Source organism: Adiantum capillus-veneris, chromosome 8 (genome assembly GCF_014529385.1).
Source record: "Adiantum capillus-veneris isolate H3 chromosome 8, ASM1452938v2, whole genome shotgun sequence".
Classification (NCBI taxonomy): domain Eukaryota; kingdom Viridiplantae; phylum Streptophyta; class Polypodiopsida; order Polypodiales; family Pteridaceae; genus Adiantum; species Adiantum capillus-veneris.
In genome coordinates, this window is record NC_140938.1 from 54,312,253 (window position 1) to 54,384,341 (window position 72,089).

The 72,089-nt window shown below is 41.8% G+C and overlaps 2 protein-coding genes across 2 annotated transcripts; both read left to right on the forward strand.

Annotated features, from left to right (window-relative positions):
- The first annotated feature begins 21,173 nt into the window (after nucleotides 1–21,173).
- LOC147452154 (uncharacterized) lies at nucleotides 21,174–24,092 on the forward strand. The gene has a single exon (XM_086519212.1). It carries the CDS (start codon nucleotides 21,174–21,176, stop codon nucleotides 24,090–24,092), a length of 2,919 nt encoding a protein of 972 aa, XP_086375338.1.
- Nucleotides 24,093–25,482: 1,390 nt separating this feature from the next.
- Nucleotides 25,483–26,022, forward strand: LOC147452155 (uncharacterized). The gene has a single exon (XM_086519213.1). It carries the CDS (start codon nucleotides 25,483–25,485, stop codon nucleotides 26,020–26,022), a length of 540 nt encoding a protein of 179 aa, XP_086375339.1.
- Nucleotides 26,023–72,089: the final 46,067 nt, after the last annotated feature.

A 72,089-nucleotide genomic window follows, 5' to 3' on the forward strand; every position in this document is an offset into this window, starting at 1 on the left:
GCTAAACTGACTATCAACATGTGAGCCCCCTTATTCTATTAGGTACATAAAATTAAGTATAGTGGGTGGGTGCCTGGCCTAACCAAACACATGGGCTTTCCCTAGCTACTACCAAAGTCTGAAGTTCAAATATAGTAGAACATGGATCGTGATTCATATACCCTAGACAAGTTAGTAAATTTGAACATAAATGTCTCCAACATGGCCCACACATCTAGGGTAGTCAAATGAGAAAATATCAACCAAAAATCTTGCTAAAGTTGAATCACATCTAATGATGGTCTTAGACAGAGGCAAGGTTGATCCCATAGGTAGCCTTAGTCTATAGAAGGCCATACAAGTTTTCAAGATTGAGTTCAGATTCATGAAAGCCTGTGTCATTTACAACAAGGCTTTAAAGATTGGAATTTAAAATTTTGTAGATTTGGTCAAAAATTGTTGTAACTAAATTGTGAACTTCAACATCCTTCAGTGTTGGCTACATTTCATGTCTAGAGCCAAGGCTCTTGGACGACATGTAGCCAAAGAAAGGAAGAAATTAAAATTTGAAAATTAAGGTAATAGGTTTTGATTCTGCTTTGATTTGTATTGCAAAACAAAATTCACGGTTCTAAGGTTAGGAAGATTCTATCATTCTAGAAACTCAATCCAAGGATATAGGATTAGCATTGTATTCATTGAGAGGAGAGTCTAAAGCAAGAAGAGACGTAATAGATGAAGACTACCTTGGAAGGAAATCTATCAGACACGTTTCTTGACAATGCACCAAATCTTGTCAAAAATCTCATGCCACGTAAGGCTTTAAAACTAAAGGCAAGGTCATTTGAACCTCTATTGTTAAGCCTAAGATGAATCTCATGTATTTGCAACCTTTGTTTGACAACAATCAAGGCTCTAAGGTCTTTCAAGATCCAATAGATGTTATTGTGTCAAATAAATGATAGACCTAGCAAATTCAGGGACTTTGTGCATGTGGACTACAATGGGAATAGATACTTTGATGGTGATGGAATGGAATACCGAGTTGTTTTTTACTCCTAAAATTTTTAAAAGTAGGCCATGAAAGGAACCAAGGCAGCGGTTGATGAAGAACTTGAGGAGATACCTCCTTTACTCCATAAGTCAAATGCTAGGTTTATTAAGACAAAAAACTCTATGGGAGTTCAAAATAATTACAGCTATATGGGCCTCAATAGGTCCATTAATGGGGAGAAAAAAAGATTCTATAGGTGCGTCAAACCCAATCCCAAAGAATTGTTGGACTATAAGAACATTTATGATTTCCCCTATTCAAATATCCAAGCAATACATATCTTTTTAGCATATACGTATGTGGGACAAAGTACAAAATGGTAGAACAAAGAGAGCTAGAAAAATATACCTATATGAATGCTCCAATCTCTTTTGCAAGGAAGAAATCCACCGAGTAGACTAGAGTCTAGCTCACAATGGTTAGGGAGCCAAACCATGAGAGAAATAGGGACTAATGAACTGAAAGAGCATACATATGTTTTAGAGACTCAACCCACATGATCAATGGGATCAAAGACTCCCAAGACGGCTATCCATGGGGTTAAAACACAAATCACCTAGAGTATGCAAGATTATATATACCTCTCCGATGGGGTTCGAGGGCCACAATTTGGAAGTAGGGATTAAGACTATGCAATAGGAAGAACTCCACCAAGATTTCATCCTAGAACACAAGAAACACGGAAAGAAACACAGAGAGAGTCATTTATGAGATATTTGAGAATGGTCAGAATTGATGGTCAAGCCTCAAAAAACTGAGGTTTGACCATGATTTCATCCTAGAACATAAGAAATAGGGAGAGAATCATTAATGAGAGATCCAAGAATGGTCTGATTGATGGTTGAACCTCAAAAAGTGTCGCCATCACAAGTTGCCAAATGCGTAAGCAGACAAATGGTGGGACAAATGGTGAATATTATATCTCCTCAAAGTGTGTAAAATAGAGCATTTCTATACAGGCCTTGAATGCATGTGATATATATGGAGGGCTCACAAATAGCTTGCTTCGCAGCACATGCGTGCGAATGGTGTCTACACGAGTAGGTAGGAGGGTCACAATAAAAGATCTAGAAGGCAATGTTGTGCCACGTGGAAGATTGGGGGCATGAGCTCCAGCTTACCCTCAACGGCCTTCCCTGCAAGCCTGCTACCATCGTGCAATCCTTTGACTTTGTCTCCCAGCAGCTCCGCAACCCCGCCAATTTCACCTGCAACCTCGGTTGTGCCATCAACCTCGCCATTGCCGCCACCTTTGGTGCCCTCAACACGCACGGCCTCTCCGTTGCTCGCATCGACTACAAGCCCCGTGGTATCAAACCACCACACATGCACCCCCCCGTGCCACCGAAGTCCTCTTCCTCGCCAAAGTCATGCTTAAAGTCATGCTCCTTGTTGGCTTCATCTCCATCGCACATGCCAACCAATTCTTCTACCAAACCATCTATGCTGGCGATCTGTTTGTGTTCCCCCGTGGCCTCGTCTACTTTCACATTAGGAAGAGAATGGGTTCTAGGAGGGCCTCTTTTTTTGGCAATTTAAGGGAGTCAAACCTCTCCTATTAAGAGAGCAATCAAAGGACAACGTTTGAATTCAAACAGGCAAAACGGCTAGTTTATTTGAATTCAAATTCTCCCCCCCAAATGAAATTTAAAATCTAGCAGGCAAAACCATATTATGTAGCATATCTTTGGAAAGAGCTCGGCATGTAGATTACAGATCTATAATCTTCGCTCAAATCGAAGATCATATGTAGGTGTCATAATAATCAATATTTAATTCTCCTAAATGATTTTCTCATGTTAAACTGATCATTTAATATGGGGAAGTGCCAGGGGAGAAAAAGCTAGAATATTGGTTAAGTTAGCAGACCAGCCATAGTAGGGATCCAAAGCAGGGAAAATCGGGATCCAAAGGGGGGGCCATCTGCAAAAGAGCTATGTGCAACAATGGGCTTAAAAGACCTTAAGGTTCAGCCCATTAAGACTTCCAAATGATAAGGTTCCAAAATTCAAAGGTTATGTCCAAAGGTCAACTTTAGGGAAAATTGGATGCTTTGTGTGTGTCCCAAAAGTCTTTGTCAAGCCCTACATAGGAGGGGGTGAGCCCAAGAAGTAGGGGATGAGAGAGAAACTCATACACACACACACACACACACACACAAGCTCCCTTTGTACACAAGGGGAAAGAGGGACACATGTCAGCTCCCTAGCCCAGATTCCCACAAGGTGTACTCAAATCCTATCGGATGGCCTTTGAGGTGGACCAATGAGAATTAGGCTAGAGTAAATTTAGTTTAATTAATTTAAAAACACTTAATAAAAGAACCAATAAGAATTAAGCTCTCTAGAAGACTATTGGACAGTCTCCCAAGGGGACCAATGAGCATGCAACAGCCCAATGGCTTGCCTGATTCCTATTGGCCAGAAGGCAAAGGGGTCCAATGAGAGTTTAGTTGAATTATTAGATTACCTAAAGCTCTCACAAAAGGAGAAAGGGGGACACATGTGAGAAGGGTATCACTTATGCTGCTTAATTGTCATTGGCTAAGCCTGGGAAGGTCCAATATAATGCTAGCATGAGTAATTAGCAAGGGGGGTCCACCAAGAGAGAGAGGGGGCTATTTTTTCAAGGCATTATTGACACACACACTCACACAATCAAGGCGTGGAGCAAGAAGACTCTCTCTCTCTCTCCTTCCCAAGCTTTAATGGAAAGCTTATCTCCTACTCCAAGCTTGTGAGAAGGGAGGCCTACACCAACAACTATTGGCTTTGTGATGCAAATCCAACCAAGAGCCAAGCTTCAATGCATGCTCATCTCCTCTACCATGCTAATTACTAAGCTAAGTTATGCTAATATGAGTGATTATGTGAGGAGATGTACATCTTTCTCGTAAGAATACTCCTTCTTCCTCTCAATCTACTCTCATACCCCGCTAGCTCTCACCATCTTTGAAGGTGTGTGAGGTCTTGGGTCTGAGACCATGAGGGAAATGATGTTGTTTTTGATAAGTGTTTTGCGTAGTGCATGAAGATTCCATATTTATTGCACTAGCTAGTAATGAAGGAACACAAGAAATTCTATTGTAAAATGTCTCTCTTGATGGGAGAAACCATAATACAAAGCCCTTTGGAGGGGGGACCAGCTCCATGCAAATCCGGTACTCACCTGCTGACAATTGATTAATTTCTCTCTCTTTTGAAGTATTGTTCATGCTATCTAACTAGGTGTTATGCTTTTTGTTGCTTTCTCCACCCAAGCACTCTTGTTAATCTCATTAGGAATCTATTCTAATGAAATGCTCACTATGTTCATGCTATTTTCCGCTACACACAAGTTACTAGGCCATCAAATGTTACATTGGTATCAGAGCACAAGGTTTCTCTTTTCTTGCTCAAGAAGGGAGGTCCTCAAGCTAGCTATAAATGGTTGGTACTATTAATTGCATGTGAGTAAGTAGAATAGGGATTTTTCAGCCTTGCAGTGCGCCTGCCTTTGTGCAGTTAATGAGGCATCACCGTCGAGAGCTATGGTCTTAATAGTGGATTCCTATGGGGCTTGCTTACGGCTTAACCACTATTGAGCTATTAGATGCTTGACAGGAGCGAGTGTTGTTTTGGTGTTGAACAACCCTCTCTTCTATTCCTTGCAATTAGTGGTATTCGAGCCACGGGTACAGTAGCTTGAGTGCTTTTTCTAAAGGGGTAAAGAGGAGTAGCAACTAGGGCTTGAAGTGCCAAAGTACACCTAAAAAGTTCATGATTTTTGTTAAAGATTCTCAAAATGAACCTAATGTTTTAGCAAAAGAGAATATACACAACCAAAAGGAATTAGAGTTATCCAATTTTCTCAAGGGGTTTCAAGATGTCTATATTGACGACATCCCTTGTGAGCTACCTCCTAAACGAGGCAATGATGACCATGCAATTGAACTTCTTCCAGGAAGTTCACCGCCTAACAAACCTCCTTATAGAGTTTCTCAAGATCAACAAGAGGAGATTATGTGGCAAGTGCATGAGTTAGTTGAGAAGAGCATGGTTAGGCCTAGCTCATCTCCATTTTGTTCTCATGTGCTACTAGTGCAAAAGAAAGACGGCACATATCGTATGTGTGTCGACTATAGAGCACTAAATAGGATCACTATCAAAAATAGGTTTCCTATTCCACGGGTAGAAGACCTATTGATAAGCTACAAGGCTCCACCTACTTCAGTAGGATTGACTTAAAAAGTGGCTATCATCAAATAAGGATAGTTGATCAAGACATTGTAAAGACCGCATTTCGCACTATGTTTGGTCTTTATGAATACATTGTCATGTCTTTTGGCTTGACCAATGCACCAGCCACATTCAACCGCTTCATGGAGAAGCTTTTCAGGCCTCACCGAACCTTTATTGGAGTGTTCTTTGATGATATCATCATCTACTCTAATTCATTAGATGAACACAAGCGACACCTCCAGGTAATATTTCAAGTTCTAAGAGAGAATAAAATTTATGTTAATCGAAAGAAAAGCGAATTTGTCTTACAAGAGATTCAGTATTTAGGTCACATTATCTCTCAAGATGGCATCCAAATGGATCCATCAAAGTTAGAGGTAATAAAATGATGGCCTAGACCAAGGAATCTTCATGAGTTAAGAAGCTTTATAGGTATGTGCGCATACTATAGACGCTTCATACAAAAGTTCTCACTAATAGCAGGACCATTACATGACCTAACAAAGAAAAATGTTAGGTACACATGGTCTGCCAAGGAGAACAATGCTTTCAAAAATCTTCAAGAAAAGCTTATCCCTCAACCTGTGCTTAGACTACCGGATCTCTCAAAGCCATTTGAGGTCCAATGTGATTCTTGTGGTGATTGCCTTGGAGCTGTTTTGCTCTAAGAAGGGCACTCCATAGCCTATGAAAATCGAAGGCTCAACCCTATTGAGCAAGCTCTAGGCATATACAAAAAAGAACTCCTTGCAGTTTTGCATGCCTTAGACTCATGGAAGCACTATTTATTGGGGACTCCTTTCATTATGCGGACAGATCACCAAAGCCTTAAGTACTTCATGACGCAATCCAAGCTCTCCGACAAACAAATGAGGTGGGCAAATTTCCTTTCGCAATTTCATTTTCATATTGCTCACATTGCTAGCAAGCATAATCAAGTAGCCGATGCACTCTCAAGACGGCCGAGAGTGAATGCGGTTTCCATAGCAACTCACAATGATCTATCTTCTATGATAGATGAGTATGCTATTGATCCCGATTTTAGAGATGTGATTTCACCCCTTGCACTAGGGAAGAAAGAGGAACCATTTACTTTACAAGATGGTTATCTTCTCTACGGCAATAGACTATGCGTTACTAACTCACTACGTGAGAAAGTAATGTATAAATCTCATGATCCTCCTTATGTGGGGCATAGAGGGATTCAGTCTACCCTAAAGGGGATTGAAACATATTTCTATTGGCCTACCATCAAAGCGAACATACAAGAGTATGTTTCTAAATGAGTGGTATGCCAAAACAAAAAATTTGATAGAGGGAAGCAACCTGAATTGCTTCAACCCTTGCCAATCCCTAATTCACCATGGGAGAGCATATCCATGGATTTTATCTTTGAATTTCCTAGTCTATCCATGGAAATACGGGAATATGGACGATAGTACACAGGTTCAGTAAACAAGCTCATTTTATACCTGTCAAAAGACTATCAAAGCCCATCAAATGGCAACCCTCTTCATTTCACAAATTTTCAAGTACCATGGCTTGTCTATGTCCATAGTGTTGGATAGAGATCCTAGAATGACCAGTAATTTCTCGAAGGGTCTCTTTGAGAATTTAGGAATAAGGCTAAACTTCTGTTGGGCCTATCACCCGCAAACGTATGGCCAAAGTGAAATAGCTAACCTAACAATTCTCGGTCTACTAAAAGCCTATGGAACGGAAGTGGATCAAAGATCCCAATGGGAGAAGTACTTACCCTTAGTGGAGTATGCATACAATAACACTGTACATACTTCCACGGGAAAAGCACCTTTTGAGGTAATAGAGGGAAGATCAAAAAGTCCCTTACTACTTAAGGTACACGGGAAGATCTTTGCTGCAGATGAGTAAAGCCGAGACCTACAAGAATATTTCCAAAAGATTAAGGATGCTATCTCTATCTCATAGCAAAGGCAAAAGACTGCTGTTGACAAGCACAGAAGAGCCCAAGCCTTTAAAGAAAATGATTAGGTCTTACTCAAATTTCCCAAGGCTCGATTAAGGCACACGACGGGCAAGAATCCTACGGGACACCAAAATTACTATGCTAAGTTAGCAAAAAGGAACTATGGTCCCTTCCAGATTCTTAGGCCAATCAATGAGATGGCCTATCAACTCAAGTTTCCCAGTCATTGGCTCATACACAATGCTTTCCATGTGAACCTATTAAAGCCTTACCAAGGAGAGCCACCTCAAGAACCAACTATTGAAGACCCACCGGAGATCGAGGACCAAGAAGAGGTGTTGCAGCTCAAGTCCATTCTCCGACATGAAGACAAGGTACTAAGAGGCGGTAAGACTATCCGATGATATCTTATTAAGTTTAATAATTATCCTTTTGAAGATGCTAGATGGATGCAAGGCATACAATTAAAGGATAATCTAAACCTTGTCAATGCTTACAATGCTTCCCAAGAGTAAGCAAATGCACAAATGTTAAAAATGAACAAAGTTTTTGTCTTATAAGACTCTCTTTTTCTTTATTGTGCACAAAAAAGAAGTAGTATGCATGCTTAGATCAAGTTTCCGGAGACGACGTCTCCCAAACACCAAGTAGAGCTTGTCACTCTACTATGGAAGATTGATAGGACTAATGTGCAGACATGCTTGCGGGAGCCTCAGGCTCTCAAGCACCAAATAGACTAGTCATCCATTCTAAAACGATGTCGTAGGGTAACATAGGGATCCTCTACCTACTAAGAAAAAGGACTCATGAATATGCTTTATCTTCTCTACACCATAGTCGAGGACGACTATGATTTCAAGAGATAGGTAATGTCATAATAATAAATATCTAATTCTCCTAAATGATTTTCTCATGTTAAACTGATCATTTAATATGGGGAAGTGCCAAGGGAGAAAGATCTAGAATATTGGTTAAGTTAGCAGACCGACCACAATAGGGATCCAAAGGAGGGAAAATAGGGATCCAAAGGGGGGGCCATCTGCAAAAGAGCTATGTGCAACAATGGGCTTAAAAGACCTTAAGGTTCAGCCCATTAAAACTTCCAAAATGCTAAAATCAAAGATCAACATTGGTGGAAGGGTATGTATAAAGATGTGGTGCACTTTGTTGAAACTTGTAATGTATGTCAAATTTAAAGCATCATGATGGATTACACCCATCATGATGTGGTGCACTTTGTTGAAACTTGTAATGTATGTCAAATTTAAAGCATCATGATGGATTACACCCATCATGATGTGGTGCACTTTGTTGAAACTTGTAATGTATGTCAAATTTAAAGCATCATGATGGATTACATCCAACGTATCCATTGTGCATGCATTTCAAATGGGTAGTCAATTTGATTACGATGCCCACAAGGTTATGACAAATGAGGTACATCGTGCTTGCCAGGGAAGATTTGACAAACCAGGTTGAAGGGAGGGCTTTGCGAACCAAAGCTACAACTATGATATGCAAGTTTTTGCTTGAAGATGTAATATGTAGATATGGATGTGTTGGTAAAATTACTACAGATAGAGGAGAACTGGATGCTGATGAGGCTAGGGAGGGCTTTGCGAACCAAAGCTACAACTATGATATGCAAGTTTTTGCTTGAAGATGTAATATGTAGATATGGATGTGTTGGTAAAATTACTACAGATAGAGGAGAACTAGATGCTGATGAGTGGATGTTGATGAGGCTAGGGACTTTTTTGCTCGTCTGGATATTAAGTTATCTCTCACTACTACAAATAACCCTGAAGGAAATGTTAAAAGTGAAAGAGGACATCCCCTCACTATTAAAGCATTGGCTAAAGTATGTAAAGGACATATTGGTGATTGGCCTTGATTTCTACCATTATGCTTTATGGCCTGATCGTACCTCACACAATACAGCTATAGACTTCATGCTGTTAGAGTTGATACATGGTCAGAAACCTATTATGCCTCTTGAGGAAACAATAGCTACATGGAGTATATTACCTTGGGATACGAAGATAAGTAAAGAAGGTTTACTTGCTTTAACGATTCAACAACTAGAAAGGAGAAAGTGAGGATGTGGAAGCTACAAAGGAAAAATTGAGGGATTCTCGTTTATAGAACAAGGATGCTTTTGACAAACGACATAGGCTAAGGCCAAATGCTATTCAAGAAGTGTATTGGGTTCTTGTTTATGATAGCAGTTTAGATAAACAATACACAGCTATATGCAAGATGGTTAAGCAGTGGTTTGGCCCCTATGTGGTTAAACATGTTTCTCCTAATGCTACTTACAAGTTCTGAAATCGATGGCACAGAGTTAAAGGTTTTATTTTGTAGGTAAACGTGTCAAAATATATAAAAAGAGGGATACAGAGCTTCAGATTAGAGATGGACACTTCAACGTGCGTAAAAATGGGGATTTAGATGATGAAGATGTGTCTTGTAATGAAGATATTGCCTTGAAGGACTTATAAAGATTGCCACATACCAAAGGATGTGTACGTTCAGAGGGGGTGGATGTCATACCACTTTGTGAGCATGGGATGAAAGCTATGGATCTGCATGCATTTTCAAGTTTTGCCAAACTTATGAGTAATGCTAGCAATAGCTGTTATGTCATCAACATGGGTGACATATATGCTAAATGTGGATTTTGGAGCTTAGAAATGAAGTTTTTGCCTACACGCCAAGTTGTGATCATGCTTTTAAAATGTGGTTTTGTAGGTCAGAACTGTAGTGCTCTCCATGCACGTCTTTATGGCTAGTCACTCGGAGTTCGAACAAGAAAGATATGGGCAGTATAAGATTTTCCAGAGGTCGTTTTTTTGGTCCTTGGATCCACCTTGAGATGTGTGCTGATAAAGTAGAATTAAGTTTAACAAGATCCGATTGATAGTGCTTATCATGGGCTACAACGTGTCCTTTACAAGGCTCAAATTTGGGCATTAAACACTCAACTTATGGCCGGATCAATTTTCTATGTAGCTTTGGACATCCATTAGTAGAGAAAATTGATGGGGCATGCAATTAAATTTGTGGTCAACATAGGGGTGGTTGATGTTTGAGCCAAAGTGGATGCTTGAAAATGCCTTGGTTGATTTTTTAGGGCAATTATTGTGCTTAAAAATGCTTTAGTTGATGTGTAGGCCAAATGTGATGCTTTTACGAAAGCATGAGGGGTTCTTAAACTCACTTGAACTGCATTGATTCCAGTATATGCCTAAGAGAACTATTGGCATGGCAGAAATGTGTCTAAACCGGAAGCAAATGAAAGATCTTTCTCGAAATGCCTTCACTCATGCTTGCACCTAAAAGGCATGTGGCCTGATACAAGAGGTTGATATGGGTGAGGGAATTCACAATATGATTAGTGATCAGGAATTGTCAGAGGAAGATGCTTTTTCTGCTAGTGCTTTGCTCAAAAAATTATGATAATTGGGGGCGGTTCAAGATATATGATGTGATACGCAATGATTTGGTGGATATGTTGTACCTAGCAGTGCTTTGGTCGATACATATGGCGAATGTGGTTTCCTTACAAAATCACATAAAGTTTGGATGAGATTTTTGTTCAAACTATCGTCCATGGAAAGCATTGATTGTAGGGTATGCCTATCGTGCTTATGCAATGAAGCCACGGGAAATTTTAACCGAATGCGGAGGAGCTTTCCACTACCTTGGTTGATGTGCATGCTAAATATGGTGCTTAGAAATGCCTTGGTCAATGTGCATGCCAAATGTGGTGCCCTTTGGGAGAGGTGGGCGCCCATTAGCGAGCAAGGATTGCGCCCATACCAGAGGCCGCCCAATATAAAGTGGGAGGAAGAAAGATTATAGTGGGAAAGGGAGGAAGAAATAGGGGATGACATGGCGCAGGCAGCGAGAGTGGGAGGAGAAGAGCTCGCGCTGGCAGTGTGATGCTCGGATAGTGGCGGACATGAAGCGAACTTTGCTCAATGTCCTGTGAAAAAACTTTTTGGCCCCACTTCCTCTACGACCAGTGTCGCTAAAAAATTTAGGATTACCACGTCATCATAACCCTTCTCACACCAGTCTCACGGTGCTATGACTGTCGTTTAGGTGAGGGATTAAAAGAAGAATTTTAGGGCTACGGGGGGAGGGTCTTGTAACAGAGGAGGGGCTTTGAAGAAGAGAAGGAACAGAGGAGTTGGGAAGTGTTGGATGGATACGCTGCGACGGAAGTCATCACAGCGAGAACTCACCTAACATATAATGTTAGCTAAGGACGAAGCTCGACCCGCAGGCGCGTGGAAGCAAGCATAAGGTGTCAACCTACACTCGACCGACTCCTAACTAATTCCTACAGAGGTCTCTACCAATTGTCCAACTCACAGTCTTCAAGAGTGCATATGAGGAAACTTCCTACAACGTTGTCTAGAGCCGAACACCCATCAAACAATCTCGAAACACCATAGAACTTGAAGGAGATCCTACTAATACCAATAGGTCGCTCTCCCTAAGGTCTATGAACCAAAATCCCAACCCAAAACACCCGGTGCAAAATCACGTAGGATGTCTAGCCGAAATCTTCAAGTCTTTGTTTCCAAAATCTAAAGTGCCTAATGTGTAGCTCTACTCAATGTGAACGCGTGGATATGCTGCAATGCAAAATCGTACAAGGTATGCTCACCCCATCACCAGATGAAGCTCATAGAAGGAGCTCGCAGAACCGGACCGTACGCGTGCAATGTAGGTATCGGCGCGTAGTTCTCGTCGGGGGCAACACGATACACTTCTTCGCACTCGATTTCGACCACCGGTGCACACGTAGCATCAAGAAGAAGCTCACACTCTCTCTCGTACACAGTACGCTTACTCACAGACTTCAAAACTTGTTTTAAAAATGACAAAAGGTTTTTCATTAAGGTCAAAAAGTGGTATATATACCTTACAATTCTCAAACCCTAAAGTTCCAAATCAACCAACTACTACATCTAACTATCAAAACTAGGATACAATCTGGAAACTTCTGTAAGTCCCAATATTTACAAGGTGAAAAATCAGGTTTCCTCAATAAATGAATAATTACAAAAAATGATAATCCTCCGAGTAGTTAGTCTTCGTGGGGTGTGTCCAGCTTCTAACACTCCCCCCCTCCTTGCTCATGTCGACCCCGACATGGCCGCTGATCCGCTTCTTTCTCATATGGTTTCACGCATCTTGATTAGTGATTCGTATATTGCATGCAGGTTCATCATTGTTGGGCCGAAAATATCTGTGTTTATTGTGAAGAAGCATGTGTAGAATGCTTCTTCAAAGGCCTGGAGGTGATAGAATGGTAGAAACATTATCCTTTGATACAACGCATGTATCACCTCCTTGGAAGGCTGACAAGACAGATCATAGGCGCATCTCTAAGTATCTTGGAAGAAAAATATGTTGTATGTCACCTGGCCTGGCTTGAATGTCTCAAAAACTGCTAAAAGTGTTTTGCAGATTTTCTTCATCATGATGCACGTGAGGTCAGGTGAGCCAGTGAACAATTTGATGGTGCCCGTTAGGGTTTTCACCATGTATTGGACACTTATTCTCTCACCTGCCTTCAAGCCCAGTAGCTTAGGGTAATTCAGCCAAGTGGGTTGGCTCCTTTGCAAGATCTCTTGGGCTTTCCACGTCCTGATCCTTGGTAGAGGACAAAAGCTGAGGTTGTCTCTGATGTTTTTCGGTGCCTCTACCAAGTGGATTAGGTATTGTGGGTACTTTGTGAGCCACGCCTTCCTCCATTTGGGCTGAGAGCCAACTATTAGCTTGACCCCTTCTGGTTGGGAGGTATCTACATTGTAGAGTGGTACGGTCGGCTCTTCTCTTATGTGCTTATTGATGGTGGCTGCTTCATATTTCAGCAATGGATATGGGAGAGAGGGTTGAAGCCATTCGCGCCTGAGGTTGATGGCGTCGATCTTCTGGATGGTCGTGGACTTGAAAACCCTCTGCTCCCACTCCAAGGCTTCCTTTGTTGTCTCTCTGATCTCCACCTCTATTGCTTTACGCAACTTTTCTTCCTCTTCTTGTGTTAGATCCTGTGGCTCTTAAGATGATCCTTCTAGGATTTCCTCTTGCATAGGCGTGTCCACCGAATCTGCCACATTTTCTAAATCGATGCCCTCATTGGCTGTTGGCCCTGTGCCCTCTTGCTCCCCTGCTTGTTGTCCTCTCAGCTCCTCAATCTACTTTAGGAGTTTTCGTTTTTCTGATTCAGCTTCTTCGCCCATATTCACGAGGAGGTCATTCAATTCGGCGTTTATCCTCTCCGCCTCCTCGAGCTTTCTTTTGATACTTTCTAATTCTTCTTGTAGGGATTTTTGGTCTTCTTCCGTTCTTGTTTGCATGACAATAGACCCTTCTGCCATCATCAATCTTTGCTTTTTCTCTAGAGTCAGCTCCTTCTAAAGTTCTTGCATCTGTTCTTCATAAAGTTTACTCTCCGTAGTGATGTGAGTCGAGCTAGTAGCTCTGACTCTGGCAGGGGATGCTCGCAGCCTCTGGATGGTCTGATCTTTCACTTTGACCTGGTCCTTGAGCTCAAGGACCTCATCCTAGTTGGCTTCTTGATCTATCTCCGCCTTTTCTTTGGTGTTTCTCATGGCTTCAACTTCTTTAGATTCCTTAGCCAGTTGTAGGGTCAGGTTATCTCTTTCCCTCTCGGCATCTATCAGTGATTTGCTGAGCTGCTGACATTCCTCTTCAACTCCTTGCATTCTTTGTGCTACTGCCTGATTTTCTTCCTCCATTGCCTGGCATCTTTGCAATGCCCTTGCTAGGCTGGCATGTAGGCCTGTAGCTCAGCTTCTCTCTCTTTCTGTCTTTGGCTTTGTCCTTGCAGAGAGTCTACTTCCAGCTTTATCTTTATTTCTGTGGGCTTGAGAGCTGCCATCTCACTTTCTGAAGCCATGGACTACGCTCTCAACCCGGTTAGCTTCGTCATCACCACATCCCAGTCATTGGAGGGTGGGTGCAGATCCACTGTATCTGTGGCAATTTCTTTTAGTTCCACTAGCCTGATGCCTTGCATTTGTTCTTTAGGCCCTGTGCTTGCCAAGTCGAATGCGACTGTGGCAGCTTCTTATTTTGTGTACCCTGCAGCTAGCAGGTCCAGAAATGTGTTGTATTCTTCGTTTGGCTTTGTCTTCTCACTCTCGGGTTTAACCTCTTCCCTTTCCTGGCTTTGTTCTCTCTTGGGCTCCTCCTGGCCTTTGTGTTTGTCTTCCTCCTCTTTATCTTCTTGTGGAGGGCTTTGAGGAGGTGGTGAGGGCGGTGGCCTGGGTTTAGGGCTGGTCGGTAGAGATGTAAGCTTTCCCTTTAAATCTTTGTCTGCTTTAGTTTTTCTTACTCTCTCTTCGCTCTCTTGCTCATCTAGCAGTTTCTGCCGTATTTGCTCCACTTCCTCCTCTGTGAAAGGTACATGCGGTATATTCTCTGATGCGGCATCAAGAATCTCAAAATTTTTGATATAATCCTCGAACCTGTCCCTTTGCACTCTTCGGGATGATCCCGACATTGCTTCTAGAGAAGGCTTCCATAGTTCACTTAAATCACCTTTAAGGGCTCTCTCTGCTCTAAAGCTCTCCATCAGCCTCTCCAATCTTGCCGCTTTTTGTGACCTTGTTTCTTTTGCAGGCACTTGGGAAAATTCCTTCTTTCCTTTCTTTTGCTTTGGCTGCTCTTCTTAAACAGGCTCTATCCGTCTTTTCAATCTTGTGGCAACCCTTGGTGCGCTTTGTGGCTCGTCTTCTTTGTCTTCTTTTAGTCTCATCCAGTCGTTCTGAGACGGGGGTCGAGCCATCTTCCTCTTGCGTGCAATTCCCCATAAATCACCTTGTGATTAGTTCTCCTGGCACAATATATGTTGGCTTCTTGTTACCCATCTTTACTAGGTTGTCATGTATATACGCTGCATAATTGATTGTCTTTGGGGTGCCTTTCGTCATTGCCCGAGTGAATGTCGTGGCAATTGCACCTGGCGGCATTCTGTACTTTTGTGGCCGCTTCGTACACATGTGGAAGTATTGGTTGTACAATTGACTCATGACTGCCACTCTTGGGTTTGCAATATCTTCAAAAGTGTAGTTTCCTTTCTTCTCATTGTACACCTTGACATCATCCCTTCTTTTCGTTACACTATCCCCCTTGTTGGAGAGGTCTAGTGCATCTGCTACAACCTACTCAATGATGATTATTTATGTTTCTCGCCTGCCTTGTAGATCTATTACTTTGGCCACTCCATCTTCTTTGATGGTTGTCACAAACTCCCAGACTCTCTTTATGTCCACCCCTTCCCGGTACTGCTTCAAAGTAGTTGTGGAGATCAATCTTCTCCAAGTACCCGGCCATCTTGCTTCTTACGAACTCATTGAGTTCTCACGGCAGCATTGGTAGCTCGATCACATTCCCTTCAATGTCTTTGAACACTCCTTGGTAGATCTTTAGGTCGTTGGACTCTAACAGATCTTCTTGGATCCATGTGTTGGTGGGCTTTAGTGTTCCTTCTGGTACGACGAAGGGCTCCACTTCTTCTAGGTAGTCTTTAATGGTCATTCTTTTCTTCTTTGCCAGTGACTTCACGGCTGCCATAGATCCTGTTGCACTCAGTAGTCCGAAGTTAGCGTTTTATGCATATTAGCTGAGAAACTGAGTTTTAACTATCCAAATGACTTGAAAATTGAAAATAAAGCTTAAAAGGAACTTGTGAAGCTGTGCATGTGCTCACAGTGCAAATCTGACCAAAATTTTCCATTTAGACATCCTATGCGTAGGATGTCTTTTTCATCAGAATTAGTTGATACTTGACATGCTAATAGTGCATGGCTTATGGAACATGGCTATGTGCTTAGATTTGGATTTGGGCATCAGAAAGTGGATTTTTTGGCTGATTCAGGCTTTAGGTCACAAATTGGGTAGAAAGTCCATAACAGGTAGTAATTGATGTCCAAATGGGTTGAAAATTGGTATATGGGCTCTTTGCACCATGGTATTGGCTCCCATGATGTCACTCTTTGCATAGAAGGCCTAAATTATGTTGGAGACATCCTACGCGTAGGATGTCTTTTTCATCAAAATGACATGAGATTTGTTCTATGGGTAGTCCTTGGCCTCTGGAACATGGCTATGCTCTTGGATTTGGATTTGGACAAGGATTGATGCTTGAAAGAGCCTTTGTTGTGTTTTTGGGCTCAAAAAAGTGTATCTTGAAGGTGTTGGGGGTCAAAAATGATTAGAATGGCTTCAAAATTGATATATGAGCTCTTGATGATGAGGTGATTGGATCTGGAATGAACAACCATCCTCTGAAGGCCAAAAATGTCAAATAGACATCCTACGCATAGGATGTCTACTTCACTAATTTTTGCTTTTGACCACACAGGTTGGTTGGTGATGTGTTGGTGAATGTGTTGTGCAAGTTTCATGTGATTTGGACAAGATTTGGTAGGTCTATGGCTCATTATTGCCTCTATGCCCTAACTTTGCATTTTTTCATGCATATGAGGTCAATTTTGGTCCAAATGTGATGAGACTTGGTGGATAGCAAGTAGAGGTCATTCAGAAAATGTGTATGATGAAAAATGTTGGGATCTGTGCCAAGAAATGCCCTTGAGACATCCTACGCGTAGGATGTCTCCTAATGATTTTTTCATGGATTCTGCTCCTATTTGGACTTCAGAGCCTTCGAGCCGTTTTCTGACTTTTGGAGTGCTTTTTGGCGATGAAATTTCTTGATGTTGGTCACCATAGCTTCCCAATCCCTTGGGGATCCTTGTCTATGGTTTTTGTCGACTTTGGCTTCACCGGAGCTTCATTTGGCAATTTGTCGCTCTAGAAGCACCCGTGGTTGCATTTACATATCTTCGATGATTTGTGGTGGTCTACCACCATAGGACTTGGTTGTTGATGGTCTAGGAAAGCCGCTCGTGAAGTTTGGTGGCAAACGGGCATGCGGTTTGTTGGACGCGAGAGCACTTTGATGCTTTGTGTGTCTGATGCCGTTTCTGAAGTTTAGTGCCACTTCGGGTCACTTTTTGGTCATGCGGGTCACATAGACTTGTCGAGCATGTCGAGATGCTCCTACCCATGAATTTTGGTAGCATTTGGTCGCCTTTTCACTGATTTCCCATTTGGTGGCCTCTTGCAGGATTCTAGGAATTAGGTTTTTTCCCCATGGTTTTCTAATGCCTTTGGACATCTAGGACTGGTCTCCTATACTAGGGTAAGCTACCGATGAAGTCTTGTTGCTTTTGGGTTAGCCATTAGGTCGCCGTCTCTACTTGTGGATCTCTACCGCCCGCTTTGTGTGTGATCCCTACGCTAGTTTTCGCGACATAATGACAAACATGCGCGAAAAGCTCAAGGTGGTAAGCCTACCTCTCATGTCTGAAGCTCATCGAGTAGTCGTGCGCGTCGTAGAAGCTGCTGGAAGGTCCGTCTGCTCTAGGTGGAAGAAGCTCTTTCCACAAAGTCAATAGTGAAAATGAGCTAAAAATGAGGTGAAAATTTCTTATAATGGAGGTCCCCGAACCACTTTTCATGAAATTTGACATGTGATCCTATCTTCTTGCGAGATGCGGTTTAGGCTGAAAAATTTCTTGATTTGGACTCCATTTGCTCTGTTTACCCGAAATTTGGCATTTCGGTCAAAACCTGGCCAAAACACGCTTTTTGCTCTAGTCTCATAATTGCACCCCCACTGTACCCTAGGTTGTCCTATTGTCATTGATCATCCCCATATTTTTTTGTTTTTCATTACGATCGTTTTTCACCTGCTTTTTGTATTTTTGAAGTTTTTCAAGAAAATTAGCAAAAAATTAAAAGGAAAATAGCAAATCAAACCCAGAAAATCCCCAATAATCATAATAAATCACAAACATCACCGCAAAACATTATATACACTCGCATGCAATTTTTATGACCGGATTTCTCCGTTTTACCAATATTTTGCCCGAAAAATGGCTATTTCTACTTATATACACACACCTAAGGGCTTGATTTGGCATTTGGTCCCATATACCTATAGATACATGTTGTATAAGGGCATATGTTCTTGGGTTTGTCCAGAAAATTTTGCAATCAAACAACAACCCTTAAAATAGTCGAAAATCATGCCCTTTTTTGCTCTTTCTGCTATTGGTTCCGCATTTGAGAATGCCTCCCCCCCTCCTAGCCGGAGTCCTCCTGGACGACAAGGTCTCGCCTCGAAGTATGTGCCGTGCATAGGTTGAAAAATTTGTGCTAATGCTTGGCCGATGAATGTGGCCCTATTTTATGCATACTCGGTCAATGCATGGACAAAATTAATGCTATGCAAGAGAAGGGAATAAGCAAGATGCTTATTGACATTCGCCGTCAAGGTTTCCTGTTTTCTTTGCAAGTAATAGCTGTAACTCTATTGCTCTTTGTTTAATTGTCTTTTTTTCCAGGCAATTGCTTTGCCGCTACTGTTGATATAGTCGTAGTTGTTTCTATGGAGAGGATTGGCTTGGCCGGAATGGCCGTGGACCGTATTGCCTTTGCTTTCCATTGGTATTTTGTTTTTGCCGGTTTCTGTAGATGTTTTGCTACTTCTTTTGTTGCCACTGTTTTGTTGCCTTTTTTTAAATGCAGCTGTCTGCTTTCCGTTGTTGCTTGTACTGAAGGGAGTTCCTTTTGCTTTTGTTTTGGTATCCAAATGCGAGTGACATTTGGGTTATTGCTGAGCATTTTCCTTGGGATCCATATCTGTTTTATGCCCTTGGTTTGGACTATTTGCTTCGGTTGAATGCTTTCATTGCATTGTTGTTTGTCTGCCATGTCATTTCTATCCTTCCACATCCATACTGTTTCTGTTGTTTTGGTAATCAAAATCTTCGCATTGCGGTCTGTGACTTCGTATGTACGTAGTCAGTATGGTTTGCTTTTACCTGTTTGTTGGCTTTGGGGATCATGTTGTTCTTTGGTGGCATTCTTGCTTTTGTCTCTTTTTCCTGTGATTGCATGGCTTGTAGCCAGCTGATTATTCCGGTATTGTTGAGCAAAGGCTATCACCTGTTGTTCATGTGCATGTTGAATTTTGACTACATTCGCGTTCCAATCTATCTGCACATTGTACTCTTTTTGCCAAGGTTGTCCCAACATCATTGGGTGTTGTGTTTTTCAACCTCGACCACATAGAATTTGTGTGGGTAAATATATTGATGTATTTGTACATGCAATATAGTCCATCCCAATGTTTTCAACGGGTGTGATGTACTACTTTCCAGCACTTGAGGAGTAGAATGAAGTTGACCCGTGGATTTGAGCTGTTGGTGTAATCCGTAACTAGAGATCAAATTTGCTTGAGCTTCACAATCAAGCAATGCCGTCGATTCAACTTGATTGCTGCCCACTTTGACTGCAATTATTAGCTCCACTGTGTCTTCATCCAACTTCGTCAGTCGAATGGCATTGATTCGCAAAGGTGCTCCACTTTGTTGTTGTTGTCGTAGAAGTCTTCGTTTTGCAATGCGTTCCTTTGCTTCTGCTTGAGCTTCCTCTCGTACTCTCTGTTTTTCCTTCATTCGTTGTTTTCCTTGATGAATTTGTTGGAGCATCTCCTATGTGAGTGGTAGATGATATTTCTTCAGTCAGACATCCACTAATCCAGTTCGGCATTTCTTCACCCGCTAATGTAGCAAGCTTGACACCTCCACTTTGTGATAGATCATTAATCACAAAGGGTCCCTCCCTCACTTTTTAATTTTCTTGGCATGTTGCTTCAAAGTATAAACAAGTACATAATCACCTGTTTTGAACTCTTTAGTGCACACATGCTTGTCAAAAAACTCTTTTTGTCTTCTCTTTTTAGCATAGATTGAAGCTACAACTCTCAAGCGGAGTTCATCTAGCTTTTCAAGATCATCTATTCTTGAAGATAGTTCATGCGCTGTCCATTCTATGCGTTTCGCTACTCGTAGAGTTGGAATTAAAAACTCCATGGGTAGTATAGCATTAAGACCAAACACCATGTTGTACGGTGTTGTTCCTATCAATGTTTTGTAAGCTACCCTGTATGCCCATAGTGTTTAGTGTAGCTGCTGATCCCAATCTGTTCTTGACTCTAACACTATTTTAGTGAGAACTGTGCATAGTGTTTTATTTGTGGCCTCAGCTTGTCCATTTGCCTGTGGATGGTATGTATAAGGGAAGTATGTGCCACTTCCCCCAACTTGCCAGCCCCGTTTTCATGCGATTACTTGTGTCCCTTGTATTCGGCACTTTCTTATGATATTGATCATTCGTTCGCGTCCCTCACTCTCGTGTCCCTCTTGCGTTCAGTTTTCAAGTTGTGATCTTGTGTATGCGTTTGCTTGCCTGCAGGTCCCGTTTGCATCGCAGGTGAGCCGGCGCGGCCCCTTTTCCGCGACGCCCCGAACGAGGGCGTCACACTTGGTATCAGAGCTTCGGCTCGAGTCCCCGCCGACCCGACGTCGGCCCGTGGCCCGTGGTTGTCACCACGTTTTCGGCCCGTCTGCCTCGTTTTTCCACGTTTTCTCCGCGTTCTCGGCCCGTGTTGCCCCGTTTTGCCCCGTTTCACCACGTCCCTCGCGTGATTGCCCTGTTTTGCCCCATTCCTTGCGTTTTCTCCACGTTCCCCACAGTTTTTCACCGTTTTGCCTCGTTTGACCCGCGTTTCGCCCCGTTTTCACCGCGTTCACCGCATTCTTGGCCCGTTTTACCCGTTTGGACGCGTTTTCTCCACGTTCCCCATCGTTTTTCAACGTTCGACCTGGTTTTGCCCCGTCTTACACCATTTGAGACCAGTTTTCATCGTTTTTGAGCCGTTTTTCGCGGTTTTCGTGTTTTTGGACCCCGTTTTGCGTAGTTTCATAGTTTTTTCAACGTTTTCAAGCCATTTCTCGCAGTTTTTCAGTTTTTGATCTTTTTGAGTTTTCTTTTCGGCTTTGGCCACAAAAGTACAGAAATGGCTGGAGATCAAGAATATGATGACGGATACAGAACCGAGCCTGATCTGAATAAGAAGGAGAAGAAGAAGAAGGAAATGAAGACACGACAAGATGCCCAAGACACAATAGAAAGGAGACTGGAGGCCCGCATCATGGCCTCCGTGGAACAACAGATCAACTTGATGTCGGCTAACCTGGGTGAATTGATTCAAACACAGCTAGGCCAACGATACGAAGACCGACCAGGCACCAGTAATGTCAACATGCGGCGTAACACACAAAGACGACCGCGACCCGAAGACGAAGATTATCAGGATGATCAAAGTGAAAGACGCTACTACAACCCTGACAGACATCTAGAAGACGAAAACAGACTGGGAAAATTCAAACCCAGTCCCCCAGAGAAATACAAAGGCAACCGTACCTCACTAGAACTCAACAAGTGGTTCAGCGAGGTAGAAGACTACATGCAGTGGAACAACATAGGCAGACGCAGATATGTGCAAGTGGCCAAAACCTTTCTGGCCGACGACGTCTATGTATGGTTCCTCACTGAACAGCAATCAAAGCGTTGGGAGGACTGGGAGGACCTACAAAGAGACAGGCTCAGCTACTTTGTCCCAGAGAATGAGGGCAACAAAATTAGAGATTCGTGGCGCGATCTACGCCAGGACGGCCACATATCAGAATACATTGTCAAATACCGTCGACTCATGCTCCAACTCCCATTGATGCACAGAGCAGACAGGCTACATGGGTTCCTGTATAGCCTTAAGCCCTGGGCCCGTCGAGAGGTAGAAAAACAGAATCCCAACACCTGGGAAGTGGCCGCCAATATGGCAGAAAAGCTACGCGACACAAACCCCACACCAGGTTTGCCTCCAAATAACCCTCGCCCCAACAATTTTGCCCCCAACAACTGGCCTAACCCACCCACCGGGCAAGGCCGCGGATTTGTACACAATAACAGAAGCAATGTTACCCGCCCACCACCACCCAATTCCAACCCGAGATTAGGCCGCGGAAATGGCGCCTTAGTCCCACGCAACGTCTTTGCGAGCAATTCTTACAACCCCACACCCAGCAGTTTTGCCTCCAATACTTACAACGGCAATAATAACAACCCGCACCCTGATTGCGTCTGGTGCAGCGACTGCAGGATTGCTCATGGCCCCAACTACGCATGTGTCTGCAAGAGAAATCCAGCATCCTCATCATCGAGCAAGGTCAACACACTCCAAATAGACGAACCACCCTCCCCTCACAAAATAAGAGTCGAAGAACTGGCTAGCCCTGTTGCTGACCAACAACCCCGGATTGGAGCGGTATCCCTCCACCCTCAATGCATGGCAACAGCGATAACGGACATCCAGAACTTGTATGTCCAGGCAACAATTGGCTCCCAGTCGCAATGGATCATGGTAGACTCAGGCGCTACACACAATTTTCTAACCCCGCAGTGCGCCGCTCGCCTGGGCCTACGCCTCACCACTGTCAACGAAACTATAATCAACTTTGCCCAAGGAAAGGATAGCAATGTAAAGGCAGCCCGTCAAGTCAGGATCGAGATGGGTGAATTCACATGTCGCCTTGACTTCATAGTGGTCCCAATGGACGACTTTGAGGAAATCATTGGTCTGTCCTTCAACGACAAGTACCTCATTGCACTCCTAGGCATGAAGCTGGACCAATTACTCCTGAATAATCAAGGCAAAGCAGTGATAGTACAAGGCGCCAGACTCACAACAAAGCAAGCTTTCACCCGCCAGGCGCATCTTCAAACCAACCCCCCTCCCATCAACCGCCAAGACCCCGCTCACTTAGCAGCGATGAAAGGTAAACAGAAAGTCCCAGAACACTCGTCCCCCAGACTCAATCTCATGAGTGCAAAGCAAGCAGAGCGGGCTCTCAAGAAAGGAGCTCAAGTTCACCTCTGCATCATGCAAGCACAAGAGCAGCCCACAGCAAGGCTCAAATCCATCACCATCGAGCAGGCCAAAGTGGGTGACCCCTCACTTACCCCCATCCTCAAGAAGTACAAAGATGTCATGCCCCCAGAACTTCCCCCCGGCCTACCCCCTCCCCGTCAAATTCAACATGAAATTGATCTCATCCCAGGGAGCACACCCCCGGCGAAAGCCCCCTACCGCATGAACGACACCGAGCTAAAAGAGCTCAAGAAGCAACTCCAGGAATTGGAGGATCAAGGTTTCATCTGGCCCAGCAGCTCTCCTTTTGGGGCCCCAGTCCTATTTGTCAAGAAGAAAGACGGTTCCATGCGACTATGCGTGGATTATCGGGTCCTCAACAAGATAACTATCAAGAACAGGTACCCAGTCCCCCTCATGGAAGATCTTCTGGACAGACTACAGGGTGCCCAATACTTTACTCGCATCGATCTTCGCTCAGGCTACCACCAAGTCCGCATCGCCTCTAAAGATATCCCGAAGACCGCCTTCCGCACACGCTACGGCTCCTGGGAATGGATGGTCCTGGGGTTCGGTCTCACCGGCGGTCCTGGCACTTTCTGCAGAATAATCCATGACAGTTTTCGTGACATGATAGATGATTTCCTCATTACGTACATTGGCGATCTACTCATCTACAGCAAGACTTTAGAAGAGCACCAGAAGCATGTCGCCGCAGTACTACAACGCCTCCGAGAACACCAGCTGTATGCCAAGCTGGAGAAGTGTGAGTTTGTGGTCAAGAAAATCGTGTTCCTGGGCTTCATCGTCACGTTAGAAGGTATTATGGTGGACCCCAAGAAAGTCGACGCCGTCATTAAGTGGGCCCCCCCCGACATCCATCAAAGAAGTCCGAGAGTTCGTGGGCTTCTGTCAGTACACACGCCGCTTCATCCGCGACTTCAGCAAGATTGTTGCGCCACTTACAGAGATAACCAAAGGCCACAAACCTTTTCAGTGGACCCCTAAAGAAGAAGAAGCCTTTGAGAACCCAAAGATCGCCATGTGTAGTACCCCCGTCCTCCGACTGCCCGACTTCACCAAACCATTTGAAGTGCATACAGATGCCTCCGATGGTGCCATTGGTGGAGTCCTCATGCAAGAGCATCAGCCCATCGCCTACGAATCCCACAAGTTCACAGATGTAGAAACAAGATGGACTACACATGAGAAGGAAATGCTCGCTATCGTCCACTGCCTCCGAAAGTGGCGACACTATGTCCAAGACAAACACACAAAGGTCTATACAGACAACATCTCCCTCAAGTACTTCCAGACACAACCCAAAATCACCCCCAAACAAGCTAGGTGGCAAGACACACTGGCAGAATACGACATCGACATCATCCACAAACCGGGTACCACCAATGTCATGCCCGACGCCCTCAGTCGAATGCCCACCCTCACTCCTATCTCCACTGCCACCAGCACTCTACGCCAACGCATCCTCGACGCTCAAAAAGCTGATCCTGCTATCCTCCGCATGCTCAATGACCACATCTCTGGGAAACCTACAGTGGGTCTCTTTAAAGTCTAAGATAACCTCTTCTACGCGCATGGAAAAATCTACATCCCCAATGATCCAGAGCTAAAGAAAGACCTCATGTGGGAGGCTCATGACTGCAAGCTAGCTGGACATGGTGGCCAGAAGAGATCTTATGACAAACTCCATCAACACTACATGTGGCCAAAAATGAAGGACGGCGTAATCGACTACGTGCGCACCTGCCCAACCTGTCAACTGGTCAAAGCTCAAAGAGTCAAGCATGCTGGCCTCCTCCACCCCATGCCAACACCCTCCCGGCCTTGGGACATGGTAAGTATGGACTTCATCGTTGACCTCCCCCCCTCCCACAGCCACACTACCATCATGGTGGTCGTCGACTACTTCACCAAGCAAGCCCACTTCATACCTGCAAAGCCTCCCGTCATCGCCTACCAGGTCGCCAAACACTTCTTCGCCAAAGTCTTCAAATACCACGGCCTCCCCTTAGCCATAGTTTCTGATCGCGACACCCGCTTCCTCAGCGACCTCTAGTGCGAGCTCTTCAAGCTGCTAGGCACCCAGCTCCACTTCTCCTCTGCCTACCGCCCAGAAACCGATGGTCAAACTGAAAGAGTCAACCAAGGCATTGAAGACTACATCCGCAGCTACGTCAAAGCAGATCAAAAGGATTGGTCCAAATACATGGACGTCCTGGAATTCCACTACAACAACTCCATCCATAGCAGCACAGGCTACACCCCCTTCGAGCTCTCCATAGGTAAAGAAGTCATCACACTTCTTGCACTGGCAACCGGCGACGTGCATGCCCAGGATCTGGAATGTGAAGAGTTTCTTCAACAATGGCAAACCCGCATGCAAAGGGCAAAGAAGAGTCTCGAGCAAAGCAAGGTACGCATCGCCAAATACGCCAACCAAAAGCGAAGGCCTTCCGAACTCTTCCAAGAAGGTGACTTAGTCCTCGTCAGCTCCCAGAATATCACCCTCCCTCAAGGCCTCTCCCCGAAGTTCAACCACCTCTACTATGGGCCATACAAAGTGCTCAAGTCCTACAACGACATCACCTACAAGCTGGACCTCCCATCACACATCAACATCCACAACACCTTCCATGTAAGTCTACTCAAAAGGTTCGTGCCGGATAACACCTATGCTAGAAGCCTCCCCGAATATGTAAAGGATGGCCCGCCACATGAGCCGGAGGCCATCCTAAAGTCGCTTTTTGGACGCCGGGGACAACTTTTCTATGTCAAGTGGCGCAATCGCCCCATGACGGAATGCACTTGGGTACCTGAAGAAATCATGCTTCGACTCGAAAGACCCCTTGTGCTACGCTTCTACAACATGCCCACTGAAGAGGAGGACAACACACTACATGACAACAACATAGAGTAGTCCTCCCCCCCACTTGTAACTAGCATCACCCTAGGTAGCTAGACATTTTTGGCAAACACTTCACTCCTCCCCTTGTAAATATCCGCCCCAAAACCTCGGCAACAACTTTTGTATCGGCACCTCTCAAAACCCCGGCTTGACGTGGGCGTCAAGCTCTCTCAACCCGGGGGTGTATATAAGGGAAGTATGTGCCACTTCCCCCAACTTGCCAGCCCCGTTTTCATGTGATTACTTGCGTCCCTTGTATTCGGCACTTTCTTATGATATTGATCATTCGTTCACGTCCCTCACTCTCGTGTCCCTCTTGCGTTCAGTTTTCAAGTTGCGATCTTGTGTATGCGTTTGCTTGCCTGCAGGTCCCGTTTGCATCGCAGGTGAGCCGGCGCGGTCCCTTTTCCGCGACGCCCTGAACGAGGGCGTCACAGTATGGAGAAGATTTCCTATGTATGACCATGACTTCCTCTAGCATATGTTCAATGACTTCGTTAAGAAAATGTGTCCCACGATCACTGACAATTTCTATTGGTAAACCGTATCGTACAAAAACATTCTCATACAAAAATTGTACAGTGGTGTGTGCATCTGCTTTTTGTGTTGCCTTGGCTTCCACCCATTTTGTGAGATAGTCCGTAGCCACGATGATATATTGGGTATGGGTGCGATATGCAGGGGGTGAGATAGGTCCCACAATATCAATGCCCCATTTTGCAAATACTCTTGCTCCCATCATAGGCCGAAGTGGCATCTCATCTCTCTTTATCGGCACCTTGGTGCGTTGACATGCTTCACAACGCTTTACAAACTCTTCAGCATCCATATGCAATGTAGGCCACCATATACCTGCGGTTAAGACTATTCTTGCCGTCTTATCGCCCGAAAAATGGCCTCCACTTATTCCGCTATGTGCATGTTCTAGAATTAGCAGGTATTGGCTTTCACATGCACAGATTCTAAGTTGATTGTCCTTTCCTCGCTTATAGATTTGGTTCCCAATTAGCTGAAAGTCACGGGCCTCCAGCTCTATAGCTTTTTTCCGTGCTCTTGTTATGTTCTCAGGGAACGTCCTGGTGGTTAATAAATCAATGATATATTGACTCCATGCAGGTGCAATGTTTACCTGAAACAATGTCACGTGATCCACTGGTCGTTTGGCACTACATATAGTACAATTGGTAACATAAGAATGTGTGTCCGCATACATAGTTGGCCAATAAACCCCTAACTGTTTCAGTCTCTAGTATGTTTTCACTGTTGAACAATGAAATGCACAATCTTGGACATGTGCTTCTTCAAGATAGCACTCAAATTCTTCCGGATTTATACATAATCGTAGGATTTGGTCCGATCCTAGATGATACAACCGTCCTGCTATCAACTGGAAGTTTTTTGTTTGTCGAATTGTTTGTTGTTTGGATCTGTATTCCGTATTATTAAACCCACTTCCAAAGGAAAGAATGCTAACAATTTTCTGCGACCATTTGGGTATCATTTCAATATTGAAAAGATAAGCATCTGGTATGTCATCATCTACTCCTTTAGGAGCTTCCCCGTTGTGTATCCTTGAAAGATGATCCGCTCGTAGATGGGTTTTACCCTTTTTGACCACCACTGTGAAGTCAAACTCTAGCATTATAATAAACCAGCGTACAATTCTCCCTGTATTGCATGGTTTATTTACCAGATACGAAAGAGCTTGATGATCTGTAAAGAACACAAATTTGTTTGTGAGCAAATAATGCCGAAATTTCTTTACAACATAAACCATTCCTAACCCTTCTCGTTCAGTGGTTGTGTAGTTCTTTTCCGCATTGTTTAACTGTCGGCTTGCATAACATACTGGAAAATCCATTTTTCCGTCTCCAGGTTGAGCCAGAATACTCTCGATTGCATATGCAGAAGCATCAATGTGAACATAGAATATCTTTTCCCAATATGGTGCCTTCAGTACATGTGTTGATATAAGGTTTTCCTTCAGCTTTTGGAATGAAGTTTCACACTCCTCGGTCCAATCGAAATTGACTAGCAACCGATACAGAGGTTGTGCGATAACCGCATACATGTATATGAATCTTCGATAATATCCGCAGTGTCCCATGAAGGATTGCACTTGTTTAGCATTAGTAGGCCTGGGTAGGTCTACTATGACTTTGACTTTGTCTAGGTCAGTGGTAATGCCATTTCTTGAGACAATGTGTCCTAAGATGCGGCCTTGCTTAACCATAAAGATACACTTTTTCGGGTTAAGACAAATTCGATATGTCCTGCATTTTTCAAAGACCTTTTGCAAATGGTCAATATGTTCCTCTCGTACAAGAGAGTGTACACAAAGATCATCCATGTAAATTTCTAAGAATATTCTTAGGTATTGTTTGAAAGCGTGCGTCATTAACCTTTGGAAGGTAGCTAGGGCATTAGTTAAGCCAAACGGCATAACTCGATACACATAAATTCTCCATTCTGTGGCAAACGCTGTTTTGTGTTGATCCTCCCTTGCTATTGCCAGTTGGTTGTATCCTGAAAACCCATCCAGAAAGGAATAAGCCCGTTTCCCGGCCACCCGCTCAAGTACATGTTCTGTGATTGGCAAGGGATAATTATCCCTTATGGTGGCTGCATTTATCTTTTTGAGGTTTACACACTCGTAGTTTTCCATTCTTTTTGGGAACTACCACAATGGGTGACACCCAATCTGTATGTTCGATTTCATAGATGAATTCAGCTTCCATCAGCTTATCAATCTCCTCTTTGATTCGTTTAGCAAATGTGTCATTATAAGTATAAGGACGTTGTTTGCTAGGTTTTGCATCTGATTTCAAAGGAATTGTATGTTGGCATATCGATGGATCAACTACTTTGAGGTCCTTATAGGACCATGCAAACACATCTTTATACTTATTGAGAAGTTGTGTTAGCCGTTCTTCTTCTTCAGGCTCTAAATCGTTTTCTATATAGACCAGCTGAGGCTTTTCACCTGGTTCTGCAAGGTCTATCCTTTTTGCATTTCCTGGCCCATCGTAAGATTCTTGGTTGGTTCTTTCCCTGACTGGTTGTGTCATGATGATTTTTCTGTCTTGGATGGTAAATTTCCGATAGTGGGATGGTACATTCATGTTTCCCTTTTTTGACTCCCCTTTACCATCACTATCTTCTTCAGTAGTCCATATCTCACGTAAAGACCGTTTCAGTTCTTGATATTTCTGTTTACGCTCCAATTTGGTCCACTCTTGGTCTTTTGTTGTTTCTTTTTTTTATTTTTGAAATTTTTGTGATTTTGTTTCTGTTTTAGCTTTTCGTTCCTGTTTTATTTCCTCTCGCATTCTTTTCTCTCGCACATCATAGCCATCCTTATCGCAAAATTTTGTTGTTGGACTATCTGTAATGGTACAGACATCCAATGTTGCTAGTATGTGTTCCCATTCTAGTGGTTCCAAGGCATCTTCAGGGAAAGGTTCTGGAATATACTCCTTGTCCTCTATTGCTCTTTCTAAGATGTATTCCTCCCTTCTTAAGCTTCCACAAGGCGCTCCGCACATCCATAGCTCTTTTTGTTTCCCTAACCATGCTGGGAGTTCCGCTCCTGCTATTGTAGCTGAATCAAACTCTTCCACAAGTGTTTGGTTCACATCTTTGTAACTATGGTCTTTCAGGTGTATTTTAGTTGTTGTCTCTCCATGTCTGAGGTATATGTGGTCGTAACCCCAATCTTGGACCATCTTCAATTGTCGCATGAATGGTCTTCCCAAGATGATCTCATAATTGTTCTTTTTGTCGAAATCAACTATTGCAAATGTATGCTCATACTCGATCCCGCACAAAGTGACAATCACTTTTTCTAAGAGTCCTAGAGGCTTCTCCATGAACCCATCTTCCAATTGCAATTTCATTCTGGTAGCTCTCAAAGCTGGTTTTCCCCATTTTTTCCAGATTTCCTTGGTGGCGATAGCAACTCCCACTCCACTGTCAAGAATAGCTTTGGAAACTACTCCTTAGAATTCTACTGGTAGCGTGGTGTTTCCATCTTCTCCCTCACAATATTCTCCAACCTTGTTTAATGGTACTGGCCTAGTGTTTAATTGAGGTCGGTCCAACTCTCTGATCCCTTCCTGTAGCCTCATGGTGGGGTCTCTTACTCCAAATTTTTCTAGGCATTTACCTATTGTGGTCCACATGTTTGGCCGTAACCTTAGGAGTTCTGCTATTGTGCATGCCACCGGGGTGGACAATAACTCAACCAATCCTTGTGAATCCATCACTTTGTTAGAAGAAAGTCTTTGAGATGGGATTGCTCTCACTTCCGACTTGGCTTCATACTCTCCTAGGTAAGAGGGTAAAGTTCTCAGCGAGTCTGGTTGGCTGTGCCCCGAACTAATTGATCCTTGGTCTCCCCCCTGTGAATGTATCTCAAAGTTCAATTGTGACCTTGCCTCAAATTCTTCAATAGGAGGTAAGGTTACATTCTTTTCTTTTCTCGTGCTATTCATGTGGTTACTCATCCTAATAGCCTCGTTGGCCTCACGGATTTGCTTCCACAGATCGTCTACACCGATACAGTCCTTACCCATTTCTATCAATATTTTAGGTTGGAACCCATCACTTGCCTCATCTGTGGTATTTGGCACTATGATAGGCTCTCGTATGGACTCATAGGCATTAGTGAGTCTTTCCTTTGTTTCTACATATTCCTCTAAAGTTGGTTGGATAGGGGTTGGAGCCGGTGCCTCATACCAATTTGCAGGTTTACCCAGCGGGTCTTCCATCAATGATTGAGTTGTTTCAATCATCCTTTTACACATTCCAACCTCTATTTTTCTATTTCGGCATATGGATAAGTCATCCACCTTTGCTCCTGGGTTTGGTTCTTTTTTAGTCTGGCTTCATAAGCTTTTAGAAGCACATCCAACTGCTCATTTACCTTGTCTGCCAGTACAGATCCTCCTGATCCTGCACTTTTGGGCTCTGCTATTTCCTTGGGTGCTATGGTTGATGTGGTGTGTGAGCTTAGGCTAGCTAGATCCTCTAAGCTCTCTAATCTATCCTTTGTATGTTTCAACTCCTCGGATAGAGCTGTTTGTTCTCGTTCCTTCCTGGCTTTCATACGAGCCTTTCTAGCTTTCCAAGTGTTTCTCTGATTTTTCGTTTTTGAACTTTGGGCATTGGTTTTTGGCTCTTCAACTATGGGTTGGTTCGTCATTCTTTGAGCTTGGGCTCGTGTTAATGCCTGAATAGGTATGATTGTTTCATTTTCCGACCCTCCACTGGAAGGTACTGTTTCTAGCATGTTCGAGGTATTTTTTGCTCCTTTGCTTGGGTTTTTCGGGCAATCAGGAATCAAATTAGTAACTCCACACTCGGTGCAATACGCGTTGACTCTAATGATTTTATCATGAGGAGAGTCTCTTAGCCAATGGTCTCCACCACGCTTGTAGCAGGGTCTCTTGGGTTTTTGAGGTGCTCCTTGAGCTCCTCTTTGTTGGTATGCATGTCTCTGTCCGCCCATGCCTCCATTGGCTATGAACAACAATGTTCGTTCATCTAAGCTATATCTCCCTTCTCCTGCTGCGTGTGCAGCTGTTGGTGGTCATGTGCTTCCTATCATGCTCCATGGTTCTGGTGTCGAGGGTTCTTCCGGTGTTTGCCGCATATCCATTGGGATCTTCATAATATGCATGCATAGGCGCCAAAGCCTTATCCTCTGATTCGGTTACGGTTGGTGTGTATCTTATATCGATTGGTCATAATCCTGGTAGGGGTGGTTGTTGCCCCAACACCGGTTGTGGTCTTTCTACACCTACAAGTCCTGGTAGATTGCCTGCTTGATACCGAGACATTGGTGGAACTTGAGGAGAAGCTACCTGAGCTTGGGGAGCGTAAGGTCTCTCTCTCACATATCCCTTGTTATAATAATATTCCTCTGTCCCATGGTTTGTCCATTTTTGTTCAATAGCACGCCACTTGGGCTATTTAGCCTGGGGTTTGGCGTACAAGTTAATCTTTTTTAGCACTTCATCTACAAGCTGCTCTTGGTTTACAGCTGCTACTCCTTTCGGTGCTGTCTTAGAAGACTTGCTTCCACTGTGTTGTGAAGATGATTCGTCGTCAAGGTCCTTGAACTCCCCCTCTTTGTAGACCGCACAATTGTCCACAAGGTAAAGAGCCTACTTGGTCAACTCATTCAACGTCGTGCTTCTCTTCATATGTAAGTCTTTGTGGAGATCCGCATTCCTTAGTCCTTGGATGAATATTAGCATGAGTGTGGACTAAGTTGGTAGTTCTTCCACAGTCTTTTTAGTCTTAGAGCTGCTTTTCGTACAGATTCCCCATCTTTTTGTTTGAATTTATGAATTTGTGAGACGGTATTATGAGCTATCCCCCTTTGTGAGAATTCCTCGATAAATTCGTCAAACACTTCCTCCATAGACTCAAAGTCTCTACGCTCTACAGAGTCAAACCAAGTAGCAGCGTCATCCTCTAGGGTTAGTCCAAACCCTGCAAATTGGGTAGGAAAGTCTAACACCTCTTTGGCTCTAATTACACGCACAAAGACTGCTACTTGATCTCTTGGGTCTCTGCTTCCTGTGTATTTCTTGTTTACCCATTTTTGCACTTGAGAGGGTCTGATTCTCCGATGGTCTACAAACCTCATCATTGGATCTCCACGTCCTAATCAATATACCTCCTCAGGTCTTCTGTAATAGGCTGGTTCCTCTCCCAGTGGTGCTCCTAAGCCATAATTTCTAACAGTTCTCCCCAGAGCTAGTTCATCTCTTCGAGCTCGTTCTAAGGGTGGCCCTCCATGCTCTGTTGACCCTTGAGTCTTTGGCTTACTCTCTCCTTGATACCTCGAATAGAGTGGGGTTCTTGCAAATCCCTTAGCCCTCGTGCGGCTTGATAACCATCTCGGCTTCGGTCTTGTTCCATTGTTGCACTCTATCGAAGCCATGCCTGCAATGGCTGGTTTGCTGGTTGGTTTTGGTTGTTGAATGCCTGCGATCGGGTGGAATGTGAGGTAGCGTCATAATCTTCTGAAAAAGGATTCGTCGACTTGCTTGGGGTGTAGGTGGCTCTTGGCACTTCCTCTGGGGCATATGCTGATGCTCCTGGACCTGTTGCCCTTTCTACCTCCTCTGGGAGAATACATTGGTATTCTCGCCCGTATTTATCAACAAAAACTATACCCTTCCCTATAGCAGTTTCAAAAGAGAATAAGTAAAGAACCTTCTCTTTGCTTAATTCGTTTATGTATGGTTCTTTGCTGCAAAAGTAAGCGAGTATACTCTCACTCTCATGCTTGTAGATTCCCACGTTCTCGTTATAAGTTGGAACCCTGGTTGTTTTCTTATCATACATAAAAATAGCTCCGGGCTGATCAATGTTTGGTGGCGGTTCTTGAGCTTTTGAAACCATTTTCCCTTTTGCCACGTTATCTCCATATCTATTGTAATTTTCAGGGTTACTAACTATCCCAGATAGTGGTTCTCCCTTTCGTCTCGGAATCTATCTCCATCATCATAGACTCGGATTATCTCCAATCTCTGAGCCGGCCTCTCTTCGATACAAATGCACTTGCGTCCTCAATAGTCATAATAGACTAGATAGTCATAATAGACTAGGGCTCCCCTTTAGTTTGTTCCCTCTAAGAAGATCAGAGTGAGCTTGGAATCATTCAAAGGATTTAAGGAGGTGTTTCCTCCTGGCATTGGTCCGTCATGGGTGAAACCTCCTGGCTGTTGACTACCCATCATGAAGAAAGATTTGTCTGACGAAGTGTTAGTATCACTACCTTCCTCAATAATCGGTGCTAGCGGATCTAGCCTTGCCTGAGTTACACTCTCCTCGGTGGACACTAAGCTATCTTGGTCACCTGCCACCTTCTAGTCTCTAACAATGTATCTTCTTGATCTTAAATTCATCAAACTTATCAATGCACTTTATCACAAATCCAACCACTCACCTGGCAAAGGATCAGTTTCCGCACAACTTCTTGCTTTGTTGCTGAATATACCAAGCGTTTAATTTCAGCAATCTAATCAAAGCATTTATCTGCTAGAAGTTATCTTAGTAATGATTGGTATAACTGGAGAGTTAATCTCAACCACTACTGTATTTTATACACTACTGATGTTCTGGATTAGGTCTACTAATCTGAAACTGTACTTCCCTCGGATGTTGGTCAATTTACGCGAAAAAGTCTGAATTCATTCTTTGCTCTGTCAAATGGACAAACAAGGTCCAAATTCACTTCTAAAATAAGTTCTGGAACCCTTAAGCCAAATGGAATCTCACTGTCTAAGCCCAATCAAATTTTCTCTTCAGTAGGTCCCAATAGACATCCTACGCGTAGGATGTCTCCTGCTTTGTTTTGCCTGGATATTTGCATTATGGTTTCCCCTTGATGTCAGTAACCCATAGCTGTTTTTACTTTTTGATTTGGACACCTATTAGCTAGTCAATGAGTCAGAAATCTGTTCTGACAGACTGTTGTTGATCTTGATCAATCTAATCAACTCCAATTTGGACCAAAATTGACCAGAAGACTTGCCTTAGGCTATACAACACCTTGCTATGCTCACAGTCAGTATCTGGCTTCAAATTCTTGCTTTAGACATCCTACGCGTAGGATGTCTTTTTCATCAGAATGGCTTCAAATTCAAAACACAGGCTCCCCTTGAGTTGCTGATCACTTTGGTATGCTCAAAATTTGGTTTGGAGTGCAAAATCACATAGAAGACATCCTATGCGTAGGATGTCTTTTTGGCGTGTTTGACCCCAGACTTGACCCACAATTTTCCCTTGATGTCAGTAACCCAGTGGTATGCTTAGATTTTGGTTTGGATTTCAAAAGTCCCCAATTTTAGCTGTTCTTGCCTTTTTCAGTCAAAAGTGCTAAAGTCTGCTTTGAACCCAATTTTCTCACCCAAATGAGATGAAACCCCTTTCAATCACTCAATATATCATGCAAGACATGCTCATGCAGCCATCTTATGGTTTTGGTCTCAAAATAATGTTTTGGCACAATTTAGGTAGGATGTCTAGCAATTTCAGTCTATTTGGCCTTATCCTGTCAAGATATGGTCAAATTTCCACTTTCTAGTAGAAATTAGGGTAAACTCCACCTCTGAACACACTGATCAACTCAAAATCCCAAAATTCCCACCAGATTAGCCTGTAGACATCCTATGCGTAGGATGTCTCCTGGCTTGAAATTAATTTTTTTCCTGACAGAAATGCTCCGGATGCTCTGTAGCTCTATCAGAAACACTCACAGTAACTTTTGGACTTCTCTTAGGCTTTCAAACACACTTTTGCGTCTTTTACAAACTTGTGATGAATTTACCAAGCAAGTATACATGCATGAAGTGCTCTAGATCCTGAATCATGATGTCCTACTTACTCTACTCCTACTTATCATGCGAAATGGTGATAATGGTGTTTTGGTTGCTTTCTGGCCTCTCTGGACTCTCAAGCTCTCCTCTCACCGCTTCTACCACTCCAACTCCTACTCAAGAACTTGACTACTACCTAAAACTATCTTGGTCTACCTAAGTCGAAGGATCTAGGCCAGACACATGCTTCCTAGACTCCCTCTAAGACCTAGAGAGTCCTCCACCCTCTGATCCTATCTAAATGTAAAACGAGACTCTTGGCAAGCCAAAAATCCCAATCCTCAAGGACTAGTCTCGGTCACCTACCTAAGATTTTTGTCCTCGGTAGCGGCGCCAATGTTGGACGGATACGCCACGACGGACGTCAGCACAGCGAGAACTCACCTAACATATAATGTCAGCTAAGGACGAAGCTCCACCTGCAAGCGCGTGGAAGCAAGAATAAGGTGTCAACCTACACTCGATCGACTCCTAACTAATTCCTACAGAGGTCTCTACCAATTGTCCAAGTCACAGTCTTCAAGAGTGCATAAGAGGAAACTTCCTACAACGCTGTCTAGAGCCGAACACCCATCAAACAATCTCGAAACACCATAGAACTTGAAGGAGACCCTACTAATACCAATGGGTCGCTCTCTCTAAGTTCTATGAACCAAAATCCCAACCCAAAACACCCGATGCAAAATCACGTAGGATGTCTGGCAGAAATCTGTAGGCCTTCGTTTTTGAAATCTAAAGTGCCTAATGTGTAGCTCTACTGAATGTGAACGCGTGGATATGATGCAATGCAAAATCGGACAACATATGCTCACCCAATCACCAGATGAAGCTCGTAGAAGGAGCTCGCAGAACCGGACCGTACGCACGCAATGTAGGTATCGACGCGTAGCTCTCATCGGGGGCAACATGATGCACTTCTTCGCACTCGATTCCGACCACCGGTGCACACGTAGCGTCAAGAAGAAGCTCACACTCTCTCTCGTACACAGTACGCTCACTCACAGACTTCAAAACTTGTTTTAAAAATGACAAAAGGTTTTTTATTAAGGTCAAAAAGTGGTATATATACCTTACTATCAAAACTGGGATACAATCTGGAAACTTCTGTAAGTCCCAATATTTACAAGGTGAAAAATCAGGTTTCCTCAATAAATGAATAGTTACAAAAAATGATAATCCTCCGAGTAGTTAGTCTCCGTGGGGTGTGTCCAGCTTCTAACATGAAGCAAAGGGGAAAAGAGGACAAGACGATGAGGAGGAAGGCAAGGGGAGGACTCTCTCCCTCTATCTCTCACTTGGCCTCCGCAAAGTAGAGGTGTATCTCTTCCTCTTGACTAAAGAAAGCATTAGGCTCACTCTCTCTTGCTATGGACTAAGCAAGGCAAGAATCTCGGCGTGGTAAGTGGAGAAGTGAAGAGTGACAAGCAAAGGGGAGGGAGAAGTTATACCATTGAATAAGGTGTAGCTTGCTCTCTGAGCAAGGAATTGTGGAAGAAGGAGATCATGAGCCAATGATCTATTTTGCCAATTCCTTTTGAGACCTTCATTACAATTCTAAGACGTGTAATAAGTAGACAAAAAGGGAGCACAGGGAAGGAAACTAGGGTCTTTATATGAACTAGAATTTGCAATTAGCTTCAATCATGGGTATTTTGATTGAAGGGAGGCAAATCAACAGCGGCATATGTAATCAATTTCTAACAGTGTTTTCAGGATTTGATATTGAAGCTTTTGTCAGCTTTCAGTATCCAAATTTGTGTGAATTATATTCTTTTTTTTTCAATCTTTCAAAAATTTGTTTGAAGTTGAACGGTTCTCATATAAATTCTCTTCAAACACCACTATTTGCTTCATTTGACCCTAAATCTTCTCATATCTGCCTTAGTTCCTTTGGTTTGCAGCTGCACTAACTGTCTATCTACAGCAAGAAGCCTGACACTTCTCGGTCAACCCTGGAGAATAGTGCACTCTGACAACGTGTTGTGAGATGTACGCCATAAGCCAAGTTTAATGTAGAGCTTGATCTCTCTGAGTCAGTTATTATGAGACACTGGATCCAAAGTAGTGGTGCATGAGCACAGTTTTAGATTGCATCGTGGATAGCTAGTCATAGTGAGAAGTGCTAGTGTTGGCACGATTCATGCAATGCGAGTACAACACGTGCAACTCGGCACAATATTTATGAGTACGCAACCATGCAAAGAGACGAATCATGTCTCCTTTGTGGATAGGTTACGTGATGCTCCAGTTTGTGAGCATGTTGAGCCAGTTTTGGAGACAGTTGTGCAGCAGGGTATGTCATTCATGGATACAATGATGGATATGGATGGATTGACCATTGAGGATTCAGTCATGATTCAGGCATTCATGGATATGCTTAGCCAAAAGACTGATGTGTGTGAGTTGGATCTAGGCATTGCTCTTGCCACTCAAGGTTCCGGATACACAGATTCTCTTGGTGCGCATGTGACAGTGCCATGGACACGAGGATGGATTCTTAGTATTGGAGTTCAAATGTCAAAGTGCTTACCATGAGTGGAGTTTTGAGCCAGATTTGACTTAGATGGGTAGATTGGTAGAGATTTCCATTATTGCATCAACATTCGAGAGTCTCATGGATGAGATACTAATCTCGACACCTGAGATTGTATTTGCAATTGGTGAATTTGTAGTGGGAGCAATCAGCCATGTAGTGGCTGATATTGGCCTTGACCATAGGGGCATTTTGCAGTGTATGTTGAGATACCTATGGGATGTGTGCGGCTCTAGTGAGGAGTATGTGGTCAATCGCTCTATACTTCCTCTACAATTAGAGCTGGATGGACACATATTCAATGATCCAGTGGGCGTTGGCTATGGTCATACTTATGATGGCCTTGTACAGTTTTTTTACAGTTTTCTTTTGTTTTCCCCCTCATGGCCACATTGGCCTTTACGTGAGAGGTTGTTGGGGTAAAGCCCATGTGATCGGTTAGGCCAGGCGCCCTCCCACTATACTTATTCTTTATGTACCTAATAGAATAAGGAGGCTCACATGTTGATAGTAAGTTTAGCCCTTGAAACACAAGTCTCATGTCTTCTCCATTGCCACACACACTCACACACGCTCTCGCTCGTGCACTTCAGAAAATCTTATGATGCACTCTTACTAGGGTTTCAATTCTCAAGTTGTAATCCAATGGCATGGCTATGGTCCACACTGAACAAGCAATGCATGACATGATGGTATGGTGATTGATGAAAGATGTTATACGTATGAGCTAACATAAACTTTGTAGAAATAATTAATTATCCCAAGACTCGGTCCCAAGGCCTCAAACACCTTCGAAGGTGGAGAGATCTAGCGGGGAATGAGGATAGGGAAGAGGAAGAAGAAACATTCCATAGGAGAAAGAAATAGTTCCTCACTTATCATTACTCTTCTTGCTAGCATACATAATAGCATAGTAATGAATATGGAGAAGATGTCAAGCTTAAGCATTGAAGCATGGCTCTTGGTTGGATTTGCATTCCATAGACAAGAGTGTCGGTGTAGGCTCTCACTTCTCACAAGCTTGGAGAAGGAGGTGGAGTTCTTCAACTTTCTCCAAGTGAGAATAGTTCCACAAAATGAGTGTGTGTGTGGTGTGTATCCCCCTAGCACACCCCTTGCTTGCTTGGGGCGAGTTTTTTCTTTTCCACATGCTTCAAGCTCATTGGACCCCTCTCCCCCTAGCCAATCACATGCATCATGCAGTCAAGTACATGGGTAGTATTTTGACAAGTGTCCTCCTTACCCCTTAGAGAGAGAGAGCTTGAAAATATCTAGATATTTGTTGGATGGAACTAGAAGCTCATTAGACCCCTCTTTAGCCCAACCAATCGCATTCAAGCACACCATGTGGTTAAGCTTAGGGAGAGTCTGGCATGTGTCCCATGTGAACTTTGAGAAAAGGGGTGCCCTTTGGGTGAGTGGAAGGTTAGGTCAAAGATTCCCGTAAGTTTGGGACTTTCATGCATAGCAAGCTTCTCAAGCACCTTCCTCATTAAGTTTGGAGGGTCTCTTTTTTACTCAAGCACCTTACTCCCCATGCATGGGAAGCTTCTCAAGCACCTTCCTCATTAAGTATGACAAGTACCTCAAGTACCTTAGTCATCAAACATGACAAGCACCTTAGGTGGAGTTCCCACCTCAAGCTCATCCCTAGCTTGCCTAAGGTTGCCTAAGGTCCAAGGCAAGTTTAGGTCGGGTTCCACCTCAAGCTCAGCCCTATCTTGCCTAAGGTCAAAGGTAAGTTTAGGTCGGGTTCCCACCTCAAGCTCAGCCCTAGCTTGCCTAAGGTCAAAGGACTTTTAACACTAACCATTGGAGGTCTTTAATAAAGCTAACCCTAAGGTCTTTTAAGCTCCATTAGTTAACCTTGCTCTTTGATAGACCATCTCTCATTTGGGCCCCTTTACCATTGGCCCTGTGTTGAGATAGATCCGTAAGCACATGTCTATATTCTAACCCTTGTTCTCGTTTATTATCCCACATTAAATGATCAGTTTAATATGAGAAAATCATTTGGATTAAGGTCAAAGGTAAGTTTAGGTCGGGTTCCCACCTCAAGCTTAGCCCTAAAGGTCAAAGGACTTTTAACACTAACCATTGGAGGTCTTTAATAAAGCTAACCCTAAGGTCTTTTAAGCTCCATTAGTTAACCTTGCTCTTTGACAGACCATCTCTCATTTGGGCCCCTTTACCATTGGCCTCGTGTTGAGATAGATCCGTAAGCACATATCTATATTCTAACCCTTGTTCCCATTTATTATCCCACATTAAATGATCAGTTTAATATGAGAAAATCATTTGGGTTGGTTAGATATTAGATTTAATGAAATTACCTCTCTCTTGAAATCATAGTCGTCCTCGATTATGAGGTAAAAGAGATAAAGCCATAGTCATTAGTTAGTTTGTCTTAGCGGGTAGAGGATCCCTTTTTACCCTACGACATCATTCCAAGATGGATGACTAATCCATTTGGTGCTTGGGAGACATAGCTGCCGCAAGCATATCTACTCTTTAGTCCATTTCATCCTCCCAAGTAGAGTGACAAATTCTACATGGTGTTTGAGAGACGTCGTCATCCCAAACATGATTCTTAGTATGCATACTACTTGAATTTGTGCACAATAAAGAGAGAATTAGTCTTATAAGACAAAAACATTGATCATTTAAAAGAAACATGTACATTTGCTTACTCTAATTTAGCATTGTAAGCATTGACAAGGTTCATACTATCCTTAAGCTGAATTCCTTGCATCCATCTAGCATCTTCAAAAGGATAATTTTTTAACTTAATAAGATACCTTCGGATAATCTTACCATGTCCTAGTACCTTGTCTTCATGCCAAAGGATAGCTTCAGGTTGTAGCACCTCTTCTTGGTCTTCAATTTCGGGAGGGTCTTCAATAATTAGTTCATTTGGAGGCTCTCCTTTATAGGGCTTAAGTGGGCTCACATGAAAAGCATTGTGTATGATCCAATGGTTAGGCAACTTGAGTTGATAAGCCACCTCATTGATTGGCTTCAAAATTTGAAAAGGACCATAGTATCTTTTTGTTAGTTTAGCATAATATTAATTTTGATGGCCCGTAGGATTTCTGCCCGTCCTTTGCCTCAATTGAGCCTTAGGAAATAGAAGTAATACCCAATCATTTCCTTTGAATGTTAAGGCCCTTCTGTGCTTGTCAGTAGTAACTTTTGCCTTAGTTGGGATCAGCCACTTGATTGTGCTTACCAACAATGTGAGCAATGTGGCAATTAAATTGCAAAAGAAAATTTTCCCATCTCATTTGTTTGCCGGAAAGTTTTGTTTGCGTCATGAAGTACTTGATACTTTGATGGTCTATTCATAAAATGAATGGAGTCCCCAATATATAGTGCTTCCATGTTTCTAGGGCATGTAAAACCGCTAACAACTCTTTCTCATAAATGCCTAAGACCCATTCATCCATGTTGAGCCTTCGGCTCTCATATGCTATGGCATGCCCTTGTTGAAGAAAGACTGCTCCAAGGCAATCACCACAAGCATCACATTGGACCTCAAATGGCTTTGAGAGGTCCGAAAGCATAAGGACTGGTTGGGAGGTAAGCTTCTCTTTGAGCTTGTCAAAAGCACTTTTCTCCTTAGCAGTCCATGAATACTTAACGTTTTTCTTTGTTAAGTCATGTAATGATCCTGATATTTGAGAGAATTTTTCTATGAAGCGTCTATAGCATGCACACATACCATACAGCTTTTTAGCTCATGTAGATTTCTTGGATTAGGCCATGCTTTTATTACCTCCAACTTTGATGGATCCATACGGATACCATCTTGAGAGATAATATGACCTAAGTATTGAATCTCTTGAAGGAAAAAATTACTTTTCTTTTGATTGAGAAAAAGCTTATTCTCCCTTAATGCTTGAAAAATCACTTGGAGATGTTGCTTGTGTTCCACCAAGGAATTGGAGTAGATGATGATATCATCAAAGAACACTCCAGTGAATTTGCGGTAAGGTCTAAAACTTTTCCACATCAATCTATTGAATGTAGCTGGTGCATTAGCCAAGCCAAAAGGCAAGACTAGATATTCATAAAGGTCAAACGTTGTACAAAACGCGGTCTTTAGGATGTCTTCATTCACTATCCTTATTTCATGGTAGCCACTTTTAAGGTCGATCAAACTGAAGTAGGTAGAGCCTTGTAGCTTATCAAACAGATCTTCTACCCGAGGTATGGGGAATTTGTTTTTGATAGTGATATGGTTTAGTACGCGATAGTCCACACACATGCGGTATGTATCGTCTTTCTTTTGCACCAAAAGGACTAGAGAGCAAAAGGGAGAGGAGCTAGGCCTCACTATCCCTTTGTCTACCAATTTCTTGTACTTGCCTCATGATCTCCTCTTTGATTTTTCTTAGCATCTATATACATATTCTTTCCCCTGTAGGTGAAGTAGATTCTCCTTTTAGGGAACTTCATGTTGGCAGCCATGCGGTTGAACCATGGTACCCCTAGGATAGCATCCTCAAGTTGGAGAGGAGAGATAAAGAAGTCTTCTTTGTCGACATAGATTGGATAGGAAGCCTCAACTTCCCAATCAAGGGAGTAACAGAGGCTTGTTGTCCCTTGAAAGTTGCATCGGTAGTTACAACATCTCCCATCTCAAAAGCTTGAATGCCCAACTTGGTGGCCAACTCCATTGATATGAAGTTGTGAGTAGAACCAGTGTCAAACAAGATGAATGCATCATGCTCCCTTACCTTTCCCCAAGCCTAGGAGAGAGGTGATCCTTTACAATGAGGATTCTCTTTTGGAGCTTCGATAGTGGAAGCTCTAGGAGTCTTATTGCGAGCATTTCTTTTGGGGCAAGAACGATAACCATGCCCTTGCTCCCCACACTTAAAACATTTGTGATCCTTGCAAAAAGTTTCAAGTTCTTCAGGAGAGAGTTTATTTTTACCTTTGTAAACACCTTTCTCCTTGGACCGATTGTTGTTGGTGTTGTTGGAATGACCTTGGGAAAAATTTTGGGCATTAATTTTTCCCTTTGCATCTTTTTTGTCTCTATTTTCCATGGGCTTGACATTCCGTCTAACCCCTTGTTGGAAATTGATGTGTGAAGCAACCATGGTATGGTGGATTACTTGGCTGATAGAACTAAGCCGTTGAAAGTTTACATACTTGGCTGTCTCTTCAGGTAATCCCGCACAGAATTGTTGCTTTTGCTCAGCAAATTCTATCTTTTGAAAGACAGTAGCCTTGAGATGCAAATCCCAAAACTTGTCCACATATTTGTGGATAGACTCATGAGAGAGAAGCCTCAAACTCCGCCATTCGGTGAGCACTTTGTCCTTTGCATCGCTTGCAAGGAATTGCTTCGTGATGGAAACTCGTAGAGTTTTACATGTCTTTGGGGCTTTGCCATTGCCCCCACGAAGGCTAGCCCACCATTGACGAGCCAATTTTTGGAAGTGCATAGCTACATGGCGTACCTTGGAGGACTCCGTGCATCGTCCCCAAAGGCCGCATCAAATTGTTGGATGAAGGCCAATACTTTATTGGTACCACCAAAGGTTCCATCATAGGTGAGAAAAGAGATACTCTTTCCTCCCTCTTTGAACTTCTTGAGCTTTTGTGACCTTCGCCATGCAGGATAAGATTTGCGATGCCCTCCCCTCTTATATTCTCTAGGAGAATAACCATAGCTTTCATCCATAGAGGAGGAAGGTGAAGAAGAAGGAGAAGAGGGTGACCTCTTTCTTGCCCTTTTCTTCCTTGTTTTCCTCTCTTCCCTTTTGGAGTGACAAGGAGAAGGACTATGGGCTAACCGTTTCCTCTTGGCAGGAGTTGGCCATCGTTTAGTCTGCCTTCTTTGTGGAGCCACATCTTCGGAGGAATTTAGGGATTCATTGCTTTCTTGATCTTTGGAATCCTTCTCTCGTATGGAAGAGAGTCTTCTTTTGGGGGTCTCATCAAGAGGCCTCGTAAGCTCTCTCTCCTCTTGGAGAGTAAAGGAAATCCCATAAGCAGGAAGTTGTTGAGTAACTTCGGCTTGCAAAGCGGGGTCGCCCATAGCTTGTTGCAACCTAGTGAGAAGATAATATAACAAACAGGGGGGCATCATTATTGCGAGCTTCATGTGCAAAATCAAAGTTATCAATGTTCATTCTACTCTCTTGGTTATTGTCGCCATGCTAATTAAACTTATGTGTTTACTTAGTGTATGCTTTGGCAATTCAAAACCTTAGTTGCTACTCCTCTTAGCCTTTGAAAATAGGCACTTAAGTATCTACACCCACAGCTCGAATTGGTTAATTATAGAGAGTAGTGGAGTGAATCTAACATAGCAAAGTTGCCGAGGGATAGCTCCTTTCAGAATTTTTATGGCTCAATAATGGTAAAGCCGTAGGCAAGTCTAAAAAGACTCCATTATTAAGACCAAAGCTCCTAAGGTGTGCACCATGTCCCACATACTGGGCTCAACAAAACTGATAATGAATCCCAGTCCCACTTACCCTAATATTAAAAGTGGAATAGTGGTACCACCAATACATGCTTTCAACCTAGTGTAAGAGTAAAATTGCAAAATTCCTAAGAGTGGATATGCTCGTTAGTGAGAAAGCTCATGCAAGAGAGTTTGAATGACAAATAAAATATTCTTAAGGTGTGATTTAGGCTTACCTCTTCTACCATGGAGAGGATTACTGACATAGCTAGGAGAGGCTTAAAGATTCGGATTTTCCAATTGACAAGAGAGAAGGGAGGGAATGACCTTATTTGGAATGGGAATCCTCTTTCTTGAAGAACTTCCTTTGATTATGCTTGATTATCCTTCAAAACTCAACTACCTCTTGAGAAAATTAGACATTAACTTAAATGCATTACTAAACAAAACCTTACACACATACGTTTTTTTAGATGCTATTTTCTCATTTAACTTGAATGCATAATCAAGAAAAATTTGTGAACCTCCCATGAGACAATTTTATTTTGGAGAAACTAGAATGCCTCTTTCCAAGAATAAAGCTACCTCCAAAAATTCCAATACCTAATTGCATTTGATTTATGGAATTTACCTGCAGTAAGTAATTTAGGTAAAAGAAAAAGAGTAACTTGGAAATCAATAAGAAATTGTTGCGGAGATTTAGAGATAAGTTTAGATATGATTCACCAATCATCATGAATAATAATTCGATAAGTATGACTCTCTAGTCACCTATGGTTAACCAGAGTGCTTTGTACTCTCTCTATGCCATATTACTCTGGTAATTTAAAGAAACTTGGAACAACATCTTCGTTATATAAGTGGTTAGTTATGTTGTTATTTGACAATCAAGAAAAATTTAATAAGTTTTTTCTTTAAAGTAACAGGAATCTTGCCTAGGGAACAGGAGAACTTAAGCATGAAGTAAAAGTGACCCAGTTGTTTAAGGTGTGCAATAACATGAAGATGATGAGAAAAACTTACCTTGGTGTGTATGCTAGAGTCTTCTTCTCGCTTTAGAAATTGTTACAGAAGCTTGGTAGTGTAGTCTTCTCTCTTCCTCTTTGCTTCTCTAGAAGACCACCAATGGCACTGCTTGGAATGAGAGGATAATGAAGATTCAGCTACAGAAAACTTGAAGCTAAGGAGAGAGGAGAGAGAGAGTGTAATGATAAGTTTGATTATGGTTTTGGCCATGGATTCTCTTGGAGAGAGAGGTGTGTGTAGGGGGTGTGTGTGAAAGAGGATTAGCTTTGGCTTTCAGAAGCTTCTTCTACCACTTACTCTCAAGGTTGCTCTTCCAAAAATGAGAAAAGAAGATCTGAACCAGTAGGCAAGCCCTCTTTTTATGATTAATTTGATGAAGGCCTTAACTTATCTTGATAAGTTATTTCTACACATCTTGATAGCTTTTCTTCCTTTTCAAAACTTCTTCAACAAGTTACTTACTCACCTTATCCTTATCCTTATCTTCTCTTTCTTTTTTTACTTTTGCTAATTTTCTTGAGAGGAAAAAGCTAATTTCTCATGCATTGGTTATGCCCCTATCCCCATGGTGTAAGCCGGCGTAACTCGTGGGTAAAGTTTGGAGCTTGGTTTTATTAACTCGAGTATTTTTTATTATCATTATCGTTTTTTTCCCTTTTGAGTCAGTGGCTTAGATGTGTTAGCAATGCGTAAGGGCTAGGAGGAGGCCCTTACACAAACCATGCACACATTGGGAAAATAGTCTAACAATAACATCTCCAAGTTGCTGACAAAATTGGTATGAAAACCTTGCAAGTTTGAAGTCATGAATCACGATTGATGTACCTTCTAAGGGTTTTGTACCAAAAAATTCCCACTGGATAGAGTTAGCATAATCAAGAAATTTCAAGGAGTTTGACTACAGAGAGATCCAAAAATCATGGCAAAGAGTCAACATTTCATGGAAAGTCAAAAACCGCTATGCTAAACACAAAACTCTTGACTTAATCAATCAATGAAAAGTAAAAGTGGGACAAAATAGGATTCCAATAAACATAACTAAAGTAAAAATCTACCTAAGTTTTAGATTTAGATGTGGAGGGACAAGGATTGTAATTCATGTACCTCATGTCAAAAAGTTATAATAAATAAGTATGAATATTACAGCACATAAATTTACTAAAACCAATACCAACCTTTGAATCAAAACATTATAAAAAATTCTTTGCAAAACCAAGAATCTTGGAGCATATCTTAAAAATTTGTGGATACAGAAGGAAGTAAACTTTTGGTATCGATAAATTGGAAAAATATCAACCATAAATTGGGAAAATAGACTTCATGCAAGCAGAATAACCTAGCGACTACCAAAGTCTGAAGCCCAAATATAGTAGAACATGGATCATGATTCATATACCCTAGACAAATGAGTAAATTTTGAACATAGATGACTCCAACATTGCCCACACATAGGGTAGTCAAATGCCAAAATATCAACCAAAAATCTTGCTAAAGTAGAATCACATCTAATGATTGTCTGAGACAGAGGCAAGGTTGATCCCATAGGTAGCCTTAGTCAGTAGAAGGCCATACAAGTTTTCAAGATTGAATTTGGAGTCATGAAAGTGTGTCATCCACTTACAACAAGGCTTTAAACATTGGAATTCAAAATTTTGTAGATTTGTTGAAAAATTGTTGTAACTAAATTGTAAAGTTCAGCATCCTTGAGTGTTGTTACATTTCATGTCGGGAGCCAAGGCTCTTGGATGAGATGTAGCCAAAGAAAGAAAGAAATCAAAATTTTAAAATTGAGGTGATAGGTTTTGATTTTTCTTTGAATTTGTATTGCAAAACAAAATTCACAATTCTAAGGTTGAAGAACTTCTTTTGATTATGCTTGATTATCCTTCAAAACTCAACTACCTCTTGAGAAAATTAGACATTAACTAGAATGCATTACTAAACAAAACCTTACACACATACTTTTTTTAGATGCTATTTTCTCATTTAACTTGAATGCATAATCAAGAAAAATTTGTGAACCTTCCATGAGAAAATTTTATTTTGGAGAAACTAGAATGCCTCTTTCCAAGAATAAAGTTACCTCCAAAAATTCCAATACCTAATTGCATTTGATTTATGGAATTTACCTGTAGTAAGTAATTTAGGTAAAAGAAAAAGAGTAAGTTGGAAATCAATAAGAATTTGTTGCGGAGGTTTAGGGGTAAGTTTAGATATGATTCACCAATCATCATGCATAATACTTTGATAAGTATGACTCTATAGTCACCTATGGTTAAACAGAGTGCTTTCTACTCTCTCTATGCCATATTAGTCTAGTACTCTTATGAAACTTGGAACAACATCGTCGTTATATAAGTGGTTATTTATGTTGTTATTTGACAATCAAGAAAAATTTAATAAGTTTTTCTTTAAAGTAAGAGGAATCTTACGTAGGGAACATGAGAACCTAAGCATGAAGTAAAAGTGACCCAGTTGTTTAAGGTGTGCAATAACATGAAGATTATGAGAAAAACTTACCTTGGTGTGTATGCTAGAGTCCCGGGGCGGTCACTTGTTAGAATGTGTACGCTATCACGTGAGCTAAACGGAGAGGATTATTAAAAGATCAAAATGTATCAAAACGTATACATACAAAGGGGGGTGGGGGTTTTTTAAATAGGCACGTAGTGTAAATATAGTATGTAATATATTGAGGTATTATTAATAACCTCTTGAACGCACGTGATATAGGAAGCTTTTGATAAGTGACCGCCCCGGGGCTAGAGTCTTCTTCTCGCTTTAGAAATTGTTACAGAAGCTTGGCAGTGTAGTCTTCTCTCTTCCTCTTTGCTTCTCTAGAAGACCACCAATGGCACTGCTTGGAATGAGAGGATAATGAAGATTCGGCTATGGAAAACTTTAAGGTTAGGAGAGAGGAGAGAGAGAGTGTAATGATAAGTTTGATTATAGTTTTGGCCATGGATTCTCTTGGAGAGAGAGGTGTGTGTAGGGGGTGTGTGTGAAAGAGGATTAGCTTTGGCTTTCAAAAGCTTCTTCTACCACTTACTCTCAAGGTTGCCTTCCAAAAATGAGAAAAGAAGATATGAACCAATAGGCAAGCCCTCTTTTTATGATTAATTTGATGAAGGCCTTAACTTATCTTGATAAGTTATTTCTACATATCTTAATAGCTTTTCTTCCTTTTCAAAACTTCTTCAATAAGTTACTTACTCACCTTATCCTTATCCTTATTTTCTCTTTCTTTTTTACTTTTGCTAATTTTCTTGAGAGGAAAAAGCTAATTTCTCATGCATTGGTTATGCCCCTATCCCCATGGCGTAAGTCGACGTGACTCGTGGGTAAAGTTTGGAGCTTGGTTTTAGCCCGAATTAACTCGAGTATTTTTTATTATCATTATCTTTTTTTTCCCTTTTGAGTCAGTGGCTTAGATGTGTTAGCCATGCGTAAGGGCTAGGAGGAGGCCCTTACACAAACCATGCACACATTGGGAAAATAGTCTAAAAATAACATCTCCAAGTTGCTGACAAAATTGGTATGAAACCCTTGCAAGTTTGAAGTCATGAATCACGATTGATGTACCTCCTAAGGACTTTGGACCAAAAAATTCCCACTGGATAGAGCTAGCATAATCAAGAAATTCCAAGGGGTTTCACTATTGAGAGATCCAAAATCATGGCAAAGAGTCAACATTTCATGGAAAGTCAAAAACCGCTATGCTAAACACAAAACTCTTGACTTAATCAATCAATGAAAAGTAAAAGTGGGACAAAATAGGCTTCCAATAAACATAACTAAAGTAAAAATCTACCTAAGTTTTAGATTTAGATGTGGAGGGACAAGGATTGTGATTCATGTACCTCATGTCAAAAAGTTATAAATAAGTATGAATATTGCAGCACATAAATTTACTAAAACCAATACCAACCTTTGAATCAAAACATTATAAAAAATTCTTTGCAAAACCAAGAATCTTGGAGCATATCTTAAAAATTGGGGGATACATAAGGATTTTGGTATTGATAAATTGGAAAAATATCAACCATAAATTGGGAAAATAGACTTCATGCAAGCAGAATAACCTAGCTACTACCAAAGTCTCAAGCCCAAATATAGTAGAACATGGATCATGATTCATATACCCTACACAAATAAGTAAATTTGAACATAGATGACTCCAACATTGCCCACACATAGGGTAGTCAAATGCCAAAATATCAACTGGAAATCTTGATAAAGTAGAATCACATCTAATGATTCATGTCTTAGACAGAGGCAAGGTTGATCCCATAGGTAGCCTTAGTCAATAGAAGGCCATACAAGTTTTCAAGATTGAATTTGGATTCATGAAAGTGTGTCATCCACTTACAACAAGGCTCTAAAGATTGGAATTCAAAATTTTGTAGGTTTGTTCAAAACTTATTGTAACTAAATTGTAAAGTTCAGCATCCTTGAGTGTTGTTACATTTCATGTCGGGAGCCAAGGCTCTTGGATGAGATGTAGCCAAAGAAAGAAAGAAATCAAAATTTTAAAATTGAGGTAATAGGTTTTGATTTTTCTTTGAATTTGTATTGCAAAACAAAATTCACAATTCTAAGGTTAGGAAGATTCTAGGATTCTAGGATTCTAGAAACTCAATCCAAGGAGATAGGGTTAGCATTGTATCAATCAAGAGGAGAGTCTAAAGCAAGAAGAGACGTAGTACCTAGAGACTATCTTGGAAAGAAGTCTATCAGACACATTGCTTGACACAATGCACCAAATCTTGTAAAAAATCTCATGCCATGTAAGGCTTTAAATTAAAGGCGAGGTCATATGAACCTCTAGTGTTAAGCCTAAGATGAAGCTTATGTAATTGCAACCTTTGCTTGACAACAATCAATGGTCTAAGGTCTATCAAGATCCAATGGAATTTTATTGTGTCAAATAAATGATAGACCTAGCCAATTCAGGGACTTAATGCATGTGGTCTACAATGGGAATAAATACGTTGATGGTGTGGACTGGAATACCAAGTTCTTTTTTACTCCTAAATTTTTAAAAAATGGGGCATAAAAAGGAACCAAGGCGAAGGTTGATGAAGAACCCGAGGAGAGACCTCCTTTACTCCATAAGTCAAATGCTAGGTTTATTAAGACAAAAAACCTATGAGAGTTCAAAATAATTACACCTATATGCGCTTCAATAGGTTCATGAATGGGGAGCAAAAAAGATTCTATAGGTGCATTAAGCCCATACCCAAAGAATTGTTGGACTATAAGAACATTTATGCTTTCCCCTAATCAAATATCCAAGGAATACATATGTTTTTAGCATATAAGTGTGTGGGCCAAAGTACAAAATGGTAGAACAAACAGAGCTAGAAAAATGTACCTTTATGAATGCTCCAATCTCTTTTGCAAGGAAGAAATCCACCAAGTAGACTAGAGTCTAGCTTACAATGATTAGGGAGCCAAACCATGAGAGAAATAGGGACTAATGAACCAAAAGAGCATACATATATTTTAGAGACTCAACCCACATGATCAACGGATCAAAGACTCCCAAGAAGTCTATCCATGGGATCAAAACACAAATCACCTAGAGTATGCAAGATTATATACATGTCCAATGGGGCTCGAGGGCACCATTTGGAAGTAGGGATTAAGACTATGCAATAGGAAGAACTCCACAAAGATTTCATCCTAGAACACAAGAACACGGAGAGAATCATTAAAGAGAGATTCGAGAATGATCAGATTGATGGTCGAACCTCAAAAAATGAGCTTTGACCAAGATTTCATCCTAGAACACAAGAAATAGGGAGAGAATTATTAATGAGAGGTCCAAGAATGGTCAATGGTTGAACCTCAAAAAGTGAGGCCATCACAAGTTGACAAATGCGTAAGCAGACAAATGGTGGATCAAGAGATCCCAATGCCCATGTATCTCTCTTCAAACAAGTCCTAAAAGTGGACCAAGTGCATGATTTCCATACCTAGTATGAAGCTTTTGGATTGACATTGGAAGGAACTAGTTTGACATGGTTCCAACCTTTGAGTATAGATGACTTTCCTACTATAGAGAGTCTATTGATTGAATTTTTTGAAGAGTTTTCAAAAAGATGGATAAAGCACAACATCATTTCTCACATATATTCTTTTAAACAAGGAGACAACAAGAAGGACAAGGTTGCTTCTTTGTAGTCCAAGCCCCAAGAGAAGTCCCACAACAAGACAGACCAGCAGTATTGTTCATAGAGGGTCTCAAAAATGAAACACTTGAAAAAGATCTTCATTTCAAGGGACTCTCTTCTCTGGAAGGAGTAAATAAGGAGACCTTTTATTTTGTGGACAATTGTATGGCCTATGATGAAGTTACTAAGGAAACCGATATCTTGACCATTGAAATGACCTCTACTAGAAATGAAACGACCTTCGGCAAAAAAAAGTACCACACAGAAAAAGCCTACTATCATGGACAAAATAATTGAAGAGGCAATGAGAAGGATAAATCAGACTTTCAAACACATGTACATTATCTAATAGCCTCAAATGAGAAAGTGTGACATTTGTGGGCGTGATCATCCTACCATCCAATGCTATACTCACCCAAGAACAATAGCACCAAATCATGTCCCAACAACCAGAATGGTGTGCTATTGAAAATAAATAGAACAAATCATGAGACCAATGAGTGTTATCCCGGGGAGGTCACCTAATAAAAATGTAACCTATCAAGTGAGTTCAACAGAAGGGTATTTAAAGTTCTTGAAACTTAGAGAAATATATATACACAAGCCTGCATTATTTTTTCAAATTTGAAAAAAACTTACAGATTTTAAAAGAAAAGGGTACATTATATTCTTAACAAAATTCATAGATAAGGGGTTTTACAAACATGTCTTGAATGCACGTTGTCAGGAGTTTTTTGGAGCAAGGGATTGCGCATATGTACATATACATGCATGGTGCATCAAATGAAGAATTGCCCATTTTCCAGAGCCAGGTGGTTACGTGGGGCCCACATGTGTACAGGTAGGACAGCATGTACATAGTGCATCGATTTTCACCGATACTAGTACCAGTGTGTTTTTTCTACAATAAAGTGAAGTTGGTAGCGCGTAAAACTTCTCGAGGAAGCTATCCGCGGGCCGACGACGTGAGGTCAGCAGGTGCGTCAGATGGCATCTAGTGGCGTCAGGAGGGCGAACGAGGTCAATATTTGCACGCGGATGAGGACCGACACAACATGGGTGTTTTCTGGTGAGAGTTATGCAGAAAGGTCATCATTAGGACCACTTTTTGGGGCCACTTCACGTGGTGGCGAGATGCATTATTGGAAAAAAGCTGAGTGCCAGGTGTGCGAATGATGCAAAAAGGTGACAACTATGCACTGCGAGGTCAGTTTTTGGCCTGTTCGGGGTCCGTTTGAGGTCATCTAAAAGGCCAAGGGTGCCCAAGTAATAAAGCTAAGTGTGGGAACTAAAAAAACGGAGAGAAGACCAGAAAAAACGTGGAGAAGAGAGGAGGAACAGCCGCAGGTGTGTTTTTGCTCATTTTGGAGCCTGTTTTGGTCGTAAACCGCTCATCCGATGTTGGATTTGAGCACTTTGACATTGTAGACTGGGGTTTTGGGCCGTTCCGGACGCGATGGCGCTGTCCATTTTGCCAAATTCCTCACTCTTTTTCTGCTATTTTTCTGTGTAATCTTCTCCGGTGAGTGAAGCTTCTTCTCCAATTTGTGATTGTATCTGGTATCTTTTACCCATATTGTGTGAGCTGTTTGCCCCATTGGTGTTGGCCCAAGCTCATTTGTATCTAAACATCAGAAATTCTCCTCTTTTGAGCTGAGTTTTTTGGGTGTGTGTGTGTGTCTGTGTGGAGTGGACAAGTGGATAGTTTCTCTCCTCTCACTCCAGAGGTGTGTTCCCTGTCTCGGCCAGGTGTGTTGTCTAAGCCGAGTGGTGCCCCATAGTGTGTGTGTGTATCTTCCCAAGAGTGTGTATCGGGTCGTTATAGAGGCGCTGTGTGTGTTTTCATCCCGCTCACATTCTTTTGGCGCCCCCACGGAGGATCTTCTTCGAGTACCTTCTGCTTCGAGCTTCGAGCTTCGAGCTTCGGGATTACAGGTTGCAGATTACAGGTTACAGGTTACAGGGACAGATACAGGTACAGGTGATTCACACAGGTACAGGTAGCTGGAGTACAGTGATATACTAGCAGTGATGTCACTTGCAGTTGTTGTGGGTATGCATCACTTGGCGCCTGTTTAAGCACATTGTCTGCTGGATTGTACGTTACTTGTGGAAACTGCCATTGTACGCATTTGTGGAGCCATACTTGGTTGTATTTGGTAGTCCCAGCCATTTCTGAGACTTGGTCTGGAAGATAGTCATTTCTGAGACTTGACTATATGCGATTTGCATTAGCCTTCGTGTGAGGGTCGATAGCGTGAGGTTATTATTGAGCTGGGGGATTCTCAAATGTGGAGATCCTTTCGGTGATACAGGTAGCTGGAGCACCCTTTTTGTGACCTCGCCATAGGCTATGTACTAGTGAGTCCTACTTGATGCTCGGGTTCTATTGTTGACAGTTTATGCATACATAGACAGTCTATATTTTGGATTCCTACTGCTGGGGAAACTCTGTCAAAATTTTTCCAAGTTATGATGGCTGGTGTTTTGGTCTTTTGAGCCATTTTATGTTGTTATGCTGCTGAAATTTGGGAAAAAATCAGAGGATAAGTCAGGTGTGCCTTCTTGGGAGCTTCATGGTTGGCTTTAATGGATGATCAAAATGGCCCTCATTTCACTCCTTTTCATTTAACTCAAAGAATTCAGATTAATGTTCATGTGTCCAGGAAGATCTTTTTCCAGCAGCGCATAGTCTTTATGTTTGGGCCAAGAAGATTGAGAGAGATCCTGGAATGTCCTTTGCCTGTTGTCATTCCGATGATCAACTATGAAAACTCATTTGATGTGCATGTGTTTGTCCTTATCTAAAGCTGAGCTCCATTGAAGTTTCTGGGGATTGGGTAGTGAAAAGTTTTGGGTTCTTGCACGTGTGTTCGAAGGGGTTCTCAAAGCATCATAATTTGGGTAGCCATGGCTTTCTCTTATCCCGAGTTTCATGGAAGAAGTGATGAAGATGTGGAAGAATTTTTGGAAAAGATGGAGGTTGCCTGCATTAGCAACTAGATTCATGACCCTACGCAAATGTTACGCCTTCTCCAAATTTGTTTGAAGAGTGATGCACGAGTTTGGTCTAAAGCATTTGAAGAGGAGTTGCGTGTGGCTGATCCACCTGAAAGGTTGAGTTGGGACAATCTACGACATGGGTTGGAAGTGGAGTTTGTGAAGATAGAAGATCCTGACAAGGTGTGGCAAGAAGTACAGGCTTTGGTGCAAAAGGAAGGTGAGCCAGTAGATGCGTACATACGTAAGTTTTCATTGGCATGGGAGCGAATGTGCAAGGCTTTAGCACCACAGGTACCCCCGCCTGACATGATGAAGAAGGACAGGTTCTTGGCTGGTCTTTGGGAGAATATACGTTGGAGAGTGGAGCTAAAGAAGCCTAGGACATATGAGGATGCACTAGAGGTAGCAAGGAACAAAGAGTGGAAGCTGAGGAAAATGAGCCAGTTAGGGGTGGAGTCTTTGCCAATGAGGTCTGAATTTCAGCCTATAGAGTCTTTACAAGGTCGCATGTCAGGAGTTCATCACGAACCAGTGGTTCCTATTACTACTCAGGTTATGCCAGCAGTGGTCACTACAGCAGTGCAAGATGATGGCCTAAGGCAAGACATGAGGCAAGTGGTTGATTTGATGAAGAATCTAACCCTAAACATGCTAGGTCAAGTGGGAAATAATCGAGGTCGAGGGCGGTTTGCAAATCAGCCAGGAGGTGAAGAAAGGCCTAGGAATGGTGTTGGACAAAGCAATGGTAGGTTTTGGAGGCAGACGCCCACATGTTATAATTGTGGAGAGTTGGGTCACATCAGCCCGCAATGTGATAAGCCACCAAGGATGGGGGGAGACATGTATCCATTGCCAAGACAAGTGCTAACTAGGTCAAATGATTATGGCATCGAAATTAAGGGAGACGAAGGAACCAGCGGACTGACCCAGGAGGAAAAAGGGAAGACAAAAGTGCTAAGTGTAGTCACCTTGGAGAAGGCATCAAAGCTAGAGGATACATTAGTGATGCCTATTGGGAAGAGGACGACAGAGGAAAAGGAAGGAAGAAGTGTCCCAGGTCCTAGCAAGAAGAAGGGAAAGAGCCATGAAGGCGAGGATGTCAAGGCCAAGAGGAAAAGGAGAGCTCGTCGAAAGTTTCATGTTTCAGATTTTCCACTAGGGGATGGGCAATTAAGCTATGACTTGAGGGAGGATCTGACGAGCAGGAAGGCAGATGTTACTTTTGGGCAGCTTATAGAGATGGTGCCTAAGCTAAAGCGACAGTGGAAGAGGATGGTTAACCCAATGGAGAAAGAGCCAGAGAGAGGTTCAGTAAAGGTGTTGGCAATGGACGAGCTACCAGACATTTGTCCAATAGTAGATGTGTGGCATAAAAGGAAAAATTTGGGACAAGGTTATGTGGATGGCGGAGCCCAAATATGCGTCATAACACACTCATGCGTTGAGAAGATGGGTCTCACAGTGGCTGGGGTGTCAGGGTTTCGAATCAGATTGGCAAACCATCAAAAAGTAAAATGCTTGGGTGTTGTAAAGAGCTTAGAAGTGGAGGCATATGATACAAAGGCAGTGGTTGATTTTCATGTGATGCCAGCAGGGTTGGGAGCATATCCTATTATACTGGGTAGACCATGGTTACGTGCAGTGGGAGCTGTTCAAGATTGGCGACATGGTACGATTAGCCTCTATGGAAAGACAGGTACCAAGAAGCTTTATAATATGGACACAAGGAAACGATTAGAGGAGCTTTATGAAGATGAGGATGAGTCTAGTGATGAAGACTCTTCCACGGTGACAGATGAGGACAGTGATAGCACTACCAGCAGTGATGAGGATGCTGATGTTGCATTTCTTTTGATGGACAAAGAAATCCAGGAGATTGGCTTAGTTGCATTTGCGAATGAGGTTGAAGATGAAAGTGAAGGGCCTTATGAAGTGATTGAAGGGCTGATGCAAACCAAGGTTGACTTGTCAAAGAAGCAAGAATTAATGACACAAATGATCAGTGGAGACCTCTCAGCTATGGAGAAGGATATATATTTGCACATGCTGGCTAGTTTTCCTGATTTGTTCATTACTTCATATGAAGAGATCAGAGGGTTCAAGGGTGAAGAGATGCATATAGAGCTGAAAGAAGGTGCTAAGCCAGTGCGGCAAAGGCTAAGAAGGATGGGTCAAGAGCAAATGGAAGCCTTGTGGGTAGAGGTGGACAAGTTATTGAAGGCAGGGTTCATAGTTCCAGTGGAGACCACAGAATGGGTGAGTCCAGTTGTAGTCAGTCCAAAGAAGGATGGGAAGTGGAGAATTTGTGTGGATTTTAAACCCTTAAACGTAGCCACTAAGAAGAACCCATATCCTCTTCCATTCATCGATCAGATCTTGGATTCAGTGGCAGGTTATGAGAGGTACAGTGTGTGTGATGGTTTTTCAGGCTATTTTCAATTGAAGATTGCTCTTAAAGACCGCACAAAGACAACTTTTATTACGCCATGGGGGCTACACAGTATTGCCATTTGGGTTGTCAAATGGACCTTCCTTCTATCAAGAGAGAGCAAATTGGGTGTTGGAACCATTCATTGGTAGTTGTGTTAAAGCTTTTATGGATGACTTCTGTGTTTATAGCAGTAGGGCTGAACACCATGAGAAGCTGCAGATGGTATTGGCTCGATATGATGAATGTGGAGGACAACTAAATCCAAAGAAATGTCATCTAGCACAGCCAAGGGTGAAGTTATTGGGCCATATGGTGTCAGAAAATGGCATTGAGGCTGATCCAGATAAGGTGAAGTCTATTATTCTTCTTCCATCACCTATGAGTACGAAGCAATTGGCAACCTTTATACACAAAGTGAAGTACATGGCACGGTTTATTCCATTGTCTTCGCAGCTTCTCTATCCATTACAGCAAGTGGCAAAGCATGATCCATTGCAATGGGATGACAAGTGTGAAGAAGTGTTTCAAGAGGTGAAAGAGGTGTTAGGGGGTTTGTCAGCCATGCAGGCTCCTGATTGGGAAAAAGTTTTTTATGTAAATCCCTCAGTAGGGGATGATGCCATTGGAGCCATGCTATTGCAAAAGGGGAAGGGCAGCCATTATATGAGGCCAGTGTATTGTGCAAGCCGAGTGAAGTTGGTAGCGGAGAGAAAGTTATCGGAAGTAGAGCTAGTGATGGCCAGTGTAATATTTGCTTGTCGACGATTTCGTCATTACTTGCTACCACGGCCTTTTGTTTTCTTGACGAGTTATGCCTTTTTGCCACAGTTAATTAATGGTATTAACATGTCAAATGTGGTGAAGAAATGGGTAATTGAGCTGCAAGAGTTTGAGTTCTCTTTTCTAGTGGAAGATAGTACAAGGGCTACCCTAGCTGATTTGTTGACCTACAAGGAGAATCCCCTTATTGTTAAGGAAGAGGTGGTGAGAAAGGTAGTTGAAGAAGTGCCACAGATCAGCAATGCACATGTGTTGTTCTTTGATGGTTCGTACAGAAAGAGCCATGATGCAGCTTCAGGGGGTATAGCACTTTATGATCCAGAGGGGAAGCTAGTATGCAAGAGAGGGTTCAAATTGGATGCTCATAGTAACAATGAGGCTGAATATGCTACATTGGAAGCCGGATTACACATTTGTTTGAAGCATGGGGTTCGAAGGTTGAGCATAAAAGGTGATGCCTTGTTAGTGGTGAAGCAAGTGCTGGGTGTGTGGAAGAGCAAGAACACCTCATTGAAGGAAATGTGCTTCAGAATTAAAGGCCTGTTAAAAAAGTTTGAAGCATGGAGCATCAGACACATTGAACGTGCTCTAAATGGAGAGGCACATGAAGCAGCTCAAGGCATGATTGGGGAGCTATTTGTGTTGAGGACCAATTTACCTCTTTATCATGGCCGGGAAAGTTTGGCTCAAGAAGAGGAGTTTTTGCTAGCAAGAATCATTCCAAAGGAGATTCAGAAGTCTAAGAAGTATGGCTTTGTGCGTAGAGCATACAGGTACAAATTGATTGGTGATGTCTTATACATGAAAGGGGCTGATCTCGTGTTGAGACGTGTACCTTGGCGGGAGGAGCTTTACAGAGTGTTGGAAGAGAATCATGAAGGCGCATGTGGTGGCCATTTTGCTCTAAAGATCACCTTGCATAAGATCTTGCAAGAAGGGTATGTATGGCCTAGTCTGCACAAGGATGTTCACCATTGGTGTAGGTCTTGCAATAGATGTCAAACATTTGGGAAGAGAGTGTTGAAGCCAGAGCTACGAAAAACCATTATGGCGTTTGATGTGTTTGAAAAGTGGGGGATTGATGCAATAGGCCCGTTACCTATCACAAGCAGGGGCAAAAGCTATATTTTGACGGCAGTGGACTATCTTTCTAGATGGGCAGAGGCTATAGCAGTAAAACAGATCACTGCAAAGGATGTGGCAAAATTTGTGTATGATGAAATATGTTGCAAGTTTGGGGTGCCATTAGAGCTACTTTCAGATAAGGGGCCAGGATTTAGAGCTAAACTGCTAGACTTCTTATGCACAAAGATGAAGATTAGGCACCAGCATACCACTCCTTATTACCCGCAGTGTAATGGCTTAAATGAAAGATTCAATGGTGAGTTGGTACAAATTCTTTCTAAAGTGACAGAGCACCAAGGAAAGAATTGGGATTTGGAATTGCCTAGTGCATTATGGGCTTACCGTACTTCGGTGAAGACAGGTACAGGGTTTACTCCATTTCATTTGGTGTATGGAAAGGAAGCACTATTGCCTGTGGAGGTAGAGTTGCCTGCGGTCAAGATGTTAGAAAAGTTGCTTGGGTCGCCTAGTGATGCATTCAAAGAGAGGCTCTTGCAGTTACAAGAGGTCCAGTTGGATAGGATGAGTGCATTGGAGCATTATGGGCAGATGCAGGATAAGGCTTTGGCAAAGATAAATGAAAAGGTCAAAAGTAAGGGTATCAAGAAACATGACTTGGTTTTGCGCTACAACAGTAAGCTGGACATCACATTCCAAAAGAAGTTTCAAATTAAGTGGGAAGGCCCTTTCAAGGTAGTGGAGTGTTTTCCAAATGGCACATATCAGCTGGCTAACCTAGATGGTGTTCTACATAAGTCAAGGGTAAATGGATTGCGTCTTAAATTGTATCATGCTAGATTGATGATGGTGGAGCAAGATGAGCTGTCTGTGGAGCAAGCAATGTTGGTGAAGGATGAGGAGACCTGTGATGCGGCGAGTCTCATATCTCTTTTTGCTGCTGCTGATCATGAATGATCTAGCAGGCTAGGGGATGGGCAAATTATGTCAGGAGTTTTTTGGAGCAAGGGATTGCGCATATGTACATATACATGCATGGTGCATCAAATGAAGAATTGCCCATTTTCCAGAGCCAGGTGGTTACGTGGGGCCCACATGTGTACAGGTAGGACAGCATGTACATAGTGCATCGATTTTCACCGATACTAGTACCAGTGTGTTTTTTCTACAATAAAGTGAAGTTGGTAGCGCGTAAAACTTCTCGAGGAAGCTATCCGCGGGCCGACGACGTGAGGTCAGCAGGTGCGTCAGATGGCATCTAGTGGCGTCAGGAGGGCGAACGAGGTCAATATTTGCACGCGGATGAGGACCGACACAACGTGGGTGTTTTCTGGTGAGAGTTATGCAGAAAGGTCATCATTAGGACCACTTTTTGGGGCCACTTCACGTGGTGGCGAGATGCATCATTGGAAAAAAGCTGAGTGCCAGGTGTGCGAATGATGCAAAAAGGTGACAACTATGCACTGCAAGGTCAGTTTTTGGCCTGTTCGGGGTCCGTTTGAGGTCATCTAAAAGGCCAAGGGTGCCCAAGTAATAAAGCTAAGTGTGGGAACTAAAAAAACGGAGAGAAGACCAGAAAAAACGTGGAGAAGAGAGGAGGAACAGCCGCAGGTGTGTTTTTGCTCATTTTGGAGCCTGTTTTGGTCGTAAACCGCTCATCCGATGTTGGATTTGAGCACTTTGACATTGTAGACTGGGGTTTTGGGCCGTTCCGGACGCGATGGCGCTGTCCATTTTGCCAAATTCCTCACTCTTTTTCTGCTGTTTTTCTGTGTAATCTTCTCCGGTGAGTGAAGCTTCTTCTCCAATTTGTGATTGTATCTGGTATCTTTTACCCATATTGTGTGAGTTGTTTGCCCCATTGGTGTTGGCCCAAGCTCATTTGTATCTAAACATCAGAAATTCTCCTCTTTTGAGCTGAGTTTTTTGGGTGTGTGTGTGTCTGTGTGGAGTGGACAAGTGGATAGTTTCTCTCCTCTCACTCCAGAGGTGTGTTCCCTATCTCGGCCAGGTGTGTTGTCTAAGCCGAGTGGTGCCCCATAGTGTGTGTGTGTATCTTCCCAAGAGTGTGTATCGGGTCGTTATAGAGGCGCTGTGTGTGTTTTCATCCCGCTCACATTCTTTTGGCGCCCCCACGGAGGATCTTCTTCGAGTACCTTCTGCTTCGAGCTTCGAGCTTCGAGCTTCGGGATTACAGGTTGCAGATTACAGGTTACAGGTTACAGGGACAGGTACAGGTACAGGTGATTCACACAGGTACAGGTAGCTGGAGTACAGTGATATACTAGCAGTGATGTCACTTGCAGTTGTTGTGGGTATGCATCACTTGGCGCCTGTTTAAACGCATTGTCTGCTGGATTGTACGTTACTTGTGGAAACTGCCATTGTACGCATTTGTGGAGCCATACTTGGTTGTATTTGGCAGTCCCAGCCATTTCTGAGACTTGGTCTGGAAGATAGTCATTTCTGAGACTTGACTATATGCGATTTGCATTAGCCTTCGTGTGAGGGTCGATAGCGTGAGGTTATTATTGAGCTGGGGGATTCTCAAATGTGGAGATCCTTTCGGTGATACAGGTAGCTGGAGCACCCTTTTTGTGACCTCGCCATAGGCTATGTACTAGTGAGTCCTACTTGATGCTCGGGTTCTATTGTTGACAGTTTATGCATACATAGACAGTCTATATTTTGGATTCCTACTGCTGGGGAAACTCTGTCAAAATTTTTCCAAGTTATGATGGCTGGTGTTTTGGTCTTTTGAGCCATTTTATGTTGTTATGCTGCTGAAATTTGGGAAAAAATCAGAGGATAAGTCAGGTGTGCCTTCTTGGGAGCTTCATGGTCGATTCAAAATACTTAAGTAGAGGGGGTGATATCATTTTAAATCAAAAAATTTAAAGAATGTAAAAAGATGACTACACGTTCAGATGGGAGAGAAGAGGAGGGAGACTTGGTGGAGGCCATGCGTCTCTCTTTTGATCCTCTCCCTCTTGCATGCTGTCAAGAAATTTGCGGTCTTGCCAGGAAAGCACTGGGCTTTTGGCTGTGAGAGTTTATGAGAGAACTCCAAAAAACTATATGAAGGAGTTAAACCATAGATGCCATGAAAACTAGGGTTTGGAAGGAAGTGCAATCAAAGAAGCCCCACTCTTTCTCTCTTGCACTCACACAAACATAGAAAGAACACAAAAGAGAATACCAAAACAACACAAAGATGAAAACATCAAGGCTATGGTCATATTGTATCATGGGTAATATGAAAGGGTAAATCGATGAGTTAATGGCGTTCAATCTTTGCCGACCAAATAGGCTATGAATTGCTCTTTGGAATTATAGTTTCGTGTTTATTATAATATATATGTTTTGTCTAGTGATTGGGATTGTGTGTGCAAATCCTCTTGGTTCATAGGGAGATAACTACACTTACGTCAAAACAAAAGTTCTAGTCTATAAGAGGTAGTATGATGGGATCCGGTGAAAGAAGTATTTCATTGAACTTTCTGGGCCAAAGAGAAACACTATATGTTGTTCAAAGTGTATTTTACGGCTAATCCATACGTTAATTCTAATAGATCGCACAGAGTGAAAGCGATAGAAATTCTCATCATGTAGATTATTCATCTAGGATAACTCTAGTATGTGCAAAATATAGATATGAGAGAAGAGAAGGGAAGAGAAGAGAAGATAGTTTCCCTCCCAAGCCCTATTCTTGCCCGTAGGCAATAAGGATACTGCGGGGAGAGATGTACCTATCACAAGGAGAACCTAGAATTTATAGAGAGAATGAATTTCTAAGAGTGAGAGAGATAGGTTTGGTTAAGGAGGTGAGATTAGATATATATATATATATATATGTTGGATAGAGATGAAAAACAAAACAACAAGAAATCAACAAAATATCAATGTAGAATACATCTTACTTGACAAACCCTTCAACACCATTTTTGATGGAGAGAAAAGAAGATGGAAGACTTCCACTTTGATTGATACACCAAGTTCAAGACCTTCTTTGATTAGAGTTGTTCTTCCAAGGATAGCTTACAAGAATGGCTAGTCTTCCTCTAGGAGAAAGTGTAGGCTTAGGCTTATGTTAATGACTAAGTACAATTAGGCATTACTACTCTCACTCCCTCATGAATTTCTCTCCTCAATGGCTTGAATGGTTTTCAAGAAAGAAGAAGACCCCTTTTATAGGTGAAGGGAACCCCCAAGGGTTTACACAAGAAGAGAAGAGCTAGTGTTAACAGAAACTGGAAAAGTTGGAAATGAGTTGTCCCTGCATAATGTGGGCAGAGTGGGGTCCAGTATTTTGATCATATCTCCTCAACCGTGGCTCCAAATAAAAAAGTAAAATAATGAGAAAAATATTCAGCTCATTATCTACAACTCCCATTTTATATACTTTTTCCAATTCGGACTAGAACCTTGTGTTAAAAAATCATCAAAATAGGGTGCAGTTTTGGCAGCAGAAGTCTTCTTGTGGTCCCCTTAGCCTAGACTTTTATTTGATTCCGATGGACATGCTTGCAATAATGCATTAAAATAGGGATATCTTAGAGAATCATGGAAGCTAGTGTCCCACTAGCATTTGATTCCTTCCTAGTAGCTATCTAAAAGAAATATAAGAAAGATAATGAAAAATACATAGAATATATATATATTGGAAGTTAGCCTAGATATAAGATCTAGCTAGGGTGTGAGATGATAATGAGATAGTAGAAATAAAGAATCAATGCGTTTTGCCCTAAGTTGAAGAGACGGAGCTATTGACGCTTTTCCCATAGTACTTTTTGACGGTAAAGTAAGAATATGTTACCCTTGAGATAAATAATAGGATGAGATAGAAAGCTTATTATTATACTTAGATGTGCATATGTACATTATAGGAAATATAATTATGTATCTAAAAGGTTACAAGATAGATCTTGTAGCATGTGTTCCCACTACATACATGCACAACACAACAACGCGCCTTAGCTCTCTCTCTCTCTCTCTCTCTCTCTCTCTCTCTCTCTCTCTCTCTCTCTCTCTCTCTCTCATTTGTGGTGCATGACTAGCTATGGCGTAGACGATGGTGAGGGTAGAGGTGGTGGTGAGTGTATGTGAGAGGAGGTCGGAAGAGAGCTTGCTGGTTAGCAGTTGTTGGGATTGCAAATTAGGCGTCGTTGTAGAGGACGCTAGGCAAGGTGTGTTGTGCTATTAACGAAGCCTGAAGAAAGTTGCAGGAACGAGTGCATGGTAACTAAGGTGCAAGGGGAGGGGGAAAGATTCCGTGGAATCATCCCCAATAATGATTTTAGTTTCAACCTTCCCTGTAGGGTTAGTATGTTGCTCAAACAATAGCACGTGAGTTCAACATATAGGGTTTTATATTTTCTTAAATGCATAGAAAATATGTGACATACATAAGGGCATTTAAAATTTGAAAAAATATTTTCATAAAAATAGCTCTTTTAAAAATGCAAGAATGTATTATCTGCATGAGGTTGGGTCCAAGGAAGGGGCAAAATGAAGCTTAACAATTCAAAGCCCCTGGTATATAATAGTTCATTGCCTATTCACACTGCCGATGCAGTAGAGCATTGTCTCTCAAAGCTAAAAAGGGATTTTTTCTTTTCAACATTGGTGATGATATATGACGCAAGAATTCAGCACACTACTTGTAAATTTTTTGATTGTAGGTAGCTGATAGGTGGTAGCATCAGGTCAATTAAGACAGAAGTGTGTCTAAAACTTGGAACGTTTTTATAAAATCATGTTTAGTAGTAACTTTGTGCCCTAGATGAGCTTTGGCATGCTCTAAATGGATGGTTTTATTATCACATAAAAAAATCACCGTTCATGAGTCTATCAACAAATAGAAAGAGAGTGTTTTGAAAGTTACAAAGCATTTTGTAGACTTTTTGGAAAGTGCATGAATTTTCTTTGGGATTGAAAGAGACATTGATGGCTCTAGTATGTAAAATGAAGTGCAGTACATTGAAAGAGTTCATTGAACTTGCTTCTATCTTAAAAGATGGGAAGCAAGGCTCGATGGAACCTTGCACAAAATCCTCCTTGAATAGGTTGTGTCGTACGTCAAATCCAAACACCCCTATGATGCAATCTAATTTGATGGAGGAAAGGGAAGTGAAGGAGCCTTTTACGATTACAACTCTCTCAGCTATCAAAAGAAAGGGATCATCTATGGCAGAGAGAGACTTTAATGAGTTGGTGCTGACCCCACAGAACATCAAACAATCTAAAACACAGAAGTGTTCGCGTACAACAGTCTCTCTATCTTTCTACATGCTACTGCTTTGATAATAGGTTTAATCTCTCATATGTGAATGTAAAATTATATAACTATATATTAGAAATTCCTTGCAAAACCAAGAATCTTGGAGAATATGTTAAAAATTGGGAGATACACAAGGAAGTAGACTTTTGGTATCGATAAATTGGAAAAATATCAACCATAAATTGGAAAATAGACTTCAAGCAGAATAACCTAGCTACTACCAAAGTCTGAAGCCCAAATATAGTAGAACATGGATCATGATTTATATACCCTAGACAGAGTAAATTTGAGCATAGATGACTCCAACATTGCCCACACATATAGGGTAGTCAAATGACAAAATATCAACCAGAAATCTTGCTAAATTTGAATCACATCGAATGATTGTCTTAGACAGAGGGCAAGGTTGATCCCATAGGTAGCCTTAGTCAGTACAAGACCATACAAGTTTTCAAGATTGAATTCGGATTCATGAAAGTGTGTACTTACAACAAGGCTTTAAAGATTGGAATTTAAAATTTTGTAGATTTGGTCAAAAATTGTTGTAACTAAATTGTGAACTTCAGCATCCTTGAGTGTTGAGAGCCAAGGCTCTTGGATGAGTTGTAGCCAAAGAAAAGGAAGAAATCAAAAATTTAAAAATGAGGTAATAGGTTTTGATTTTGCTTTGAATTTGAATTGCAAAACAAATTCACAGTTCTAAGGTTAGGAAGATTCTATCATTCTAGAAACTCAATCCAAGGAGATAGGGATAGCATTGTATCCATCGAGACGAGATTCTAAAGCAAGAAGAGACGTAGTAGCTAGAGAATATCTTGGAAGGAAGTCTATCAGACACATTGCTTGACACAATGCACCAAATCTTCTCAAAAATGTCATGCCACGGAACGCTTTAAAACTAAAGGCGAGGTCATTTGAACCTCTAGTGTTTAGTCTAATATGAAGCTCATGTAGTTGCAACCTTTGTTTGACATCAATCAAGGGTCTAAGGTCGATCAAGATCCAATGGAATGTTACTATGTCAAATAAATGATAGACCTAGCCAATTCAGGGACTTAGTGCATGTGGACTACAATGGGAATAGATACTTTGATGGTGATGGAATGGAAAACGGAGTTGTTTTTTACTCCTAAATTTTTGAAAAGTGGGGCATCAAAGGAACCAAGGTGAAGGTTGATGAAGAACCCGAGGAGAGACCTCCTTTACTCCATAAGCAAATGCTAGGTTTATTAAGACGAAAAACTCTATGAGAGTTCAAAATAATTACACCTATATGGGCTTTAATAGGTTCATGAATGGGGAGCAAAAAACATTCTATTGGTGCATTAAGCCCAATCCCAAAGAATTGTTGGACTATAAGAACATTTATGCTTTCCCCTATTCAAATATCCAAGGAAAACATATATTTTTAGCATATAAGTGGGCCAAAGTACAAAATGGTAGAACAAAGAGATCTGGAAAAATATACGTTTATGAATGCTCCAATCTCTTTTGCAAGGAATAAATCCACCAAGTAGACTAGAGTCTAGCTCACAATGGTTAGGGAGCCAAACCATGAGAGAAATAGGGAGTAATGAACCAGAAGAGCATACATATGTTTTAGACCCACGTGATCAATGGAATCAAAGACCCCAAAGATGGCTATCCATGGGGTCAAAACACAAATCACCTAGAGTATGCAAGATAATATACATCTCCAATGGGGCTCAATGGCCACAATTCGGAAGTAGGGATTAAGACTATGCAATAGGAATAACTCCCCCAAGATTTCATCCTAGAACAGAACAACATGGAGAGAATCATTAATGAGAGATTTGAGAATAATCAGATTGATGGAAAAAATGAGGTTTGACCAATATTTCATCCTAGAACACATAAAATAGGGAGAGAATCATTAATGAGAGATTTAAGAATGGTCAGTGGTTGAACCTCAAAAAGTGAGGCCATCACAAGTTGCCAAATGCGTAAACAGACAAATGGTGGGTCAAGAGATCCCCATGCCCATGTATCTCTTTTGAAACAAGTCCTAAAAGTGGAACAAGTGCATGACTTCCATACCCAGTATGAAGCTTTTGGATTGACATTGGAAGGAACTAGTTTGACATGGTTTCAACCTTTGAATATAGATGACTTTCCTACAATAGAAAGTCTATTGATTGAATTTTTTGAAGAGTTTTTCAGAAAGATGGATAAAGCACAACATCATTTTTCAGATATATTCTTTTAAACAAGGAGACAACGAGAAAGAGAAGGTTGCTTCTTTGTAGTGCAAGCCCCAAGAGAAGTCCCACAATGAGACAGACTAGCAGCATTGTTCATAGAGAGTCTTAAAAATGAAACACTTGAAAAAGATCTTCATTTCAAGGGATTCTCTTCTCTGGAAGGAGTAAATAAGGAGACCTTGTATTTTGTGGACAAGTGTATGGCCTATGTTGAAGTTAGTAAGGAAACCGAAGTAAGGAAACCGATATCTTGACCATTGAAATGACCTCTACTAGAAATGAAACGACCTTCAGCAAAAAAAAGTACCACACAGAGGATGCCTACTATCATGGACAAAATAATTGAAGAGGCAATGAGAAGGATGAATCAGACTTTCAAACATATGTACATTATCTGATAGCCTCAAATGAGGAAGTGTGATATTTGTGGGTGTGATCATCCTACCATCCAATGCTATACTCACCCAAAAACAATAGCACCAAATCATGTCCCACAACCAGAATGGTGTGCTATTGAAAAGAAATAGAACAAATCATGAGACATATGAGTGTTATTACAATTGGAATATCATAAGGGAAAGAGCGTACAACTCTTCACCAATGAACTAACCACCAAGACCACCAAGGTAAATGTTGAGAGACCATAGCCAATCCTAGGACAAAAAACCACCTTTCTCTAACAACATTGTGAAGTACACCCAACACAACGAGCCACAAGAGAGTCTGGATCTAGAGGTACCATGATGTAAGTACAAAACTTGTCCTATGAACAAGCACTACATTTTACCTGGCATGACACAGAAACCTCTCACCAACCTTCATATGTGTCACAACCTACGTAGGATCAGTATCCATCAAACGATGACATACTGATTTCTATAGCCAACTAGAACTACAAAACCAGAGCATATTGACCACGACAATGACAATCGATGCCACCAACCTAGCCACCCCATACTCCTAGACCATGCTATGGCCTAACCCTAATATATATGCACTTATTTAGCCTTGCAAATATCCCTCTTATCTTGCACTTACATGGTACTGATAGCCATTTTTCGGCTCTCTGTGATTGCCATAGTGAGTTATCCCCCCCTATCAAATCACTCAAACACTGTGGTTACCCTCACCCTTTCACTGTATATAGGTGCGTGTGAGTTAGGGGACTTTTCCTATATCTCCTTATTGAAATAAAAAACCCTCAATTAGCTAGGCATTGGGCTAGTTGAGCCAAAAAAATAAAATATATAAAAAATATAAGTATATTATGGCCCATGCGTATGTAAATATTTCTTTGTATATAGGGCCTAAATAAAAGATTTTTTCATAATTATTTTGGTATTTATTTAAATATTTTTACCTAGGTGTGTGTTATTTATGCTCTGTACATTGCCTCACCATTACCACAATTTTTCTTACCATTTTTCATACTCTTTATTCCATATAGAAATATTTTCATGTAAGCTTCTCTTATATTTGGTGTAACTCCACCCCAACAAAAAACCAAAAAAACTAGTTTTATTTATGTGTATATTTTTTCACTATTGTGATTTTTCCCTTCCTACATCTATTTTGTTTTTTTTCTAAAAAATTAGAACACCAAAAATATTTATCTTTTTATGGTAGCCTCATAATGAGAGAGATTTCTTTTGACCCCTTTATATTTTTTCCACTTATATTATTTATATTTGACATGTACATATTTTTTAGACCCCTCAATATTTGATTTTCTTAGTTGTACTATTCACTTATATCATGATCTCAACAATATCTTCAATTATAGACCTACCAAATAAGGTCAAGGGTAGGTGGCATGCATACATGCACTATGGAGGGCTCACTCTTGGAGGTATTCAAAAGAATCATCCAAAGAAGGACCCCACAAGGACCTTGTGCAGTGGAAAAAAAACGGTCGGTTTTGCTGAATTTTTAAAGTTCACTTGCTCTCCGAATTTGAAAAGGTGATACAAACAAAAGTTGTAGCTCGTGGGCTGAACTTTTGCCTCAAATTTTTTCATATTTTTTTGAGCTACGAGCTGTGAGCTATGATTTTATTAGTGGACCCCAGTTTTCCCATGCTATACAGCCACACTCTCTCTTCCACTTTATCATTTTCCTCTTTCACACACACTTCTCCACTCATCATCCCCACCTCTCTCACCACTCCTCTCTGCACCCTACTCACCTTCTCCTCAACCTTGAAGAATAAGAGAAACCATGGTGAACTCATACCTCCCACACACAATTCCATTCCAAAATTGACCACCTAGTCTCATTTTTCCTCCTCCAAATTACCCATATCTATCAAAAAAACCACAAAATTCAGCCTCTTCTCTTAAAAGACAGCATCATGGTGGTTGATTACTCAGCTTCAATTACCTTGTCTCTCAAGGAAGGTCAAGAGTGGAGAAAAAATGTACCGTCAAAGCTAGTGGACCGTCAACAAGCGTCAAAATTGGCCCTACTCAAGACACTTGGAGCATCAACCTTGTAAGAAATCCACCTTTTCTTACCTCTTAAGAGTTTCTCTTCCTTATTTGTATCCTACATGGATACTCCCATTGTAAATATCCAATTCCATTTGTAAATTAATACTAACTCTACTAACACTAACCCACTATGAAAAGTCCTCTCACCTCCATTTCTCTCCTCTCTCTTTCCCCACCAACTTCTTGATAATTCCAAGCAAAAGAAATTAGATAAATTGCTGAAAATCTAACCCAACCATGGTTAGAGGAGTAACCCTAGCCTTCAAAATTGCTATAAAAGGAGGGTGTAGCTAGCACAAAAAGGGGGGGAGAAGAAAGAGCACTATGCTATAGCTTGAGAAGCCAAGCTCAACCTCTTGAGAAGGATCTCTTGAGTGGAATCTCATTGGCATTATGCATGTGCATGTGTTGTAATAGGGGATTAGCAAGGGAACTCTATGCCATTGTAAGAGAGAGAGTGATCATTCAATTGAGAGTAGGAAATCTATCATTTCTCCTACTAGTGTAAGCCCAACATTTGCTGAATCAAGGAGGGTGGATTTAGACTAAGCTTGGATACTTTGTCTCCCTTCCAACGTGAAGTAATGGACAACAATGATGCGTAAGTGTCTTGGTGTTTTTTGTTAAGTTCTTCATAGCTTGTCTCTGGTGTTGTCATCAATCTAGCCATAAATCCCACATATTGTAAGAGGGCGACAGGGTGGAGAAGACTCCCCTGGCCTTAAGATAGTGATTGGGGTGGATTTTCTTGTGATGTGTTGTGGTGAAATTTACGCAAGCTATGTTGAACAAATACTAATCTCACTTTGATTTGTCATGACAGATTTGTAAGAAGGTATTAATGCAACAAGCACCCCCTCCCCCTTTCTCTCTCTTTCTTAAATATATAGTTGTGTTTGCTTGATCATTGCCGATACGTTTCAAAGTAGCCCGAGCACTCTCTCTCTCTCTCTCTCTCTCTCTCTCCCTCTCTCTCTCTCTCTCTCTCTACGCGTCCTAGTTCGCATCCAAAACTAGGTGGTGCCCCAAATTTGTGTAGGGTTAGGTTGCGGGTTTTTGTGTGTGTTGTTGTTTTCTTCCAACCCCAACCCAATTGAGCAGCACGGGAGCCTAGAAGAGTGCTTAGAGGCCACTCTTCTTGTTGCCCGCCCCGGACCGCCTCAAATTGGTGCCCCCACGAAGGAACGGCTTGTGTATGTTTTGTGTAGGCTCAACCTTTAGCATAATCAAGTAGCTTGCATGAATCACGAGAATTTGTATGATCCCTTCATTCCCATTGCAAGGCAAAAGGTACACATAATTGTTAGTACTAAGTTGCAATTTCAACGTGTAATTCGTAGAATTTTAGGTCCTCTTAGGTTGGTAGAGATAAACGCATCAATAAATCCTTTAATTTTGCCTCTCATTAGGTACGACCTTAGTTTGGACGTCTATATTTTTGTTTTGTTTTAAGAATTAGGTCATGCATAGACCATGGATAATGGCCCAGGAATACAGGTTTTTCCCTTTCATTTCACTCCACACATTAGAGTAAACATTGCAATTAGTAGAAAAATCCATTTTCAACAACATATGGTATTCATGTTTGGTGCCCAAAGAGTAGGAGAAATTCTCGCATCACCAAACCCTGTCATTCTACCTCTTATTGATTATCATAGGTCATTTGATGTGAATATTTTTATTTTGTTGTAGAATAGATTGCAATTTAGAAAATATTATTGTGTAAATCTTTTAAAGAAAGAAAAAACAAAAACGCGTCACTTTGAAATCAATTCAATGGAGAGCCAACGCCAAATGTCTGGATATCCTCTTTTCTTTGGAGAGCCTGGAGAGGATGCAGAATTATTTCTAGCGAATTTCAAGATGTCTTGCCGTATCAAGAGGATAGTAACTGATCAAGAACGTGTAGAAATGTTTGAGGTGGTCCTTAGGAAAGATGCTAGCACTTGGTTTGACTCTTTGCCTGAGGAAGTTAAAGGGAATTACACGGAAGTTTTGAATCGTTTCAAGAAATACTTCTTTGATCCCCAAAACACTCAGAAATTATGGCAAGACATTGTTTCTCATAAGCAAAAAGACTTAGATGACTACTACTTGTACAAGCAAGAGTTTCTACGTCTTTGGGCTCTATGGATACGAAATGTTGCTAACCTTGGTGATGGTGCAGAATTTTTAAAGAAGGAGAGGTTCATAGCCGGACTCTTTCCTGACCTTAAGGTAAAAGTTGAGGCGAGTGC

Bases quoted from the DNA above. Each gene is read 5' to 3' on its own strand.
- LOC147452155 (XM_086519213.1), top strand. From the start codon at position 25,483: ATGCAAAGGGCAAAGAAGAGTCTCGAGCAAAGCAAGGTACGCATCGCC.
- LOC147452154 (XM_086519212.1), top strand. From the start codon at position 21,174: ATGGCTGGAGATCAAGAATATGATGACGGATACAGAACCGAGCCTGAT.